Source organism: Urtica dioica, chromosome 3 (genome assembly GCF_054948205.1).
Source record: "Urtica dioica subsp. dioica isolate 48M chromosome 3, U.dioica_male_clone48M_v1_H2, whole genome shotgun sequence".
Classification (NCBI taxonomy): domain Eukaryota; kingdom Viridiplantae; phylum Streptophyta; class Magnoliopsida; order Rosales; family Urticaceae; genus Urtica; species Urtica dioica.
Window position 1 is genome coordinate 4,022,526 of NC_142758.1, and position 60,948 is coordinate 4,083,473.

The window sequence follows — 60,948 nt, forward strand, 5'->3', positions numbered from 1 at the left end:
GTAATCTCCATTATGAAATTTTATTTTCACTTAACGTCATTTTCAAAAGAGAAAAATGACGGCATAAATACCTAATATTTTCATAAAATACACTTAAATATCTTTTTTTTCGCAGTAAAAATACTAATGTTGAATTTATGTTGAACCGTTAAACAAAGTTAGTTAAGTTTATTGAAAATACAAGTGACAACTTCAGATTAAACACCATTTAATATATTTTTTTAAAATTGATAAAGCATTAATAATATCATTTTTATAATAAAAAATTAATTAAAAACAATTTCTATACTATAATTAAGTATTAATGATATTATTAAGAAAAAAATAATATTAAATAATTTAATTAAGAATTTTTTTAAAAATGTTATTAATGCTTGATTAGTTTTAAGGAATAAATATTAAACCATTTTGAATATAAAACCATTTTTATATTAAAAATGTTTATAATATAAAATTGGTTGATCATTTTTCTAAAAAAGGTAATTTTAACGTTTAATTAATTTTTAAAAATAAATATTAAATCATTTAATAATATTAATAATGTTTAACTATAATAAAAAGTTGTTTTTGATTAATGTTTTTATTTATTTATTATAAAAGTGATGCTATTAATGTTTGATTAAAATTAATAAAAATATATTAAATTGTGGTGAATTTGAGACTGACGTGTATTTCTACTTAACCTGTAATAAACATAATTAGGTATCGAAGAAAGATACCATGTAATTTATACTCATTTCCTCTTTTCAAAATTACCCATACGTTTTGTGCATGTTTTGGGCTCTTTAATAAAGAGCGCTCCCATGTATTCCACAGCCCAAGCGTGTTCCTTTCTTCAGTCAGCTCATAGTTTGTGCCACCACACAAACTCTCTCTCTCTCTCAACGAAATCTCTCTCACTCTTTCCCTGACTTTGCAATTTCATGGACTGATTTGACCCATCAAACCTGCCCATCTAAAGAAAGTCGGGCTGTGTCCTTATCAGTATTCATTACCAATCGCCTTGTTGTTTTAAACCACTCGATTTTCTTCTTTTTCTTCTCCATAACCAGATAACACAATCGAAGCAAGAGGTTAAACATGGACTCCGAGCAAGAAATCGCACTGACCCAGATGAGGAAATCAGTAGAGAAGCTCGGATCTTCTACAGAGGTGAGCGATTACGATGCAATCTATCTCTACGTTCTTCGTTGGGGTTTTTATGCGACTGTTTTTGCGCTGGGCAGAAGTACATTGAAGCGACGTTGATGAGATTCATGGTAGCGAGATCGATGGAGCCGAATAAGGCCGCGAAGATGTTCGACCAGTGGCAGAAATGGAGGGCTTCTTTTGTTCCCAATGGATTCATAGCCGACTCTGAAGTGGGTGACGAATTGGAGGCCAGAAAAATATATTTGCAGGGCTTGTCCACCAACGGACACCCCATCATGATCATCAAAGCAAACAAGCATTTTCCTCCCAATGACCGTCATCAATTCAAAAGTAATTTTTACTATCATTATAATTTTTATTATTTCTACTACATAATTGTTGCTGTAATCATCATTCGTGATTGGTCTTCGAACTTTGATTTGTTTCTCGCTGAACTTTGGTAAAGCAAGGTTGTTGTTTACTTTACAAGCCATGAACTTCAATTATTTTAGTCCTTTTTTTGTGTGGGGATTAACAGCCTATTGGAAGACTTTTTGGGCATTTCAATAATGACTTTTTTTTTTCAATCGGCAGAATTTGAGGGAGAGGAAATGTGTGTATTTAAGTTTGAAGATTTGACCTTTTCTTGTGATACTCAACTCTTTTGAGAAGTTTACGCAGAAAAACTTTTTTTTTTAATATGGAAAGAACTTTTTAATGAGGATTTTGGAACCAGCTGCTAGTTTCTATAAACTTGATCACTGTTCTTTTATGTGTTTGGGTGTTTTTCCCTGTGATTTTATCTCCTTGTCTATGGAGCTTTTGATGGTTGTGAAATTATTGACTATGCAATAAAGAAGAGTAGTTGGATATAATTTGACTTTTTAGTATGTTCTGTGGGACCCAATCCAAGCGTTATTTAATGTTTGTATTTTAGTGTCTTGGCCTTCCGATGATCAGATAGAGATTGCTTCTTCTTTTTTTGTTTATTGTTTTGTTTTGTGGGCTTAGCCTTAGAGACATTCTGATAAGTGAGTTTTCTGCAAGAGGACATTGATCTCTGAAATATGAAAAATGGAAAGTTGGATATAATCTGACTTTTTAGCTATGTTCTGTGGGACCCAATCCAAGCATTATTTGATGTTTGTATTTTAGTGTCTTGGCCTTCCGATGATCAGATAGAGATTGCTTCTTTTTTTTTTTTTTTTTTTTTTTTTTTTTTTTTGGTGGGCTTAGCCTTAGAGACATTCTGATAAGTGAGTTTTCTGCAAGAGGACATTGATCTCTGAAATATGAAAATATGGACCCAATGATTGTGAAGGGTTAGGACAAATGAAAAGTGTGTTTCTAAAGTCCCCATTGGCCTATGAAAAAAATTTGGTGTAATATCTGAAGTCTTTTGGGATTATGTGGAGTTAGGTGTAAAAGCTTCATATGTTAAATGGATCATAATCAATGTCTACTTGGCTCATTTCTATAACAATTACTAACTTGAAAACTTTATGCTTTTGCTGTTTTTTTTTTTTTTTTACAGGATTTGTGGTCCATATTCTTGACAAAGTAATTGCAAGGTACTTCTTAAGATCACTAAGACTTAATTTTGTTCGAGGAAACACTAATTTCCTGACTAAAATATCAAATTACGTTGATTGCTATCTTCTGATAATCATTTAATTATGGCTTCAGCTCGTTCAAAGGGCGAGAGGTTGGGAATGAAAAGTTGATCGGCGTTCTTGATCTGGAAAGCATCTCTTACAAGAACATCGATGCACGTGGACTTATCACTGGGTTTCAGTTTCTACAGGTGAGTCTCCAATGTAAACCAAGTGGTGGGAAAGAACTTTCAAAGTTCCATCATCAAGAGAGACGGTCAAAGTTACACCTTTCATTGGTTTATCCATAGTCACACCTCGGTATCATTCATATAACCTCAATGCGAAGCCTTAAGTGAGCGAGAACTGCGAAACGTGAATTCTACGGTTGCAAAGCATCTCAAAGATTGATCACTTTTTCTTTTGAGCTTTGAATATACCGTTAGGCCGAACAGACACCCAAACCATAATTATTAAGATCGAAATTAAAAGCAGATTCCCAAAAACAAGAAAATTCGAAAGGCGCAAGATTTATTAACTGCATTGTTGATTTGGTCTAGACAGTGTTGTTTTCTAACCTTGAACTTTCATTTCCTTTTAATGACTAATGAGTAGCTGGACTGTTGAGACTTATTTTTGTTCTTAGATGCGTTGATTAATGTATATCCATTGTCTCCTATGTGATGTATTTCTAAATTTTTTTTTTATCGGATATTATTGCAGGCGTACTACCCGGAACGTTTAGCAAAGTGCTATATTTTAAACATGCCATGGTTCTTTGTAAGTGTTTGGAGGATGGTCTGTCGCTTTCTCGAGAAGGCAACGCTCGAAAAGGCAAGTTTAAATTCCTGAAATGGTCTCTTCTTGGTAAAAGCTCACCGTTGTAACCTTTTTTTTTTTTTTTTTTTTGGAAATTGCAAAAAATATAATTTCGATTAACTAAAATTATCATCATTTAAAAAGTGGTTGAAAAACGCTTAATTTATTTTTTTCAGAACTTGCACCTTTAGTTGTAAGAGCTTACCACTTTGCAACTGTATTTGTATAGTTTTGTGTTCGAGACACGATTTTGAAGAGAAAATACAGCTATTATTTCCCACACTAGATGTAATTTTTTTTCGTTGAGGCGACAAAATTTTGTAGTTCCTGAGAACTATTTCAAGAGACTAAACATGTTTCTGTTATACATACTGTTGGTCAGTTGCACAACAAAATTAATTTATTTCGGATATCTCCGGAACATTATTTATTTAATTTTGATTGCAGATTATCATTGTTACAAACGAGAAGGAGAGAGAAGATTTTATAAAAGACGTTGGCACTGAAACGTTGCCCAAAGAGTACGGCGGAAGAGCGGAACTCAGACTTATTCAAGATGTTGAATTGCCACCATTAGAGGAGTGAGATCCCAAAAAAAAAAAAAAAAAAAAAATAATTCTACAATCGAAGCCTCTAATCGCAGAGCATAATTTATGTATTAAAGAAATTACGATGCGTATAGTTGAGATTCACTGGCTTTAGTTAGCTTCAATCTATTAAATTAGGTTTGATGTCTCGGCTCAAACTATTTGCCTTAAGTTTATTATTTCACTAAGAAAAAAAAAAGTATTATTTGTCTCGGTGCCATTTACACCTAATTTAACGGCCATTGTCATTCCAAATAAACAAAAATTTCAGTTCCAGTGAAAACCCAAAATGCCTGTGAAGTTTTCATGCATAATCTTTTATTAATAAAACATGTAAAGCAATATATCTAGAACTCCTCTATTATTTTCGTTGGTATTCCCATGAAATAGAACCACCAGGCATCAGCCAATCATCGTACTTGTTACCGGTCCATCTCGGCCCGGTAGAGCAGCGACGGCCGCGATAGCGACCACCCCGGGACTCCCCCGACGCATGGCCGACCTCCGGCCTCATGAGCTCGGCCTCCAGCTCCATGGCCGACCTCCAACCTCATGAGCTCGACCTCGGCCTCAGCTCGACCTCGGCCTGGTAAGCTCGACCTCGGCCTCGCCTCGACCTGACGAGTTCGACCTCGGCCCTCAGCTCGACCTCAGCTCGGCCTCCACGTCTCAGAGGCGTCCCTCGCCTCCATGGCCGACTCAGAGCCGGCCTTCCTCCATGGCCGACTCGGACCCGGCCTTCCTCCATGGCCGACTCGGACCCGGCCTTCCTCCATGGCCGACTCAGAGCCGGCCTTCGGCCAATGGGATGCCCAAAATGCCCCTTTGGTCGCGTATAAATACCAAGGCCCCTCCCTTGGTCCAGGTAATCCATTCTTGAGTACTGAAACACTGTCGAACTCGTACTTCGCTCGTTTCTCTCAAGTCTCGGCCTCTAAACACTTAAACCCTCCATATCCACCTCAATCCTACTAATGTTGAGCGTCGGAGAGGTAAACAGAGGCACCCCCTCTGTTTCCCCTTTGTAGTTCACACCTCTTTCTGCTTGTTTTTCAGGTGCCTGGACGAGATTAACACCACCAACAGCTAAGGGACGGCTTGGGATACCAAGCCCGACACGCCCGAGCCGAAGTGAGACCACTTGGTCTGGCCTTGGGTCTAACCACTTTGGGCTCCTAAATAGTTGTCCGAAAAACAGCGACAACATATTGGCGCTAGAAGGAGGGGATCTCTCGACCTTGGCGACACATTCCCTCTACCACTCTTCTTCATCCTTGTCACGACCCGCAGGACACCCGTCGCCCTCGGATCGCGACCTTACTCGTAACATTTTCATAACCATTTATATTTTCAAACGAAATGAACATAAAACATTTTCAAACGTCATTCACAAAACGTTTATTGAACAACAGCGGAAATAAATTTAATTTACATATAAGGAATAACAAAGGTTTCTAGAGCTAGTCCGCTAAAAACCGGTAAAAAATTTCGCTTTTAAAAGGGTTACAAAAATGCGGACTACCCTAGCTTGCTATCCATAAGCATAGGCCCATAATTGTGCTAACCGAGTTTCAAAACGTAAAAAGAGGTTCGGGCCGATTATCTAAACGTTATGATATAATAAAAGTTCTTCCAAAAGCTATATAAAACTTTCACGAGCATATAAGCTCGGTTTTCAAAAACCTGATACCCATTTCCCAAAAAGACATTTCCTATGCCACAGGTCGTCATGAGATCTACCTTGACTAGCACTCCTGCTTCGCCTGAGCTTTTCCTTTATCTACAAGGAGAGGGATTTAAGGGGTGAGTCACACCGACTCAGTAAGCAGGATATCTAACCTAGCACTACAAGAGATGCATGGTTGCAGATGATAAAATGCAGATGACAGCAGATAATAGATTCAGAAGAATAAAGAAGTTCCATTATTCAATCAGGATAACAAAAATCTCATTCAATCAATAGAGACATATTCAGTTTTAGAACCCCGTTCTAAAACAATCAAACACATAATCATATAGGAATCCGGCTAACAACCGTCTTCCTAGAAACTCATCCATCTCACTCATACCGGCGCCTTACATTAGTGGACTGGCCAATCAACACTTCAGTCCGCAGCCGTTCATAAGAGATGAGTAAAACATTCTGAGAACTTGAGCCTAGCCCTCAGAAGGCCGAAATTTTAACGTCTGGGATCCACTAGCACATGTAGGAGGGCCTTAGCGCGCGTTTGGTAGAGGGAATCAAACCCTCACCAATCCCTGGTCGATCCAGGGTTCATATTTCCTTCAGGACAGGTAAGCCACCCATCGACTTACCTGAAGCCACCCATCGACTTCCCATTAAAGGGCCTTCGGGAATGCCACTCGCTACATTGCCGACAAGAGTTCGTTATGTTTTACAGGAGCTGTCTACAGCCTACCTGTCTATCTTATTACAGGAGGAGATCTTATCGGGATAAAGCCCGTCATTAACATTATTAATTTCACTGTATGGCTCTTTAAGTATTTTAGAAGGAGTTGTCGACAGCTGTGAGGCTGGACCTTCTCCTAGAACAGTTCCTCTCAGGATTGAATCCAAAGGACACCATCTTTCCTCCTCCTGTTGTCCTCTCATCAGGACGAAGGGGTAAAACCTATAACAGAAGCTTAACATAGTTTTAAATGTTGTCAATGGTGCCCACAAGAAGAGTAGTAGTGTCTATTTATGTACATTTGATGTCATATAGTCTTACGAAGACTCTTGCTTGTAATTGCTTATTCATTAATAAAAAGTTGAAACGTTAATTCATTCTTTCTTTGTTTGAAGCTTTATGATAAAACCTTAGTCTTTTAGTCCATAAACAAACTTAACAACTTACGAAGAGACAAATGTAGATTTGCATGAACAAACTCTTCGTAGTTTGCTTAAAACGATATATTCGCAATCTTAGGGTCAAAGGACTATTGACCTCAGTATGATTGTTAGAAGAATCTATGATGTCTGGTTATGAGGCATTGAGAGTTGGGGACTCTATAGTTCTTCTAGGTATCTTCCGAAGGTACTGAATTGACCAGTGCACTTCTAGAGACAATATAAGAACAAACCATTTAACCTCTTATGTCTCGAAGTCACTATGTATGAATTGCATCATGCTTACCTTAATCCTGAAATGAGACATGCCATTTCACACCTTAGTATTCTCATTTGAGAAAGTCAAAGTTCGGACTCACTATGTGATTCCGAACAAGGCCTATTGGTGAAGTACTAAGTTGTGAGTCTGTCATGAGTAACTTTGTGAAGTTCTCATAGATATGGAATTCATGTACAAGATTGCTGAAATGCAATGTATGTCACCTCATGCTTTGTTCCTTGGAGTGTGAATAAATGAACTGGCCAGTGTCCAAATTGAGTCCTGACTCTTTTGGATGAAACAATGTGACTTGTTAGCTCCTCGTCAATACATTGTTTCTAACTTATTCACAAGCGACAAAGGAGTTGAGGAAATAACAGCTAGAAGGGTAAAATGGTAATTTAGTAAATCCCGACTAGCTGATGACATTCATGAAGGGTAAACATAGATAATATTCAGTGGATCCGCTCATCGTAATTAAGTCGAATTCTTGAGTAGAAAATAAATTCATTTGAACCGAGAGATTTTCAGTGTCAGCTCTTTAGTGGAGTCAGTTGGCATTAAGCTAAACTTGGAAAAGGTTTGTGAACTTTTGAGTCCAAGTTTTTAGCTCAAGCTTTGTTCATTTGGGTCCATGAGGTCACTGTCACGAATCACATCGATAGGAATAGTTAAACTGGAAGCTAAGTCAAAACAAGAACGAAAATTGTCGAAAGGGTATTTTTGTCTTTTGAGACAAAGGATGAAATGAATGTCAATAAATTTTTGACAAGGTCATTTTATGACATGTTTCACTCGGCCATGACTTGATCATTGGGCCTTGTGAATTAATTTCATTTCATAAGAATTTTATTGAAAATTCTTATTGGGCCTTTTTCATGTTGTCATGAACAAATGGAAAAGCTTCTAGAAGCCTTTTCTAGAAGGCTATAGGCGCCCAACATACCCAAGAGATAGAGAGAATATTTTGTGCATAAATGTATGAAGATACTTGCCAAAAGAAAAAGAGGAAACAAATTTCCTCTAAGGGAAACAAGAGGTAGGCGCCCAAGTTGAGAAAGAAGCAAGGCAAGGAACAAAAAAGGAAACAAATCCAAGGCTTAATGAAGCCTACCTTGGCCGAGTGCATCATAGAGGAAAAGAGGAAATTGGCTCATGAATATGTGATATTCTATAGAAGAGGAAACTACCTTATTGAAGGTGAGACCTCTCCTATAAATAGGAGCCTCATTCTTCTCATTTTTCTCATTCCACATAAGTTAGAGATTGAGAGCTTCTCTCTCTAGAACTTGTGGTTGCCGCCCCTCTTCTCTCTCTCTCTAAGTTTATTTTCGATTTTTCTTGTCTTGGCACCTAGGTCCTCACTCGACCTAGTGTTTAGCTCTGCGACTTCGAGACTCGTTCTTAAGTCGTAGTGTTTAAAAGTGCCCACTCACTGATTCCTTCTTTTCGAGTGATTTAGTGATAGAAACTTTCGTGGTTGCTCGAGGTGCCGAGGAAAGAAAGAGAGACGTGCTGCGAGGGGAGATGTAGCGACTCAAAATTTAAGCTTAATGTCGTAAATTAAGCTAATCAAAAGGACGAGAAAATTATGTAAATTAATTTTCTAAGAATTATTTCCAGTATTTTTGGATTTGGAATACTAAGTTTATCGAATTAGTTTAAATATATTAAGGTAAGGAGAAATCTCGGAATGAAAGGAAGGATTTATCGAGTTCGTCGCGAATAATAAATTATTTTCCGATGAGATATTCCGGAATTTAATTTAAGAAAATAAATTCTCAAGGACGAGAATTATTTCCGAGAAACCTTGAATATATTTGAAATAATCGAGAACGAGCGAGAAAATTCTTGGTTTGAATCATTTAATTAAAGGTTCGATCGGTTATGTTTGAAGTCACAAAATTTTGTGACAAGGACGTGATAGTAAGGTTTTCTGGACTCAATTGAAATAAAAACTTGGAGTCGGGGTCAAAATGGGTCGGTGATGAACCGAAGGACTTGATGAATAAATAGAGTATTCTCGTTTTAATATAAAAGGAATTTCTTTTTTATTTTTCTCCCTCATTTCTTTTTCCTTCATTCTTCCTTCCCGATTCTTCTCTTCCTCTTCTTATCTCCACCGAGCGGTTCCTGCAAAAAAAAAAAAAAAAAAAAAAAAACCACACAACCACAACGAAGAACTCCGACCGATCCTCACCACTCCAACCTCTTCCTCATCTTCTTCATTCTTCTTCTTCAGCACCTCGCGCTCGGCCACCAGTTCCAGCCGAGACAGCGCGCGCCCGCTGAGGCCGAGAGAAGAACGCTGCGAGCTCGCCGTAGCCGCCGCTCGAGAAAGAACCACCGGGAGAGAGAGAACACACCCCGGAGAGTCCAAATCCATGAAAGAATTGGGTAAGAAATCAAAACCCAGGATTGATTTCGTGAATTCTAGGGTTTGATGTGGATTTTGGGGGTTTTGTTTTGAACGAGGTTTGATGATTCTTGGTTTGAGATTGTGCTCGAAATTATGTTTAAGATGGTTTGTTTTTGGAATTTCTGAACGTTTAGTTTGAAAATTTTGTCTTGGCCGTGTGAAAGAGTTTTGGGCCGTGTATATTGGTTTTGGCCGTGTGATGTTCAATCTGAAATTCTGGTTTTTAGTTGTTGATGATCCGAAACTAAGTTACTATGGATTAGTGTTTGGCTAAGTTTGAATTTCAGATTGTTTGGAAATTTTGATTTGATGAATTTTGTTTGGTCTCGGTTGTGAGCCTTGTTGTCAAGGGTGTAGGCTTGTTTAGGCGGGCTACGCAGAGCCCAAAACAGCGGCGGTTCGGGACGACGAGGACGTGGCCCAAGACATGACGGAGCTATCGCGCGAGCGTCGACGAGGCGAGACCGAGACCGGGTGAATGTCGGCGTTTCGGTTTAGGCTCGGAGACTCGCGGAGGGTCCGTCCCGTTTTAGCGAGTCATTTCATTATTGTTTTGTAATTATGAAGTTTAAAGTTATTTTTGTATACGAATCGTTTTGAGTTAACGTTTGGTATCTCGGTTACTCGAGCGTCGTGATAAGAAATTTGACTATGTTTTCCTTGAGATTCAGAGAAGAAAAAAGAAACAATCTTTATTTTGTTGGAGTTATTTTCTAATCTCGTTTTGGATAAATGAAATTAGTTTTATTCAAGGAAGCACAAGCTCGCTTATTAGAGTTACTTCTCGGATTTTTAGAGTTTACCGTAGTTTCTCGTTCGAGTTTACACGTTCTCGTATCGTTTGAAGTTTTGTTCTGAGAACTTGGATTCTTTATAGTGGATATGTCTTTGGGTTCTATGATTTGTAAATCGTACGTTAGAGTTTGAGTATTATAGATTACTCGCAGGATTCTGATTCAGGATCGGTTTGATTTATCGTGATAGGACCCGAGACTGAAAGTCGTTTAGAGGGTTCACGAAGTAAGTGAACGTCTGGATTCTCGGTTGTAGTGAACGTTCGGGGTTCACAGGACGAGCGAACGTCTCGTGGAAGAGCGACATAGACGCTTACTCTCGAGGTAGGTTATTATAACCCTTCTCTCCTGATTTTATGGTTTGGCCTCAAGTATATATTATTTTCGAAATGAAAATGTTTGTGAACGTGCCACGAAACCTAGAATCGTTTTCAAAATGTGGCGGAACTTCAACTCGGGATATCCGATTATGAAGTTGAGAATATTTTTCGATATTATACATATATCCCGTATTTGCGAAAGAAAATGTTTTGTATATCCTGATAGAGCCGGAAACGTATATATATGAAGCGGAGAGTGCAATCGTATATATATAAGGGTGTGGAGAGTGCACCATTCTGATCAGAGGACTGTCACGGGTTATGTTGTCAGGGGCTCAGGAAATAGTATACGTTTAAATGAGCGTAGATGCACATTTAAATTCAATTGCATTTCTTGCATTTACATTTCTAGCATCAGCATCCCGTCATTTACATTTCTGTCATTTACATTCATGCAATTTACATTCCTGCAAGTTATACTTGTGCGTGTATGGTGATTTACACGTATAAGACTATTATTATACTTGTACGTGTATGGTGATTTACGCGGGACAAGAATATTATTATTATAAAGTAAGTATTATTTTCGAAAATCTTTTTTTAAAAATCAAACCATTACTATAGCACCTACTGAGCCTCAGGCTCACCCCTATTTCCTCAAATTTTTCTTATAATCAGGATGTGAGAAGTTAGGAAGACCTCGGGATTAAGTGTGGTCGAGAGTTTGAAGGTTTTCGCTGGATAGACTATCAAGTGTCGAAGGTTGGTTTTATATTTTTCGTTTTCTTTCTTTTATCTTTGGACTTGTAAAGTAATCAACTGAGTATGCACCGTGGGTTAGTTATGTAAAGTTTATTAGTGTTTCATTTTATACAATAATCACACCCCACTTTTCCCGGGGCGTGACAGGAGACGAGCGTTGCAAACTTTCCACAAGCTTCAAGAAAGGTTAGTAAACTTCTAGCTCATATTGGTTTTTAATTACATGTACTTGCACTTGTCTAGGTTAGTAAAAACTGTTTTACTTGTAAAAGAAAATTTTTAAAATTCCGCCGCTTACCGAAGCGTTAATTATTTTCTCAAACCCTAGATCGATTCCAACAAATGGTATCAGAGCTATGGTCAAAAAGATGCATGTACATGTTTTTAAAATTATGAGCTTGAAAATCGTTTTCGAAAGTTTACTAATTTTGTGACAAGTTAGATTTGTAATCTTAGATTTTTTTTTTAATTTAATGCTCTTGTCTTTAAATTAAAAAGCATGTTGATTTTCTATGAGTTTGGGATGTTTTTAAAACACATTTGAATCAGTTCTAAAAGAAAATTTTTAAAATTCCGCCGCTTACCGAAGCGTTAATTATTTTCTCAAACCCTAGATCGATTCCAACATTAAAGGCTTCAAGGTTCTTAACCCGCTAACCGTTTAACCCTATCATTTTATTATCTTATTAGTTAGTGGCCGAAGCCTTATTCGGTCATCTTGTCTAACTGAGGGTTTCTCTTTGTTTTAGGATTAAACGAAGAAACGTAAACAATTATTCTACTAGGCACCATTCCCCTTTGGCGCCTCAAACCTAAATCCCACTTACCCGGAATAGTTCGTCGGAGAACTCGATGAATTCCGGAGGACACTTTGCTTTAGACGCTTCCCGAGACCTTTAGCACGTCCTGGAGCGTCGAGAGAACTAGAATCCGAAGTTGAAACTTCGTTAGTTATCGAACTACTTGAAAAGATAATGGTCGTTGTCGGGATTAGATTCGAGTCAGTTCGGAATTCGAGAATTCAATTTATTATTCTCCGGTTATTCGGAAATCAAACTTATTCAAGACTCGCGTATTTTCGTATCGAGAATAATACGAAATAAAATCCAATAACATGCTTATGAGTCTCAAATAAATTGATCCGAATAAAAAGTAACCGAGAATTCCAAAGCGAATCAAATCAAATTCTTAAACGTTGTTAAATAAATAATCATAAATTATTTATTTAAATACAGGAAATACATCACATAATCAAATCCAATAGTATTTAAACGCACTAAGCGATTTAAAAAACTCACGAGTTTATCGAGCTTTAACTCCTTCCTTCGAAATGACATGACCCAAGAAGATTACCTTGTTAAGCCAAAATTCACACTTCGAGAACTTGGCATAGAGCTGTTTTTCTCGGAGTTTCGCTAGAACCATTCTTAAATGCTGCTCATGATTCTCCTGAGTCTTCGAGTATATGAGGATATCGTCTATTAAAACGATCACGAACTTATCCAAGAACGCCTCAAACACTCGGTTCATTAAATCCATAAATGTTGCAGGAGCATTCGTCAATCCAAAGGACATGACTAAGAACTCATAATGCCCATATCGCGTTCGGAACGCTATCTTCGGAATGTCTTCACCTCGGACCTTAAGCTGATGATAGCCCGAACGTAGATCGATCTTTGAGAAGATTTGCGCTCCTGCTAATTGATCAAACAAATCGTCGATACGAGGAAGCGGATACCTATTCTTGATAGTCACCTGGTTCAATCCTCGGTAGTCGATGCATAATCTTAAAGAACCATCTGCTTTCTTCACAAATAACACCGGGGCTCCCCACGGTGAATGACTTGGACGGATGAAACCTTTATCCAACAACTCCTGTAACTGCGTCTTAAGCTCTTTCAACTCTGCTGGAGCCATCCGGTATGGGGTCTTCGATATCGGTGCAGTTCCAGGAATCAATTCTATGCAGAATTCGATCTCCCGATCAGGTGGTAATCCAGGTAGATCTTCAGGAAATACTTCTAGAAACTCCTTTACGACTGTAATATCCTTCGTCTCTACCTTCTGTTCCTTCGATACATCTCTTACGCTTGCCAGGAATCCGGCACATCCACTCTGTAGCATTTTCAAGGCTCTCATTGCTGACACCGTTGAAATGGCTGGTTTCCGAGATGATCCATGAAAGTAGAACGATTCACTTCCAGGAGCATGAAACTTAACTTCTTTCTTATTGCAGTTAATCATCGCGTGATGCTTGCTTAACCAATCCATCCCGAGTATAACATCATAGTCAACCATTTCAAGTTCAATAAGATGAGCCATCAGCTCTCTACCTTGAACGTAAATTGGTACGTTTTTGAACCATGACTTAGATTCGAACAGATCTCCTGCCGGACTGACAGTTATGAACGGGTAGGAAAAATTCAACTTTTCACTTTCTAACTTTTCAGCTACTTTAGATGCAATAAATGAATGCGTAGCACCTGAATCCATGAGTACATAAGCTGAAAGATTTCCCACAGAAAGCTGACCTGTAACTGCAGTAGACGTTCCTGCACGCACATCATCTTCACGAATAGTGAACACTCGAGCATTGGCTTTCCGTGGGGCCTTGGCTGGTACATCTCCTTGTCTCGGGTTTGGACAAGTCCTGGAATAATGTCCCACTTGGCCACAATTGTAACAAGTAACATTATTGGCTCGGCACTCGCCTGGATGTCGGTTCCCACACTTCGCACATTGAGGGATGTTCTGATTGTCAGGTCTGGAGCGCTTGTTATCGACGTTCTGGTCACCTTTCTAGAAGCGCTTACCTTTTCCATATGAGTTTACGCCTCCCGACTGATTCCTCTGTTGAGGCTGATTTCCATAGTTCGTCGGATTACGGCGTCCTGACTGCTGCTGGAAACGATTCCTCTTGAACTGATTCCCTGTATTCGAACCAGCTTGTGGTGGCGGCACTATAGTAAGAGGAGTTGGAGCAGAAACTGCCACGTCTCCATGCCAAGCGTCGATCCTCAACGCCCTTTGAACCGCACTAGCGTAGGTTCTGGGCCCAGTGTCTCCGATCTCTACCAGCTTCACGATTCCAACGTTTAAACCATGCATAAACTTCGTCTTCCGTGCTTGATCGGTCGGAACCACGGACGGAGAAAACTTTGCCAGCTCGTCGAACTTCGCAACGTATTCCGCTACTGGCATCTTCCCTTGACGCAGATTCATGAACTCTCGAATCTTGCCGGATGTGCTTGCCTCGCTCAGGTATTTCTCATGAAAGAGGTTGATGAAGTGTACCCATGTCATAGTCGTTACATCCTCTGACATGACCGTTACCTCCCACCAGCTTCGAGCCTCAGAGGTCATCTGGTAGATCGCACAAGCTACGCGCTCCGCGTCGGACAATTGCATATAGCTGACGATCTGTTGGATCTTCTTGATCCAATTCTCAACCGTTACAGGGTCTGGACCTCCTTCGAACACTGGTGGCTTCTGCTTCCGGAATCGTTCGTACACTGGCTCTCCTATAACATGGGCTACATCAGGAATACGGTAGTTCAGCTCCTCCGCTCTCGCTACCGGTAAGGCTGGAAGAGGTTCTTGAGGTTGGTTCTCAGCAACTAGAGGAGGATCCGGTTGAACCTGCTGATCCATTCGCTCAAGCAGCAATGCCATCAAACGGTTCTGTCTCTCCGTTTGCTCATTCCTTTGCTGCGCTTCTCTAGCCTGTCGTTCCAACGATTGTTCTATCCTTGCGATACGAGCGTCAAGACTTTCCCCTTCTTCCGCCATTACTTCCAGATTCTAAAGGCATCACATGACAATAGCCAGGTCAGAAACTGAACGACGCCAGAAAGCTCAAGATAGCATAACATATACTTCAACGAATCCAAACAGGAAACACAGCACACCGAAACATTGATACCCTCATACTCTTAGTAACCATAAACAAAAAGGTTACACATGTAGACACTCAGACCGTAAACAAGATGCTCAGTCAACTAATAGATCTCACAGTCTACAGAAACGACTAAACCTGTGGCTCTGATACCAAAAACTCTGTCACGACCCGCAGGATACCCGTCGCCCTCGGATCGCGACCTTACTCGTAACATTTTCATAACCATTTATATTTTCAAACGAAATGAACATAAAACATTTTCAAACGTCATTCACAAAACGTTTATTGAACAACAGCGGAAATAAATTTAATTTACATATAAGGAATAACAAAGGTTTCTAGAGCTAGTCCGCTAAAAACCGGTAAAAATTTTCGCTTTTAAAAGGGTTACAAAAATGCGGACTACCCTAGCTTGCTATCCATAAGCATAGGCCCATAATTGTGCTAACCGAGTTTCAAAACGTAAAAAGAGGTTCGGGCCGATTATCTAAACGTTATGATATAATAAAAGTTCTTCCAAAAGCTATATAAAACTTTCACGAGCATATAAGCTCGGTTTTCAAAAACCTGATACCCATTTCCCAAAAAGACATTTCCTATGCCACAGGTCGTCATGAGATCTACCTTGACTAGCACTCCTGCTTCGCCTGAGCTTTTCCTTTATCTACAAGGAGAGGGATTTAAGGGGTGAGTCACACCGACTCAGTAAGCAGGATATCTAACCTAGCACTACAAGAGATGCATGGTTGCAGATGATAAAATGCAGATGACAGCAGATAATAGATTCAGAAGAATAAAGAAGTTCCATTATTCAATCAGGATAACATAGGAGCCTCATTCCTCACATTTCATTCATCCAAGTTTAAGAGATTTGAGAGACTCTCTCTAGAACTTTGGCCGAACTCCTCTCTCTCTCTCTAGTTTATTTTCGATTTTGTTTTGGCACCTAGGTCCTCATTTGACCTAGAGTTTAGCTCTGCGACTTCAAGACTCGTTCTTAAGTCGTAGTGTTTAAAAGTGCCCACTCACTGATTCCTTTTATTTCGAGTGATTTAGTGATAGAAACTATCGTGGTTGCTCGAGGTGCCGAGGAAAGAAAGAGAGACATGCTGCGAGGAGACGAGCGTTGCAAACTTTCCATAAGCTTCTACAAAGTTTGGATTACCTTCAAAAGGTAGTTTCCTCTTTTCCTATTGCCTTGCACGTCCAACATGCCTCATGAAGGCTTAGGATTTGTTTCCTCATTTGATTTCCTCTTAGTTGGCCGAAAATGCACTTTCCTTCTTAAGGAAATTTGTTTCCCCTTTTTCTTTTGGCAAGTATCTTCATACATCAATGCACAAAATAAACTCTCTTTCCCACTATGGCATGAACGAAATTCAGCCTTATTTTCCTTGGGTTGGACGAAATTTGAGCTTCTAGAAGGAGCTTCTAGATGTTTCTTCATTTGTTCATGACAACATAAGAAAAGCCCATTAAGAATTTTCAAGTAAAATTCTATGAAATGAAATTAATCCTCAAGGCCCAATTACACTAATATGGCTGAGCAATATTTATTTCATTTGTCATCATATGACAATGTCAAAAAAATTTATTGACATTTTTTTCGTCCTATGTCCAAAAAGACAAAAATACCCTTTTGACAATTTTCGTAAAACTGTCTCATTCTTGTTTTGACTTAGCTTTCAGTTTAACTATTCCTACTCGATGTGATTCGTGACAGTGACCTCATGGACCCAAATGAACAAAGCTTGAGCTAAACACTTGGACTCAAAAGTTCACAAACCTTTTCCAAGTTTAGCTTAATGCCAACTGACTCCACTAAAGAGTTGACACTGAAAATCTCTCGGTTCAAATGAATTTATTTTCTACTCAAGAATTCACCTAATTATAATGAGCGGATCCACTGAATATTATCTATGTTTACCCTTCATGAATGTCATCAGCTAGTCGGGATTTACTAAATTACCATTTTACCCTTCTAGCTGTTATTTCTTCAACTCCTTTGTCGCTTGTGAATAAGTTAGAAACAATGTATTGACGAGGAGCTAACAAGTCACATTGTTTCATCCAAAAGAGTCAGGACTCAATTTGGACACTGGCCAGTTCATTTATTCACACTCCAAGGAACAAAGCATGAGGTGACATACATTGCATTTCAGCAATCTTGTACATGAATTCCATATCTATGAGAACTTCACAAAGTTACTCATGACAGACTCACAACTTAGTACTTCACCAATAGGCCTTGTTCGGAATCACATAGTGAGTCCGAACTTTGACTTTCTCAAATGAGAATACTAAGGTGTGAAATGGCATGTCTCATTTCAGGATTAAGGTAAGCATGATGCAATTCATACATAGTGACTTCGAGACATAAGAGGTTAAATGGTTTGTTCTTATATTGTCTCTAGAAGTGCACTGGTCAATTCAGTATCTTCGGAAGATACCTAGAAGAACTATAGAGTCTCCAACTCTCAATGCCTCATAACCAGATATCATAGATTCTTCTAACAATCATACTGAGGTCAATGGTCCTTTGACCCTAAGATTGCTAATATATCGTTTTAAGCAAACTACGAAGAGTTTGTTCATGCAAATCTACATTTGTCTCTTCGTAAGTTGTTAAGTTTGTTTATGGACTAAAAGACTAAGGTGTTATCATAAAGCTTCAAACAAAGAAGATTGAATGAACGTTTCAACTTTTTATTAATGAATAAGCAATTACAAGCAAGAGTCTTCGTAAGACTATATGACATCAAATGTACATAAATAGACACTACTACTCTTCTTGTGGGCACCATTGACAACAACCGTCTTTCATCCTCCTGTTGTCCTCTCATCAGGACGAAGGGGTAAAACCTATAACAGAAGCTTAACATAGTTTTAAAGGCTTCAAGGTTCTTAACCCGCTAACCGTTTAACCCTATCATTTTATTATCTTATTAGTTAGTGGCCGAAGCCTTATTCGGTCATCTTATCTAACTGAGGGTTTCTCTTTGTTTTAGGATTAAACGAAGAAACGTAAACAATTATTCTACTAGGCACCATTCCCTTTGGCGCCTCAAACCTAAATCCCACTTACCCGGAATAGTTCGTCGGAGAACTCGATGAATTCCGGAGGACACTTTGCTTTAGACGCTTCCCGAGACCTTTAGCACGTCCTGGAGCGTCGAGAGAACTAGAATCCGAAGTTGAAACTTCGTTAGTTATCGAACTACTTGAAAAGATAATGGTCGTTGTCGGGATTAGATTCGAGTCAGTTCGGAATTCGAGAATTCAATTTATTATTCTCCGGTTATTCGGAAATCAAACTTATTCAAGACTCGCGTATTTTCGTATCGAGAATAATACGAAATAAAATCCAATAACATGCTTATGAGTCTCAAATAAATTGATCCGAATAAAAAGTAACCGAGAATTCCAAAGCGAATCAAATCAAATTCTTAAACGTTGTTAAATAAATAATCATAAATTATTTATTTAAATACAGGAAATACATCACATAATCAAATCCAATAGTATTTAAACGCACTAAGCGATTTAAAAAACTCACGAGTTTATCGAGCTTTAACTACGATAACTCTTTTCTTGAAAATTCCAAATTCCGGCTTCGTTGCCTTCGACTCTGCCGGTTCTCACTCGTCCGTCTGAATCTGTAATCAAGTCGGGAAATCCGATAACGAGTCAATTTCACAATTTCAAACTCGTATCAATACCAAACTCCAAATCCCGACCTTAACCCAAAACCCGAATCCGAGTAACTAAACGCTAACACACAAAACGTTCACACACAAGCAAAACCAAGCCCACGGCCAATTTCAACACACGGCCAAAACAAGTCACACGGCTATAACAACCACACGCTCAAAAATCAACCAAACCAAGCTCACGGCCAATTTCAACACACGGCCAAAATCACATTTCAAACCAAACGATTTCAAATTCATCACAAATCATCATCATGGCCTCAGATAATATCAATTGAAAATCCATTCCAAATCTGAAAATACTCAAACGGCCATAACAGAAATCAAACACACGGCCAAGCAACAAAATCCAACCAAATTCGAGTTCAATTTCTTCATTTCAAATCATATTCATTAATAACCGAGCTCAATGAACACATAAAACCAACCAATTTTACTAACTTCAACCCGGATCAAAAACCCCCAAATTCGAATCTCAGAACCCTAACCATAAATCAATCCGAGGAAGAGAAATTCCTTACTTCTTTTCGTGAAATCAAACTCGTCGGCGCTCTCTCTCTGATTCTCCGGCATTCTCTCTCGGTCGGCGCTCGCCTCTAGCTCACGGCGGCGTCTCGTTCTCCTCAGCCTGAAGCGCGCGGCGACGGGGACTCACGGCGGAGATGGCGCGCGACAAGAAGAAAGGAAGAAGAAGAGAGGCGGGGTCGGGTGGTAATGATTATTTGAGCTAACAATTTTTTTTTCTTGTTGCAGGTGGGTCTCGCGCGGGTCAGGAGAAGAAGAAGAGAGAAAGAAGAAGAAGAAAAGAAAAGAAAGAGAGTGAGAGGGTGAGGTGGCCGAAAATGAGAGGAGAAGAAGAAAGAAATGCCACACGGCAACTCCTCCTCACGCCACACGTGTACAAGTGGCCCAACAAAAACTTGACACGTCTCTCTTAAAACAACCCATCTTTACTCTTTTCTTTCAATCTCGTCCTTCATTTGTTGCACATAAACCCTTTTAAAATAAAACTTCACAACTTCGTCCTTGATTAATTGAAAATAATCTCGAAAAATAACCGAGAAAATTCTCATTAATTCTCGTTACCTTGAATATATTTAAGGGATTTCAGAATTTATTTTCACTCTTGAGATTTTGAATCTCCGAGTACATTCCGAGTAATTTTATTCAGAAAATAATATCCGGTTTACTCGAATATCCTTATTCCGAAATTTCGTCACCCTCAAATATTATTTCCTTCGTTCTCAAGCACTTAACTTTATTCCAACATTCAAGTGCTTTCAAAAATCTCTTTCCTTATATTCGGATATCAAAATTCACCATTTCCTTATTGTGAATTCTTATAATTCATTCAACATGGAGAGAGAAGAAAATTTCCTTTATTTATTGATAAGAGGAAATTTTTACAGAAGCTGACGTGTACAAAAGTCGGGTCTCACAATCCTCCAACGGTAAAACTCTCGATAGATGAGTCAATTGCCCGTCACCTCCGCGGGTGCTCGAGCGACGAGCTCGAGATACGGTCTCCGACGCCTCGCGCACCGTCTTGAAGGGCAACCTCGCGATAGCGAGAGCCAGCCCCAAGACCCGGTGAATGACCCCGAGGCCGAGCTCCGAGAGGACACGGCCCGGCGGCTTGCGGAGCTCCTTGACCGTCCTGGCGTCGACGGCTCGCTCATCGCCGATCTCCTTGGCTACGACGTCGAGGGTCGATCCGCCCGAGACGGCTCCAACCCCGACTACGTGGGGGAGTCAAGGACCGATGAGGCAACTCCTAGCCTCGCCCCTTCACGGCCCGAGAGGTCCAATGGTGCTTTGGCCGATCCTTCGCACCCGGCGCGACGACAGGCGCGGTCACATTCCCGGGGACTCGCCCCCTCGGTTTCAAGAGGCGGCCGGACACGGCCCCTCACCGGGGAGAGAGCGACTCCGGTGGATGATGGGGCCGATAGCCGAAGCGCTCGTCGAACAATCCGGCCGAGGGCGACCTCGCCCCGCCACGCGCCGAGTGTGGACCTTAGAGAGCGCTTGACGGCGCAGAGAAACTCCCGAGGGGAGGATCTCCGCCGGAGGCTCAACTCCCGGAGGGACGCGCTCCCCGCCACAACTCTCGGCCGACCTCAGGCCAACGTCGGGGACCAAGCGTCCAACGAGCGCCAACAGGCGACTCACGCGGTCCCGGCGGTCAGCCCCACGAACGGGCTCGACATGTTGACAATGATTCAAAGCCTCCAGAATCAAATCATATGAGGGAGTCGGGGAGGCAGAGGCCTCATGGAGGGATCGAGGAGTCATACTCTCCCTTCGCCGCTCAAATCCTCGTGCAGCCTTGCATGGGGAACTTCAAACTGCCATCCATTCCCCCTTACGACGGACGGACGGACCCGAACTTCCACATCCAACACTACGAGACATGGATGACGATGCAGGGACAGTCAGACGCCACCCTGTGTCAAGCTTTCAGCATGACTCTCACAGGGTCGGGATTCGAATGGTTACGGAGTCTGAGACCAGGGAGCATCTCGTCCTTCCAGGTTTTGCGATGAGCTTTCCTTGCTCGTTTTGCCACTCTCGTGGCACAGAAGAAGTCGAAGACCTACCTCTTGTCTATCCGACAAGGGAGAGGCGAGACCTTGAGACAATACCTCGCTCGCTTTACCGAGGAGTCTCACAAAGTCGAAGGGTTCGACGATAAGGACGCCATCACGGCGATCACCGAGGGAGCTCGCACGGGCGACTTCCTCAAGTCTATTGTTGGAAAGGTCCCACGGGACACGGCGGAGCTTATGTCAAGAGCCCGCACCTACATGGGAATCGAGGACTACCTCGACGGCCGAGATGGCCGGGGGACGGAGGGGCAGAACAGTCGCCGCCGTGACAGTCAAGACGAAGATCGCCCCGACCCTCGAAAGAAGAGGAGCAAGGGAGGCCAGGCCCCTGGCGATCACTCCCGCCCGGGTCCTAGACCCCCACACGTCGATAGCTTCCGAACGTTCTCGGCATTCACCCCTCTGAACACTTCGCGAGAGCGGATCCTAGCTTTGCACCGCGACGAACTAGGAAGCCCCACTCCACTCACGAAGGATCCTGCGAAGCGGGACCGAAGCAAGTTCTGTGAGTAACACCAAGACCATGGGCACCCGACGTCCGAGTGTTACCAGCTCAAGCGCCAGATCGAAGCCCTCATTCAGGATGGGAAGCTGAAAGAGTACGTCCTTAGAACAATCGGGACGGCCGCGGCACACGGAGGGCGCCCGCGGCAAGGAAAAAAAGGTCCGACGACGGTGACCGTCACGGACCGAGCGGCAATTGAAGAACCGGAGAGCTCGCAACTGCACATTGTGGGCTCGATCATGGGCGGTCCGGAGTACGGAGACTCGGCCACGCAAAGGAAGAAGTACGTGCGTGAAGTTTTCCAAGGGAAAATAACGCACTACATCAACCACACATACGAGGCTCCTCCTCCGACCCCATTCGAGTCCATGTTCTTCACCGGCCAAGAGGCGGTGTGGGTCCTCCACCCGCACAACGACGCGATAGTCGTCTCGGCCCCGGTCGCCAACAACCTCGTCCGGAGAATCCTTATCGACAACGGGAGCTCCGCCGACATAATTTTCAAGTCGGCACTGGACAAGATGAAGCTATCCGGAATGAGACTGACCCCGATCTCGACCCCACTCTTCGGCTTCTCAGGGGAGAGGGTCATGACAGAGGGAACCATCGACCTCCCGGTCACCTTCGGAACGCCGGGGGGGCTCGAGGTCACTCGCATCGTATCCTTCCTAGTTGTGGACCAGCCCTCGGCGTACAACATCATCATCGGCCGCCCGACTCTCAACCGGTTGAAGGCCATAACGTCCACCTATCACCTGATGATGAAGTTCCCGACTGAGAAGGGGATTGCCATCATGTTGGGAGACCAGTCGATGGCGAGGATGTGCTACATCCAAGGCGTGGACGGGAAAAGGAAGGCAAAGATGGTGAGCACCATCCTCTAGCTCGGTCAAGCTGCGGAAGCTGGTACTACAGTAGAAGCCCGCTCCCATTCTCGTCATATCATTTTATTTTCGGTTTAAAGACAATTTCAAATTTCAATAAGGCCAATGGCCTAGGAATGTAATTTTTAACTATTTCGACATGGTAATTAGATTACATTTGGCCTCGAAGCCTTTATCTTGTTGCATTATAATTTCTAGTCTCCTCTACGAGTACACAAAAAACTCGGGGGGCTAAGGGGAAACAATGCTCAACGAAACTAAAATTCGCTCGCTCAAAAACAAAAAAAAAACAACAAACAAAAACGAAAGTGTAGCAAAGTCTCAAGGGGCCGATGGTCAGGCCGGAGGTCCCAAAGAGAAACACACCCTCTACATGTCTCCTCGGGATGAGTTCATCCCTCGAGTCGAGTTCGAGCCCACGAGTCGACTGATACTCCTCATGCCGAATCCTCACGTGACTCCTCGTGCAGGCTCTACATGAGTCCTCGAGTTGAGTCCCGAGTCCACAAGTCGACTGATACTCCTCGTGCAGGCTCTACATGAGTCCTCGAGTTGAGTCCCGAGTCCGCGCTCGCCGCCCAGCTCGTGAGCCGAAAGGCAGCGAGTTTCAAATGGGTTTCAAAGGCTTGCGCCCGCCGGACGTATCTGGTCTAGCCAGCGTCCACGGGAAACCTCGCCACGCAAATATGGCTCCGCGCTCGCCGCCCACCTCGTGAGCCGAAAGGCAGCGAGTTTCAAATGGGTTTCAAAGGCTTGCGTCCGCCGGACGTATCTGGTCTAGCCAGCGTCCACGGGAAACCTTGCCACGCAAATATGGCTCCGCGCTCGCCGCCCAGCTCGTGAGCCGAAAGGCAGCGAGTTTCAAATGGGTTTCAAAGGCTTGCGTCCGCCGGACGTATCTGGTCTAGCCAGCGTCCACGGGAAACCTCGCCACGCAAATGTGGCTTCGCGCTCGCCGCCTAGCTCGTGAGCCGAAAGGCAGCGAGTTTCAAATGGGTTTCAAAGGCTTGCGTCCGCCGGACGTATCTGGTCTAGCCAGCGTCCACGGGAAACCTCGCCACGCAAATGTGGCTCCCCGCTCGCCGCCCAGCTCGTGAGCCGAAAGGCAGCGAGTTTCAAATGGTTTCAAAGGCTTGCGTCCGCCGGGCGTATCTGGTCTAGCCAGCGTCCACGGGAAATCTCGCCACGCGAATGTGGCACCGCACTCGCCGCCCAGCTCGTGAGCCGAAAGGCAGCGAATCACAAATGGGTTTCAAAGGCTTGCGTCCGCCGGACGTAACTGGTCTAGCCAGCGTCCACGGGAAGCCTAGTCACACAAATGTGGCATCACGCTCGCCGCCCAGCTCGTGAGCCGAAAGACAGCGAGTTACAAATGGGTTTCAAAGGCTTGCGTCCGCCGGACGTACCTGGTCTAGCCAGCGTCCACGGAAAACCCGGTCACACAAACGTGACACCATGACCCCCCGAGGCCCAAGTCGTGCTAATCGATCACGCCTTCACTGGTAGGTCGAGAAAATAAGCCACGCATAGTAAAGCCGTGCAAATGGATCACGCCTTCATTGGTAGGTCAATAAAATAAGCCACGCACGATTGATCCGGGACAAAAGCCGTCCCTCGCGACGCATCGATGTCGTCCCTCGCGACGCACAAAGGCCGTCCCTCGTGACGCACCAGAGGCCGCCCCCCGCGATGCGTTGAAAGCCCTTCTACGGCATGCTCGCAAACCCGAGAGCGTTCATCCCGCACCCGCATGAAAGCGTAGATTTTGAGTTTCCACTCGATCTACGCTCGACCGGAAACTCGGGGGGCTAATGTTACCGGTCCATCTCGGCCCGGTAGAGCAGCGACGGCCGCGATAGCGACCACCCCGGGACTCCCCCGACGCATGGCCGACCTCCGGCCTCATGAGCTCGGCCTCCAGCTCCATGGCCGACCTCCAACCTCATGAGCTCGACCTCGGCCTCAGCTCGACCTCGGCTCATGAGCTCGACCTCGGCCTCAGCTCGACCTCGGCCTCAGCTCGACCTCGGCCTGACGAGCTCGACCTCGGCCTCAGCTCGACCTCGGTCTGGTAAGCTCGACCTCGGCCTCGGTCGACCTGACGAGTTCGACCTCGGCCTCAGCTCGACCTCAGCTCGGCCTCCACGTCTCAGAGGCGTCCCTCGCCTCCATGGCCGACTCAGAGCCGGCCTTCCTCCATGGCCGACTCAGACCCGGCCTTCCTCCATGGCCGACTCAGACCCGACCTTCCTCCATGGCCGACTCAGAGCCGGCCTTCCTCCATGGCCGACTCAGACCCGGCCTTCCTCCATGGCCGACTCAGACCCGGCCTTCCTCCATGGCCGACTCAGACCCGGCCTTCGGCCAATGGGATGCCCAAAATGCCCCTTTGGTCGCCTATAAATACCAAGGCCCCTCCCTTGGTCCAGGTAATCCATTCTTGAGTACTGAAACGCTGTCGAACTCGTACCTCGCTCGTTTCTCTCAAGTCTCGGCCTCTAAACACTTAAACCCTCCATATTCACCTCAATCCTACTAATGTTGAGCGTCGGAGAGGTAAACAGAGGCACCCCCTCTGTTTCCCCTTTGTAGTTCACACCTCTTTCTGCTTGCTTTTCAGGTGCCTGGACGAGATTAACACCACCAACAGCTAAGGGACGGCTTGGGATACTAAGCCCGACACGCTCGAGCCGAAGTGAGACCACTTGGTCTGGCCTTGGGTCTAACCACTTTGGACTCCTAAATAGTTGTCCGAAAAACAGCGACAACAGTACTCTCTTTTAATCTAAATGTCTGGTTGATATAGTGTGTCAAATTCAATCTCCTTTGAAGGCCGTAGAGGGAAAATATATTTAAATTTTATAAACCAACAAAAGGCATGTCAATGTGTTATAAGCCTAAAGGCAAATAATTAAAATGAGTGTGTTTGGTTAGGGGTAATGTTAATCACATTCCAAACAAATTTAAAATTACATTGTTTGGTTTGAGTTAATGTCAAAAAAGATTATCGGGAATGTGATTACTTAGGTAATAAGATTATCTTAAAACGTAATCATTAAGGATCTTTGTTTTATACGTGTATATATATATATATATATATATATATATATATATGTTTTTTAAAGCCGTACATACACATTATACTATATATAAATATATTAGTATATAATATTATTTATATAAGTTATTATGTACGTAGATATATATATATATATATATTAGTATATGATATTATTTATACATGATATTATTAAAATATCTTATGCCATAATATATTAGTATATGATATTATTTAAATATCTCATGTCATAATATATTAGTATATGATATTATTTATATACGTAGATCTCGGCGTTACATTTTGCCGTTTATATAGGCATACTAGAAGATTCTAGAGTAAAAATAAACTACATTACCGAAATTAAAGGAATAAAAGAGCTATTTAAGCTTTTTTTTTGCTGAATATTTTGTTGAAGGATATGCTACAGCATTTCAGCCCATAACACAAAGCATCTCAAAGCTCCTTACAGTAATGGGCATTGATTAGTGCAATTTGGGATCTGAGTGCTTTAGGTTTAATCATCCTCACTCCTTTATTTTCCCACATGAGCTTAAACAAGTGTGTGATTTCCATTAAAATCATATTTGGAGACCTAGGTGTTAAAGTTCGACACTCCATATTCATCAGGCTACTAGATTCAATAAAAAAAATCATTGAGTCAAGTTCAAACGTGTTGTCAACTAGATTAATTTTTCAAATTCTAAATATCCAAATCAAATAACATTCGAATAAACCATCTAAGGATCCTTGGCCCTGCTCTAAAAATTAAAAAAAAAAATTAATTAAGCATTACGATATAGTATCTTATAAGTGTGTTTGGTTGGGAGTAATGTTGATCACATTCTTGAGAATTTTGAGATTACATTGTTTGATTTGAGTTAATATTAATAAAAAATTTCGAAAATATGATTAACTAGATAATGAGATTAATTTAAAATGAGGTAAATCAAATACCACCGAATAAGTATTATTGATTACCACCCATGAAAATCTTTGTCTTATACGTAGTGACGGACCCACGTTGAAGGCCCAAGAGGCCTGGGCCCCCCAAAAAAAAAAAAAAAATTCAGGCTTAAAATTTTTTTTTTTTTTTTTCGGCCAAAATTCAGTTTTGACCCCCCGCCGCCCGAGTCTGGATCCGCCACTGCTTATACGTGTGTATATATATATATATATATACACACGTACATGTTCTTTTTTTTAGCCGTATATAACGTGTACGTTATACTATATGTGTCTATATATATATATATATATATTAGTATATGATATTATGTACGTAGAGATATATATATACACGATATAATATGATATTATTATAATATCTTATGCCATACGTAAATACTAACTATATTAATATTATACGATAAGTTATAAGTTGTCAGACTAAAATATAAAATTTTATATCAATAATATATAGGTCTATGATAAATAAGTTGTTATTTTAATTACATTTATTTTAAACATAAAAAATTAATAAAAAATAATTATGCATGATAAAATTGTGTGTTAGTTGTGGTGTTATTTTTTGGCCCAAATTTATACTTTTTTTTATTATTATTTCATGTTGCACAACAGATGCACTTATTATGTGAAACGGGAATAAATTTCAACCGTCATCGATATTTCTCGTCGAAGTATATTATGATTAAAATTAAATAAATTTTTTCCTTTCATAGATGTTAAAGAATTTTTTTTTTCACATATTTGTATTTTTAGTTGAAGAACCATTATATATATATATATATATATATATATATATATATATATATTTAATATTCAATTTAATATTTTTAATTTTTATTTATGCTAGTCTCTTTTATAAGATCTTTTTTTTTTATAAATTATTATAAAAAATATATTTGTCTTGTTTTTTAATAGACATTATGTTATCTTATCATATTAAATACAATAATGTAATATTCACATAAATTTATTTGAAAAATTAAACTATACAACAAAACGATGTAATCTTACATTTCTAGGAATGTGATTACTTTAATGGGATTCTCAATAATGTGATTACATTCCATTATATCTAAAGACACATTTGCACTTCACCTTCTATATACCCTCACGGCCTTGGGCGGCTCCTCATGGCCTCGGGTCACATCTCACTCTGTCTCGAGTCACACACCTTCTCACCAGCTTACTTATAGTATTTATGGCGTCGTCACTCCCATCATCTTCTCATTCTTCATAAATGAGAATGGACCTCAAGGAGAAAGAGAAGTTCTCTCTAATTTGCATACACTCTTCAAAACACGAGTCTAAATATCGTCCTCTCTCTAACACAACAACATATTTGGAAATGATATGAGAGCCCCCACTTTAACGATTACACCAACTAATGTTGAGTGTCGCATAGCGCATCAGGGGCTTTGCACCCCTCTGAGTTGATTGTTTATTTCCTCTCTTACATGACTTAAACCAAAGTATCATTCCCCATGACCTCAAGGGTCGTCATTAAGTCAAACTACGGACGCTTGATGTTAGCCTGAAACCGAGCATTAATAAATGAGATCATAGAATTGCTTACATGCACACTGTTTCTTCGAGCTTAAAATTGAGATCATCGGTCTTCAAAGTTTCAATATTTTGGAGTACGTAGAAGATTATGAGCTAATGAACCATAAAATTCATTGTCAGTAAGACACACAAAAATGACGAAAAAAGTGAATTCGCAATTCAAAATCTTCAATTTCATAAATTTCTGTTTCACACTAGCAAGACAATCTCCAACGCGGTTTATCACACTAGGCGGGAAATGATTGTCTGCCGAAATAACTAATTTTTTTATGTACAATTAATTTCATACCAAATTCTATGTTATTTCCTCTAAAAAAAAGTTAATTGTGTACAAACAATACCAATTTTATAATAAAAAAGATCAAAAATTAAATTTGACCGTAGTGACCCGCAGGTCGCCACAAGTCGCGGGTTCACAATGACCGCATGCCGCATACTCGCAATGACCGTAAATCATCGCACTGATATGCACCTCACCACAACCTACAGTCCCAGGAATTTGTTTGTAATACTAAGATTTATAATTCATTTCAAAAACCACAAATAACAACTTAAAACCCATCAACAATTTAACATTTCTATAAAAAAAAAATTCCTCATCAAACATTACTAATATCTAATCTTTAACAGGAATTAGTTCCGAGAGAGTTTTAAATATTTTGAATGCCTAGAAGAGAAGAAGATGGAAAAGGTTCAACTGTGAATGGCTGTGCAATGGTGTGCAATGAGGGTTGCTATGAGTTATTTATTTAATAAAATGAGAACTTAAGCTAGATTATTAAAATAAGGTAGAAAATTGGCTAGTGACAAATATATATATATATATATATATATATATATATATATATATAATCATTTTTTATAAGAGAGGCATGGTTATTTTGTAATTTTCTTGCCATTATCGTATTTTATTTTAGAAAAGGCAGTATGTAAAGTGTAAACAACAATTGGCCGCCACTTAAACCCTTAATCACACACAGTCTCGTTCTCTCTTAAAACCACTCCGCTCAACAATGGCGTCTCTCACCCGCCACCACCACGTCAGCCTTCCCCGCCCTCTCTGGCGGGACGCCGTTCCCCAGCGCCGAGGCGCCTCCCGCGTTCGGATGTCTCTCCGGGAAGACGCGCCGTCCATCGCCGTGGTCGGCGTCACCGGCGCCGTGGGGCAGGAGTTCCTCTCCGTCCTGGCGGACCGAGACTTCCCGTACAGCTCCATCAAGATGCTGGCGTCGAAGCGGTCCGCCGGAAAGGCCGTGGCCTTCGAGGGGCGCGAGTACACGGTGGAGGAGCTGAGGGCCGAGAGCTTCGAGGGAGTGGACATCGCGCTGTTCAGCGCCGGCGGGTCCATCAGCAAGGAGCTGGGCCCCGCCGCCGTGGAGCGGGGCACCATAGTGGTGGACAACAGCTCGGCGTTCCGGATGCAGGAGGGCGTGCCGCTGGTGGTGCCGGAGGTCAACCCGGAGGCCATGGCCGGGATCAAGGTCGGAATGGGTAAGGGCGCCCTTATCGCCAACCCCAATTGCTCCACCATCATCTGTCTCATGGCTGCCACGCCACTTCACCGCCACGCCAAGGTCCTTCCTTTTTTTTTTTTTTTTTTTTCAAACTCGTATCTACAATATGATTATCGACCGAGATACTGCCAGACCAACCCTTAAGGTTTATTTGCGGTGATGATTTTAGAGATGAGAGTGACAAAGAAGAAGAGAAGTACAGTCTTTATTTTCGGAATTTGAGAATTGGAATTTTTTTTATGTGACGGCCAACGTGGATTTTCAGGTGGTACGAATGGTGGTCAGTACATATCAGGCTGCGAGTGGTGCCGGGGCTGCGGCCATGAGTGAGCTTTGGCAGCAAACGCTTGAGGTATATGGTTTTTTTTTTTTTTTTTTTTTTCACCAACTTTAATATATGTATACCCTGTTTTACCCGGTGAATTGAGTTGATTTTATTATCTTATGAAGGATTTAATGCTATTTGGTTTTGATTTTCTGTACTTTAGGTTCAGGATGGAAAGCCACCAACTTGCAATATCTTCCCCCGACAGGTCTGCGTTTGGTCCGCGATGTTTGAGGGTTTCAAATTTGAAAGGAAAAAGCGAGAATGATAACATTTTAAGTTGTTTGTTTTGCTTTGAGAATTTCTGAAAATTGACTTTTTTTCTTTTTCTTTTTTCTTTTCTGCTTCTGTGATATGCAGTATGCATTTAACTTGTTTTCACACAATTCCTCTGTTCTTTCAAACGGGTACAACGAAGAGGAGATGAAATTGGTCAAAGAGACGCGGAAAATATGGGTAAGTTTACTCTCTTGAACTTGCCTGAGCCCTCGAATCCTACAGTTTTGTTTGTCTGTCTTGAAATCGTTTTCCTGTCCCCATTATGTTTCGTTCAGAACGATATGAACGTCAAAGTGACTGCCACATGTGTTCGAGTTCCCGTAATGCGTGCTCACGCAGAGAGTGTGAATCTTCAATTTGAGAAACCTCTCGACGAGGTAACTATATCCTGTCTTGTTAGTTAGAGTTCTCGAACAAGATGTTTTTTTATTTTTTATTTTTTTTATTTTTTAAAGTCTGGTCAATAGGCGCTATGATATATTCGATCTTAATTGCGATTAATAATCGTAGCTTGAATAAAACAAACAGGACACTGCGAGAGAGATCCTGAGGAGAGCGCCCGGGGTGGTCGTTATTGATGACAGAACAGCCAATAACTTCCCTACACCTCTAGAGGTATCTAACAAAGACGATGTTGCAGTCGGCAGAATCCGCCGAGACGTTTCTCAAGACGGCAATTATGGGTAAAGATTTCACGACCAATCTAATATGGCATGTTTAAATAAGCAAAATCATCATCAATTATTGGTTCATAAAAATATTAAACATTTTGAATGAAGTTCAGCACTTAACAACTTACAACATATTTACAAACTTAAATAAACTTTATTACAGTTTCAAAAGTTTCATTAAAACACAATCTTACTTTTATTAAAATATGATACTTTAGTTAGTCTTCTTTAAGAAGTTATTTTGTTGGAAGTTTATTTAAGTTTATTACGGAAGTATCGTTTATATATATAAAGAAACAAAAATTTTATTGAATAGTTTTAAAAGTTACAAAAAATATTATTATGGATATACATCACTTGTGTTTTGGCCTAGAACAGGGCCGCACGTAAAACAAACACATCAACCCGGTAAAGTGGAAATTACTTGAGCTACCTTGTTTACAAAACGTTTTCTTCTACTACCTCGCGTCTCATTCTCATTCTTGAAATACCTCGTCTGCGGTGTGTATTTCCGATTTTACCCCTCCTTCCTCGGTTCTCACCTCTCTTCTTCACCTCCATACCTCCTTTCCATGGCTGTCTCTTCAATCAACTTGGTGGAGAGATTGACGGCTGAGGCTACAAACGAAGGTTGACACGAATTATAAGAAACAAACAGATTTGTACTCTCAAACAGATTTCGTTATATCATAAAGCCCCTAACCAATCACTAGAAAGAACTGATCAAGGATAATTTTTAACTTCCGGGCACAAAAAAAAAAAAAAAAAAAAAAAAAATCCGGGCACAAAAAATGAAGCCATAGAACCATGTTCTGATCTATACTCTCAATAAGCCGATTAACGTTCTGTCCTTCGTTGTTGAAGAGACTTCCATTCCAGATTCTCCAAATATTCCAAAATCTGGCCAAAACACCGGCTTTGACGGCCGCAACCCACTTTGGACATCTCCTGCGATTTCGGTGCAGAAAAAAATAGCTCGCTGACCGAAAAGACGGAGTTGTTGTCTATCTCTAATCTATCGAAAAGCCATGTCCACGCCTTCTTGCGTCTACACACCCGAAAAAAGGTGATCCGGATATTCTCGCACCACAAGTGTTCGTTTGGAACACGAAAAGTGTGAGGGAATAAAAATGAGAATCCGTTGTGTTTTCTTAGCTTTGTTTGAATTTAGAAAAAGAGAGATTTTATTTTCACCACTTCCAAACATAACAAAGAATTTTGATTGTCTCGTGCATTCTCCCTACCATTTTCATTTTTCCTTCGAATTTTCACTTTCTCTACATTTTCCGGGTTCCAAACGAACCCAAAACACACCGAACAAGAACTAGGTTGAAGACAAGGTGGGAGTTTCGACAGTGAATTACATCCTCCGTATTCACCCTCCAAATCGATGAGCCACTTGAAGAATTGAATCTTGCTCGGGACCAAAGATTTCCAAATGAGATCTGCGAAAGGCGCCACCGGGCAGGATTCACAAGCTGCTAAATTTCTCCGCATCGTCCCGACCATAACTCGGTTCCTTCCAGTGCCTCCAAGAGTTCTGTTGCTTCGGTAGCGTAGATTCATTCCACAAAATCTCATTATTGATCTTGCTAGCTCGGTCAGCAAACCTTGCATTGGAAGCGCCTTTTAGCGGACATAAATGAGCCAAAGTGGGAAAACAATCTGCGAATTTACCATCCCCACACCGCTCATCTTCCTAAAATCTGATAAGTGTCCGGTCTTGCACTCTCCAATTACACCATCTATATAATTCCTCTTGAACCGTCGTCACGGGATGCCACGGAATTCTGAATATCCGACCAATTGCCATATATGGGTCCCAGTTATTATCTTGTAGTCCGTAGATAGCTCGTATCACTTTGCTCCAAAGGGCTTCGGGTTTCGACAGAATTTTCCAAAGCCATTTAGTCAAAAAGAGCTTTATTTTTTTATCCGTCACAATCCGATCCCCAAAGTACACTTGTCCTTTGCTTTACAACAAACAAATTTCCCTTCCCAGCTCACCGTAGCTTGTTTTGGATCTCCATCGAAACCTTCCCATAAAAATATGCGCATGGAATCTTGAACACCAAGAGAAAATAATTCGGGAGGGCAGATAAGACCGAGTGTATGTGAGTGAGCCTAGCCCCTTATGAAAAAAAAATCTCCCTTCTACCAGTCCAATCTACTCTTTTTTTTTTATTCCCTTCCTCGAACTATCTCCAAGTGCCGCACTAAGATAAGAGATGGGCCACGCTTCCTTCTCAACCGATTGCTCTAGCCAAACGCTCCGCCTCCTTGTCTGAGCAACAGATAGCAAGTGAAGTGCTCGTTTCGATGTTACTCCTCAACCCAGATGTCAAATAGAATTCTCGAATCAATCTGATCAACTGAGAGCAATTCTCAACATCTGCTTCGCAAAATACAAGAGTATCGTCGAATTGAAGATGAGAGACCGGGAAATTTGATGCATCGACCGTGAGGAGTCTAAAAAGCCATTGTTGACACCCCGTTGTATCCTTCGAGACATTGTGTCGGCCACCAAGATGAAAAGAAAAAGAGGAGATCTCCTTGTCGCACTCTCCTCGAACCTTAAACTTGTCCCGAGGTTTCCCGTTTATCGAAAATGCTGCCGAGGAGAGACACCCGTTTATCCATCTCTTCAATCTACCGTCAAAACCCTTTTGTTCCATCACATTGTCTAAGAAACCCCAATCCACTTGTACCCCTTCTCAAAGTCAAGCTTTGAAACCAATCCTTTTTTCTAGCTCCCCATGCTCCTTCACCATTTCGTCAGCGACGAGGATCAGATCCGTAATTTGATGGCCTTTGATGATAGCACCTTGATGAAAGTCAATCGTGTCCTCGATAATCCGCTTTAACCTTTCGGCTAAGACTTTAACAATGATTTTGTATAAGCTCGACACCAAACTTATAGGCCGAAAAATCTCGAACTTTGCAAAAGGTTCAACTTTGCAAAATACAGATTTCATTTAAACATTTAATTTTTCTTTTCGAAAATAACTAAATGCTATAAAATAATAATGTAAGGGCTATTTTGCTCACAAAATATGTTTAGGACCCAAATGCCATTGACGGAAAAGGTTTAGGACAATTTGCTAAAAAATATGCATTTTCTAATTTTTTTTTAAAACCACTATGATATGAATACTATAAATCATTTCAGGTTGGACATCTTTGTATGTGGCGATCAAATTCGCAAAGGTGCTGCTCTAAACGCTGTTCAGATCGCGGAGCTGCTTCTATAGTCATTGCAATGTAGAAGTTGGAATCGTGAGCAATTTTTTATTATTTATTTATGTGTTTATTATTCTGTACTTTTTGATGAGTCCATAAACATATTTTGTCAATTCGACTTATGCAAAGCCTGGAAGATTTCGTTAGGTGTTAATTTCTGTTTTTTCCATTTGACTTTACCTGTTTTTGGAGGCATATTTTGTTGCTGTACTAATTTAATTTAGAAGACAAATGGTTCTACCTTTTTAATTGTTCGTTCCTTTTCTTTGATGCTCAATCTAATCCTTACAGCTATCCTGATCTGGTTGGTAAATACAGCCTCGAGCGCAAATTGAAGTCTGATCTAAGTAAACATCAATTGGTGTGCCTAGGTTTGAAATTCCGTGCGGGACGGGGACTTCCTGCGGGATCCCGTTTCAAGTACCCCGCGGGAGCGGGTTGATAATATCTCGTAAATTGGCCAAATTTTGCAAATATTCTGCAAATATCGCATAAATTCTCCTAATACTGCACGTATTTAAAAAAAAATACTACTTTTAGGCTAAAACTTTCATGAAAATACCTCAAACACCGTGCATTTATCTTAAATTCTGCAAAATTTAAATCAAAACTGTGTGTGTGTAGTCGCGGTATGCTTCAAAACTGTGGTATACCTTAAGCGGTACGCGTGTTACCAGTTAAATCAAAGGTGATGCCTGGTTGCGATAAGTTGTATTTGAAACCTTGGTGTGTACATTTATGATGGAGCTTTTATTTAGACTGCCTAATAATTGTATGCAACAAGCATTAAAACTAAACTGAAAATGTAAAGTAAAAATTAGACGAGCAACAAAATTTAAAGGGATTTGGACGGAATATTAGTAGTGTTGATGCTTGTTTTCGGATCAACACGAAGAACCTAAACGGTTTGATCTAGGGCCTGATCTGACGACCACACTTAGGCCAAATGGTTCGAAAGTCTCTAGTCTTCGCTTTGGGCAAGGGATTTAGCAGGCTTTTCTCTGCGTTCCCGAGAAAGGAAGGAAGACAAGCTATTGAGGCGCGGAGGTTATGCCTTTGATGCGCTCAACATTATGTCCTCCCGGATAGACCGCATGGAGCAGGAGCTACGAAGCTTTGGTTGATGTGAAGTTGGCTCGAGAGGATGCTTATCTGAAGAGCTTGCCACTACAACTAGTGAGGCAAAGAGGCTTCACACTGAGCTCGACATTAGCAAGGCCGAGGCAACTTGTCTTGCCAAGGAGCTTGAAATGGAGAATGGCTTGTCTCGCCAAGGATCTTGAAATGGAGAAAGCTGCGACGCGCTAAGCTGGGAGTCCTTCCACGGGGAGGCCCGCGATCGGACTCCCACGGGGAGGCCCGCGATCGGCAGAGGAAGCTCTCAACGCCTACTGCTGATGTGGACCTCGTGCGTCGTCTTTTGGCCACCAGCAAGGAGGCTCGCGTCGAGGCGAATCGTGCGCAGGCTCGGGCCGAGGATGAGCTTAGCGTGGTTAGTCAGAAGCTAGCCACATTGTAGCAGCGTGTTGCCAATATGAACACGTAATGGAAGTTGACTCTAGATATCAGACTATTGGAATGTCCTTCTCATTGAAGATGAAGTCGAATATGAAACTCTTATCAACCCCTAGGTGAGGTCTCAGCTCAGCTCAAAGGTGATGATGACCAGATGGACGAGGATCAGGTCGACTATTCTTTTGAGGAAGCTTAGGATTTTTCTTTACTGGTTTTTAGCTTTTTTGGCTAAATTTTTCCATCTCAATCAACGCATTGCGCTTTGGCGTCCACGCTGAAGGGGCTCCAAATTTTTTGGATTGGGATCTCCTAGCTTCTGGGTCTTTGGTATTTAGCGAACATGTCGCCTTCACTTATCCTTAATTCCATAGTTTTGTGCTTGCAAAACTAAGTAAATTATTCAAGTAAACCACTACCATACATGTTTGAGAGGGTTTCGATGAGTATCTTAGCTAGACCCTTCTCGTATATCACGTAGACGAGGCGAGAAGGTGCGTCGGCCTCAGTGTTTGAGTCCCTTAGGACCTGTGTAATTTCATACAACAAAAATGCCTCTAAGCTCTTGCACGCCTTGGCAAGGTATGCCATCATGAGGACCTTTTTCTTGGTTTTCTTGTGGAGCAAGAGACATATTTTGTCGACAAATTAACAAGAGGACCCATATGCAAATAATCACTAACAAGATGGAAAAAAACCGCAATTCTAAATATTTAGGGTCAATGTGAGCGAGTTTACATATTTTTGGTAGTAAAAAATTAAATTTACATGAAACACATTAAGAAAGTAACATAGCAAATACTTGCATGATTTTTTTATTTTTTTTTAATAAATGACATTGTTGCCCCCTGTACTATGGCAGTTGTCTCACTTCGATCCTTGAACTCTTAAATATAGTTGAGTAGTGTTTGAACTTTAACTTTTTTTCGTTTTGGTCCTTCGGTTTAATTTGTTTCCAATCCATCAGTTAAATGCTCATGCTTTTCTCACGTGACTTGTTAAAAAAGAGCAATTTAGTAATCTCAACACTAACCAATTATTTTAATCCGAAAATCATTATTACCATGAAAATGGTTAATTCCAATGAGAAATTTCATTTTATAGACCTACAAGTTAACAAAATATCGAGATTAGACCTCACACTTTAAAAATATCTAAAATGGACTTTTGTCCCAATTTTGGACATAAATACCCTTTTGAACAAATACACTCATTTCACTTGAGATATCTTCTCAATCTTTCATTCGATCTTTCACGCTCGATTCCGACGAGATATTCAATGAGATATGAAGGAATCCGACGAGCTATGATAACATAAAATGACAAAATTTCACGTGAATTTGACTTTTTCCGCTTAAAATGTCCAAAAAATATGAATTTTATCGTATAACATCGTATATTATCGATGTCGTACGATGAGATACGATACATAATAATTATAATGTAGGATAAAAATCATATAAATTATAATGTACATTATAATTATAACGTACGATGAGATACGATACATTATAATTATAATGTACGATAAAATTCATACAAATTATAATGTACATTATAATTATAATGTACGATGTCGTACGATGAGATACGATATATTATAATTATAATGTACGATAAAATTTATACACATTATAATGTACATTATAATTATAACGTACGATGCCGTACGATGAGATACGATACATTATAATTATAATGTACGATAAAATTCATACAAATTATAATACACATTATAATTATAACGTACGATGCCGTACGATAATGTATGATGGTATACGATAAAATTCATACTTTTTGGACATTTTACGCGGAAAAAGTCAAATTCACGTAAAATTTTGTCATTTTATGTTATCATAGCTCGTCGGATTCTCTCGTATCTCATTGAATTTAGTTATATCTCGTCGGAATCGAGCATGAAAGACTGAAATAAGGATTGAAAAGATAGAAAGTGAAAGTGAAATGAGTGTATTTATTCAAAAGGGTATTTGTGTCCGAAATTGGGACAAAAATCCATTTTTAGATATTTTTAAAGTGTGAGGTCTAATCCCGATATTTTGTTAACTTGTAGGTCTATAAAATGAAATTTCTCTAACCAATTTAGTAATCTTCAGAATTAGGATTTTTTTTATTTATTATTAGAACGATGAAAACCCTCGACCATGAAATTGAAATAAAAATCAATTTACTCAAATTATAATCAAGACGAAAAAGAAGAAGTAGAGAGAGAGAGAGAGAGGAATTTATAAGAAATAAAATAAATTTAAATTTTTTATATAAAAAAGATGTAAAAGAGAGAAGATGGGGGCATTTTAATAATTTCCTTTTATCAGCTATCACGTGCTAATTTAACTGACGGATTCACTCATAAATCAACGAAAAGACTAAAAATATTAAAAACACAAAATTTATACATCATTAGAACATATTTGAGAGTTCATGGACTAAAACTGAAACACTGGCATAGTACAAGAGGCAACAATGTCAAATGTTATTTTATTTTATTTTGCTTTATTTTATTTTATTTTATTTATTTTTTTCGGGTAACATGAAAATCAAATTTTAATTTTGTTTTATTTTTGAAAGGCATCCGCTTGGCTTAGTTTCGTGGTCCGTCATGGCGTTGAGATCCGGCGGAAGAAAACTCTCCTTCGAAATTCTTGGCGGAAGCCACAACCTCGAAGAAGAGGTATTCGACCAAACTCTCCTTCTTCGTCGCTCTAACTCAGATCCGACTCGGAACAACCACCAAGACCAATCAACTACCGAGAATCAAAAGCTCGGCCGCAAGAAGCGGAAGAAGCGAAAAAAACCGACGATGGGGATGGGGATCGTGTCGTCGATCGCAGAGGAAGCGATCGCCGAGAACGGGTTCGAGTTCAGCTATCGGTCGGACGTTATGGAATTTAGTCGGGGCGGGTACGGCGTTGCGACGGTGCTCTGCGAGGAGGTGAGTGAAACTGCGGCGGCGATGAAGGAGCTGGTTCCGTCTCCGGCGTCGTTCCAGGGCGGGAAGCTGAGGCAGAGGAGCGTTAACGGCAGCGTCGGCGACGGCTCGGCGGAGAGCGGCGGAGCCAAATTGGAGGATGCGAGCTCGGCAGGGAAGCAGAGGAGCGAGCCTAGCGGAAACGTGGCAGCCACGAAATTGGATAGCGCTGTGTCGTTGGATTGGAATCGCCTCATATCGGAGGATCCCAATTGTGAGTTCTACTGTGCCACACTCTTCACTGTCAATTTCTTCTTCTCTGTATTTTTTTTTCTTCTCGTTATGGTCTTTAGTTTATCAAAACTTCAATTTAGTTTACACATATGTCATTCAGTTATTTAATTACTTATTATTTAATCTTAAAGAAATTGTGAAACTTGTGGATTGTTGGACTATAATCGTTAGCCAGTTTAGCAAAAGAGTTCTCTTTTAGCCTTGCTTTTCATCCCAGAAAGAAAAAAAATTCAGGCAGACGGTTTCTGAGCATGTCTTTTTTTTGTCGTTCGTTTGCTATTTATTTCTGTCAATAATATTAATGTCATGGATGATTTGTCAGATATGTTTTGCGCCGAGCAGTCACCATTGAAGTATTTCACGGATGACATCTTTAGCGGGCATTCCTTACGGAGTACAACTCCACCTGGCAACGACCAAGAACGGGAAAGAATATATGACACGATCTTCCGGTTACCCTGGAGGTGTGAACTGGTAAATTTACATGTTTTGGGACACCTCTTAGAACGTAATCTTATGCCATTTTAAGATTCAAATTCACGTGAAAGAAATTAGAAAGCGGGAAATAGGGACAGGTACTGGTTTCTGTTTTCCATGTATTCGAAGTTTTATCCCTCGGCAGTGCATTGTTTTCATAGGTGCTCAATGGATTGGTTGTTAATTTATCAAGCTGTTAAAGAATTTTGCAAAGTTACATAGATTTATTTAAGCTAGAAATATACATATATATTCAAAGGTGATACTCAAATACGAATATTGCTTGCAGCTCATAAATGTTGGCTTCTTTGTCTGCTTTGATTCATTTTTGTCATTGTTAACAATCATGCCAGCAAGAATCATAATGACCTTTTGGAGGCTTCTTAAAGCAAGGTTAGTTTAACCCGTTTCTCGCTTTATTATTTGCTCTTCAATTAGGTTTTTTGTGTTAGTAGTTCAGAAAGTTATATCCAACAAAAAAAAAATTGGAATTTTAGAGAATAGACACTATTCAATTGCAGATAGTAGTATATTGTTAACAATGCCCATTCCCATATTGAATACTTGAATTTGCAAATTTATTCATATTTACAAAACAACCTAACACTGTTTGAGGCAGGCAGTTCAAAAGGCTGTCTCCAGCAGAGGTGTCTGATTTTGGCTGTTTTGTCATAATGGCATTTGGAGTAAATCTTTTGGAGAGAACAGGTATAGTAAGGATAATCAGCTTTTCTTTTTTCATTATAGTTTACTATCTTATCATACTACTTTTATCTCAATTTTCCGACTGGTATCATTGTGATTTTATCCTTTTATTCTTACATAGCCCCCTCAATTTTCTTTCTCTAGATATCAGCTTAATATATCACATGATCCGTGGTCAAGGAACAATTAAACTGTATGTGGTCTACAATGTACTGGAGGTAACTAGTCTTTGCGCCTTACTGCATGACTTAATGATTGAAATTTTGATTTGTTTATTTTTCTCCTTATACAGTACCAACCTTTTCGAATTAAAAAAATAAAAAATAAAAATCTAGATGTATACAAGAGTTGTTCTGTGCTGTGAAATCAATTATTAACAGCTTCTTGAAGATTTATTTGACGTGCTTCTTTGAAAGACAAATAATTGATATATTTTCTAGCCTAAATGAGTATATATTGTCATAATCTACCAACTAAAATTCGATGTAGCTTATTGAATGGAGAGATGTTTCAACTTAGCAAAGCTGCATATATTTGAAATGGCGTTCATAGCTCATCTTGTATGTTGTTTGCTGCTACTGCTTAGTACTATGTGGACGTGGGCTAAATAATAATATTCAATCTTATCCCTGCAGATATTTGATAAATTGTGCCAAAGTTTCAATCCGGACGTCTTGCAAACTTTATTTAATTCTGCAGAAGGACTTGCAAATTCTACACAGGAAAACATGGTCTTCTGGATTTGGAGATACATTTGTGACCAAGTTTTAGCTGTTATTGCTTCTAATATCCTTTTATTCTTTCTGACCCTTTTACCCATTTGTTTCCAAGAGTGTTCATCGAGATCCTTGACCATCCAAATTTGGCTCCTTAACTATTTCTACTTATCCATTCTTTTATCTTGTTAGCTCAGGCAATTACTTTGTCAACATGTATTGTTGCTCACAACAATGCTTTACTGGCTTTGTTAGTGTCAAATAACTTCGGTGAGATTAAAAGCAATGTCTTCAAGCGATTTAGCAAGGACAACATTCATAGTATGGTATATTTCGGTGAGTTTCTTTTTAATATTCTTTGTTCTTTTCAACCCTTGTGCTTTTCATCAGATATATATATATAGATATATATATATATATATATATATATATATATATATTAAAAAGAAAAAATGCATTAAAGAAAACCCTATCAGAGGTGATACATCCTATAGTTCACTCCACCAGCCCTTGACTAAATCAGCCGCAGAAAAATTACTAAACTAGTTACATTACAAAAAATCCAAAGCGCTATGCTGTAATATTTGTTCCATAGTATCTCCTAGGAAAACATCACCCACTTACTTTGTAAAATACGCCATTAAAATTCAGGTATGGCAGCAAAAACACCCTTCAGCAGACCCAAATGAGTGATTATGCTTGTTCTAAATTTCTGAATGTTTTACTTATTGATTGTGTGTCAAATGAACCGCAGGATAATTTTATGCTTTCTGATTATAATGTTCTGTACATATGATCTGATGCGGCTGAAAGCTGATATCATTTTGCATTCTGTGTTTCTTGCAACCAGATTCGGTGGAGAGATTCCATATTTCAGCATATATCTTATTTGTTTTGGCTCAAAACATTCTGGAGGCCGAGGGTCCCTGGTTTAAAAGTTTTCTTTCTGTAAGTTCCCTGACCGCACACTAACACTTTTCTCACTGTAAACACATTGTTGGAATCTTTTTTTAAGTCCGTGTAATAATTTTTCGCTCTCATCTCCTTTTTGCAGAATGCGTTTTTGGTGTATGTTTGTGAAATGGCTATTGATATCATAAAACATTCATTCATTGCTAAATTCAATGGCATAAAGCCCATTGCATACTCTCAGTATCTCGAGGACCTTTGCAAACAAGTATATTTTCTCTTCCCATATAGAGTCAAAATTGCGTCTATTTTCTTTCTCCTCTGTGCATGTGTTTATGCTGTTCCTTTTATCATTCCTTAGTCACTATAAACATCACAACGTCCGCCAATTCTTCTCTAGATATCTGTTTCCATGGCTCTGACCGTCTTTTTTCCAACACTTGCAGACTTTGAATATACAGTCAGACATCCCCAAGACTACTCTCTCTTTTGTTCCATTGGCACCAGCTTGTGTGGTAACTTCTCGTTCAGACTCACACTCAACATTATTTATAGTTACATGAATCATTGGCTATCTTCCCAAGGGATTGGTCTAGTGTGGTAAAGGTGATTCTTGAGACCTTTTTAGTTCCCGGTTTGATTCTCGTTGGCCACACAAATTGGGGCCACTGGGGTAGTCTCCCAGACGATAATGCCAGGGCCTCGTGGTCTAATCTGGACACCACAATTATCCCGAAAAAAAAAAAAAAAAAAAAAAAAAAAGTATCTCCAAACTATTCTAAACCTTTTGGATTGCAATGGAGATTTTTGTAAATGCCAAGTAACATCATTTTGGGTTCAAAAACCATTCCCGAGTCTGAATATATATGACAGCTTACTAGATGCTGACACTTGTTAATAGGTCATCGCTATTTAGATTTTGATCAACTGTCACTGCTTTTTTTCAAGGTAGCAACAAACCCATACTATATAGGTGGTGACACTTTGGCCCGTCGCTTTTCTTGGCAATTATACCCCTAAAAAATTCATATTAGGACGTAAAATTCGTTCTTAAACTTTAGCTTTATTGATGCGTTAATCGGATGCATATTTTAAGATTCATATTTACCCTTATAATCATGCGCAAGAGAAAAGTGACATTTATCTGTTCAAAAAATAAAATTTGTTAGAAGCTTGGGAGGATATCGCCAAGAAGAAAAGAACAGTGGCCAAATTGTCACGACACGAATAGTAGAGGGCCATTGGATGCCAATTAACATTGTCTTTTTCACTTTGGTTTTGGTTTGTAGGTCATTCGAGTATTGACTCCGGTATATTTCGCTCTCGTACCCTCTCATCCCCTCCCATGGAAACTCTTCTCGATGGCTCTGCTGTTTCTAGTGACGTTTGTTATGCTAACCAGCCTCAAGATACTGATAGGCATGGGACTGCAAAAGCACGCCACATGGTACATCAACAGATGCCGAAAAAGAAAACACCATCTTCATTCTGATTGAAATTCAATAATCGGGAATCTTTGGCATGGTCGACCAAGTCTGCTTTTTCGGCGAGTGCTTGGAATTACCAATTTTTGCCCGTCAAATGATCAGGCTGTTCGAGACACGCGATTCGCAAGGTGAGCTCTAGGACATAATGTTCAGCTCCGAGGATTATTGCCTTTCGATTTTCAGAAGGAAGAAGGCTACTTCTTTTGGAAATAATCGACCATCGCCGATGCACAGTAACTTCAAGCTCTGCAAAGAGATTGTAATTTGCTCTGTTCATTAATCTATGTTATTGACGCGGAAAAAACTCTAGGAAACTGAAATTCTATCAATAAAAATATTGATTTTTTTCTTGCTTCTGTTCAGATAAAACGTGAGATTGTCAATGGTACGTGGGTAGCCACTAAAAATCTCATATAATGGTGAGATCTAGGCTAAAAATATATTTAGATTTTTAACTATTTTACATGCTAAATTTTAACTTTGAAAAGAATCAATTAACCGAAAAAGTCATTTTCCGATTGAGAAATGTTGATTAAAGGTAATAGGTTACTGCATATAATTGATAACAACATGTATATTATATTATATGCATAAAATAAAAAATTATAATTAAAACTAAAAAAAAAAAAAAGTAATGACGACATATCTCTTAAGGGCATCTCCAACCGAGTACGGCATTTTCTACTGCATTTTGCAATAAATGTCACATCAAATAGAACATCATCTCCAACCTAACTCTATTTTCAACTGTATTAGAATATTCCATTTATCTCTTATTTATGTTTATACCTTTTATTTATTTGTTGTTTTTCAACTAGATCATTTTAATTTGGAATTGTTCTAGTGCTAAATATTTGCATTAGTCCATAAATAATTTAACTATAAATACACATTTACTGAAATAAATAATTATTAAATAAAAAAGTACAACAAAACACATGCATTTCAAAGTGCAACAAAACACATGCATAAAAAGTACAGTAATACACATGAATAATCATAACTATATATCGGAATTAGAATAAACCTCCCACAAATAATCAACCAATGCATTTCAAAGTGCAAGGTGTACATCTTTATCTTTCACTTGATTATAACGACTAATAAAGAAATCGTGTATCTTCATCCACCACCATCTTTAAATTCAATACAAGATCTCAATATTCATGTATATGTCAAGGGTGAACAAACACGAATTCTACAAAAGAGAACCGAAAAACAACAATCTAAAGATGATGTGTTATTTTGCAGTTGGATTTGCAGTTCGGTTGGAGCTCCACCATATTGCATATGTGAGAAATGCAATACAGTTGGAGATGGTCTAAGGATGAGGTGTTATTTCTTTATTTGCTTAGAATTGGAATATGTATCTACTTACTCAATTACTTGTAATAAAAAAAAGAGGGAAGAGATTTATATTTTGAAACATTTCATTATTCCTCCCCTCTTGCCACGTGATAAGCTTTTATCTTTTTTTTTTTTCTTTTCTAAAACTCTTATAAAAGCACGATAATTTTATTCATCCATGTTTTTTTAATGGTCTGTCGAAGGAGATTGAACGCACGACCTCCAATTTGGAGATAATGTAGAATTACTAGGTATCACAATTCATTCATGCCATGTGTCGCGTTTCGCCCTTTCTCAGTAAGCCTAATTGATATGTTTGTTGTGTCTCATCTCATGTCACATAAGGTTTTTTTTTGTGGTTTAAAATTTTTGTTGCCTGTATTCATTTTCTTTTAAAAGAAAAATAAAGTAAACTAGTCTTTTTATTTTCCCACTCTCATTTTTTCCTCAATTTCAATTACAGAACACATTATTTTTTTCTAACTTTTGGGTTCACTATTTATTGGATCATATACACAGTATTATCCATATAGATAGTCATATTCATAAAAAAGATATGTATTTATACTATACGTTTAATGTGCGTTACTCAATATGTATGCATACTATATATTGATTACTACACGTAACATTATCCTATATAACTAATTCGGGGTGCATTAATACTGTAGATACTACAGTATCAAATGGGACCCACGATTCTTTTTTCTATTGGTTAATGTTACATCTCTCTTGCAATGTTTAACCTGTTTCTTTGATCCTTATAGTAACCGTATAAAAAATCTCTTTTTGTGATTTAAGAAAAAATAAAATAGCTTTATCATCAATCTCTTTCTGTATGATAAAAAAACAAAATAGCTTTATCATCAGTTATCTTCTGAATTTATTATTCATATATATCTTATAGATATTTTGAGTAAGTTGGAATGATATTATATATGTGATATCTTTTAGGTAGGTACGTAAAATGGACAATAACTGCATTCACATAATAATTTTTAGTAGTTTTGTGAAGCCTTAATGCCTTATTACTTTTTTTTTAAAAAAGACAAAATGAGATATTTTATTATGACCAGTAATTTTATTATCCAATGCATGTGCATTTACACGTGTATGTATTATGACTAACTTTAATGACTCTGAATATAAACGTGGCCTTTGAACACGCATAGATAATACTGGTAAAAAAATGCATAGATATATTATTCCTATAAACTTAACATATATATATATATACATTTTCTACTATATATAAACATATATATATATATATATATATACATTTTCTACTATATATAAACGCATGCATGAATCATATGCATGAATCACACAGCCTCTTCTTTCTCTCTTTCCCTTACAACTATTTATTTTTATTATTATTTAAAAAAAAAGAGGCTACAACAGATAACTTTGAAGCTCGATTCCCTATTCATACAACCTTTTTACGAACATCTCTTGGGCAATATATTATTTATATTGTAAGAAAATCAATTGAGGGCTAAGCTTAGGGTATAGCATGAGATAGTTGTTGCTTTCACAAATATCCACGTTTCACCGTTATCATTTCACTTCTTACATGTTTATCATCTCATTACACAAACACCCATATTTTTACACTAATAATACCAAAAAACAGGCTGCGTACGTCATCGGTGAAACTATTCTTACTTTCGTATTTTTGCCATCTCGAATGTCTATAAATACATCGTCTCTCATCCGTACTACAACTAACTACAAAACTGCCATTACCGTACTACACTCTAAGCATCAGTAACCAACTAAAAAACCTACGCTCTCTTCTGCAAATATTCAGTCATTAAATACTATACTGCACTACTCTGTTTGTCATCACTAAATAACCGTATAAATATAACTGTTCTCTTTTCTTTACAAAAAAAGTCCCCTCTTTTGTAATTATCTACAGCGGAGACAAGTTATTCGTCTTTGTTAAGGTATATTTACTGCTTACTGTGATTCTACTACATATATATATATATATATATATATATATATATATATATTCTAAATGGTCAATATACAATATTCAACTTTGAATTGGTAAATTTTATAAGAGCTTGACTGATGTGTTTTTTTTTTTTTTGGCCGCAGACTTTGGTTCTAAGGAACCACCTTCGACTACGTCATCGTATATATACCGTTAAATATAACTCTTCTCTTTTCCTTAAAAAAAAAAAAAAAAAAAAAAAAAAAAAAAAACCATTCCCATCTTCTGTACTTATCTAAAGCGGAGACAAGTCATTCATCTTTGTCAAGGTTTATTTACTACTTACCATTATTCTACTATATATATATATATATATAAATGGTCAATAGCATTTTCAACTTCGAAAGATAAACTTCATAACATCTTAACTGATGGGTTTATTTTTTTGTGAAGTCCGTACTGTAATTTTTTTATTTATTATTATTGTTGTTCATTTTGAGCTACAGTATAAAAATAATGGCAATTGGATGTGTGTGTTGTAGGTTTAATTCTGATAAATCTCTTCCTCTCTTCCAAAAGTTTGATATCTGAGGCCGGAGAATATCTAAAAAATTGCTACTGTCATCTAAAAGAAGGTATCATACTCTACTGCTAATTGTGTTGTTTTATTTAAGCGTCAATATCTCTTACTGAGAATTCCATCTTTTTATTAGTTACCAATCAGTATCAAATTTGCTTATTATATATATATATATATATATATATATATATATATATATGCGTGTGTATGTGTATATTACTTCCAAAATATATATGTCTGAAAACCCTTATTTTTCATTCCTTTCCCTTTTCTACTCTTAAAATGTCAGTAACGGCAATGTTTTAATCTGCATCCTCTTATTACTATCTTAAATAAAGTACAATAAAGTGAGCCCTTATATATATATATATATACACATATATATATATATATATATATATATATATATATATATCAGTTTAATGGTTCTGTTATTATTATGGAATGAAAATTTAGCGACTTGACTATCTTAAACAAAGTATAAAATAGGCCCTTATTTTATTTGGCAGTTTGATGGTTTGCTATATGTTGTTCTTTATTTCAAGAATATCGAAAAGATTAATGTTCAAATATAGACGTTGTTGAATTTGTCTCTATATCAGTTACATTACGACCTCATTGGTTTGCTATTGTTCTTTATTTCAAGAATACCAAAAAGATTAATGTTCAAATATAGACGTCGTAGAATTTGTTTCTCTATATCAGTTACATTACGACTTCATTTATTTGCGTTTCTAATTTATTTCCAGCTCATGAAACTGAAGTTTGATATCAAGCTATAAAATTTTACGTACACACACACACACACACACATATATATATATATATATATATATATATATATATATATATATATATATTGCCAAGTCTCATTTCGACATGGTTGACATTACGGCCTCATTATTTATGTTTCTTATTTATTTTCAGGTTTGATCTTATAGCGTTGCTTACTTCACTATATCACGCACCGTACATGTAAGTCGATATTCAGTTATATAATTGCTCGCTCTTAAGTTGAAATTGTGTTTTATTATTAATTAGTCCTATGTAACTCTACCAGCTTGACAAATAAGATTATATGCTTAAAACTCATAAACAAAACATATATTCTCATATAATAGGAATTCTTTAATCATTAGGCATCTAATTCAAAATGTAGGAAAAAATTTAAGTAATTGGAATCATAATAATCTTTATTTGTCTAATTAATAACAACTGCTAATTCATACGTCCCCATAGGTTCAACTCCTTAATCATTAGAAATATAGTTTTAATTCTATATTTGTGTATTATATGTTTGTACAGTGATAGTTTATAACTGGGGACATATATTTTGTTCCCCAACTTTTAAGAGTAATAATGATATGATCTTCTTATCTTAATTTTTTTTTTTTCTTTAAAGAATGGGTAGAAAACGTGTGAACCCATCTTTAGGTCATCTTGGTCACCCAAATCGCAAAAAAACCAAATATAAAAATACTAAGACATATACCACAACTACTACTGAGAACTCAAATAATGAAAGTGTAGACCCTGCTTTTGGGACATCAACCTTATCTCATCAAACTCAAAATAGATTATCATTAATTTCAAAAATGCAAATAATATCACCACAGGTAGCACAGCCATCGAACACCTCATATTTAGATTTGGGAGACTGGAAATATTGTTGCGATTATTGTGGTGCATTCTTCTGGTTTGATGAAAGTTCGAGCAAAAATAGTTTACCCAAATATAATCTATCTTGTCAAAAAGGTAAAATTAAATTACCTTTGCTTAAAGAAAGCCCTCCGATATTAGATGAATTGTTAAACTACAACGGTGAAATAGAAAGTACATACTACAAAAAGAATATCCGCACCTTGAATTCATTGTTAGCTTTTACATCTTTTGGTGCAAATATAGATTCAAATATAAATAACTCTCACGGTCCATATATTTTTAAGATCAGTGGCCAAGTGCATCATTTACTTGGCTCTCTACTACCTACTGATGACAAACCTCCGAGATTCGCACAACTGTATATACATGACACAGAAAATGAAATCCAAAATAGACTGTCAACATTATCGTTCGACGAGTCTTCAAGATTAATTACTGAATCAATTATTACAAAGCTGATAAGTATGTTAGATGAAACAAATATATTAGTACAAACTTTCAGAACAGTAAGAGATAGATACAAAGAAACAAACATTCCACATATAAGACTTCGGCTTTTAGGCCGAAGAAATAATGATTCTAATCAGTACGATTTACCAACATCAAATGACATTGGTGGATTAATAGTTGGCGATATTGGAGAATATGAAAAAGGAAAAGACATAATCGTAGAAACAAAATCAAATGATTTACAACGAATTACAAAATTACACCCTTCATATATGGCATTGCAATACCCATTATTGTTTCCTTACGGAGAAGATGGATATAGAACTGATCTAAAATTATTTACTAACCATTTAGACACGCAACCTTTACGTAAAAGAATTCCAATGAGAGGCTTATACTGTTATCAATTACAACAACGTTCTAACTTAAAGACTACTCTATTAAGAAGTGGTAGATTGTTACAACAATATTTAGTTGATGCATATGCTTCTGTAGAAGAAGATCGATTAGATTTTGTTAGAAAAAATCAACAAACTTTAAGATCAGAAATCTATCAAGGTATTCAAGATGCTATTAATAGAGGAGATACTGATGCAAATACAATAGGAAAAAAAATTATACTCCCATCAAGTCACACAGGAAGTCCTAGATATATGATACAAAATTATCAAGATGCGATGGCAATTTGTAGAGAATATGGAAATCCTGATTTATTTATAACATTTACATGTAACCCAAAATGGCCAGAAATTAAAAGAGCATTATCTTTAATTCCTGGTCAAAAATCAGAAGACAGACCTGATATTATAACAAGAGTATTCAAAATGAAATTAGAACAAATACTTCTAACTATAAAAGCAGGGACTATATTTGGACAAGTGATTGCTGATTTAAATGTAGTTGAATTCCAAAAAAGAGGACTACCACATTGTCATTTCTTATTTTGGTTACATCCCGATGAAAAAATACATGATCCCTCACAAATAGATAAATTTATTTCCGCAGAGATACCAGATCCTAATGTTGATTTGATAGGATATAATGTAGTTACTGAATTTATGATACATGGACCATGTGGTCTTGCCAAGACAAATGCTGCATGTATGAAAAATTTGATGTGTTCTAAAAGATTTCCAAAACAAATCATAAATGAAACAACGATCGATGAAAATGGAATTATCAATTATAAACGTAGAAGTTCAAATATTTATTCAGAAAAAGAAAATATAAAATTAGATAATAGATATGTTGTGCCTTATAATAGAGAATTGTGTCTCAAATTTAATGCTCATATAAATACTGAAGTGTGCTCGCAATCAATGCTTATAAAATACTTATTCAAATATTTAACTAAAGGACCAGATCGTATAAGAGCAATTCTTGAAAATAATATATGCTCAGAAAATTTGTTAGAAACAAATATCACAGAAGTCGATGAAATAAAAAATTATATTAATTGTCGTTACATCACACCCTACGAAGCTATATGGAGGTTATATGAATATCCTATACATCATAGAAGACCATCTATCCAGCGATTATCAATACACTTACCACATACACAAAATATTACATATCGTTCAAACCAACATCTTGAAAATATTTTAAGACAACCCGGAATTCAGAAAACGACTTTAACAGAATGGATGACGGTAAATAAATCAAGTGAGGAAGCTAGAGCGCTTACATATATACAATTTCCAAAGAAATGGGTTTGGAACAATAAAGATAAAATTTGGACTCCAAGACATTCTGGTTATACAATTGGACGAACATATTATGTCCATCCAAATTCAGGAGAGCTGTATTATTTAAGATTATTACTGAATCATAAAAAAGGAGCTACTAGCTTTGAATCCCTACAAATAGTTAATGACATCAAATATTCAACATTTCAAGCCGCATGTAATGCCCTAGGATTACTAGGTGACGATAAAGAATGGAATGATTCAATTCTAGAAACTGCATTTATCTCAACATCAACACAACTAAGACAATTATTTGTTTTAATTCTTTTATTTTGTAATGTAAATGATCCGATAAAATTATTTGACAAACACTGGAAACTAATGACCGAAGATATTGTATATAAAATTCGTAAATTATTCAACAATAGCTCTTTTCAAATACCTGAACATGAATTACATGATTATGTATTATATGAATTAGAAAAGATATTAAATATGAATTCATCATCTTTGAAAAATTACAACTTACCCCTGCCACGAGAATCACTACTTGATGATTTAAATAACAAACTTTTAAGAGATGAATTAAATTACGATACAAATCAATTAAAAGAAGAAAATCTTAAATTAGTTTCTCATTTAACTGAAGAACAGGAAAACATCTACAATAAAATCCTAAATTCAGTTAAAAATCAAGATCATAAATTATATTTTATTTCTGGACATGGAGGAACAGGAAAAACATATTTATGGAATACTATAATTAGTAAAATAAGATCGAATAATGAAATTGTGTTAGCTGTTGCATCATCTGGAATAGCATCTTTATTATTACCAAAAGGAAGAACTGCACATTCTAGATTTAGAATACCATTATTAGTAGATAAATTCTCGACATGTCATATAAAAAAACAAACACAATTAGCAAAATTAATTGAAAAAACATCTCTTATATTATGGGACGAAGCACCAATGAATAACAAATATTGTTTTGAAGCTCTAGATAAATCATTACAAGATATGAAAAATAACTCTGACATACCATTTGGAGGAATGACTATGGTACTAGGTGGCGACTTTCGCCAAATCTTACCAATTATAACATCGGGATCTAAAGAACATATAATTGATGCAACCTTAACCAATTCTTACTTATGGCCACATTTTGACATCTTAACCTTGACGAAAAATATGCGGCTCATGAGACATAATATATCACCAAAGGAAAAAGAAGAAATCACAAAATTTTCTACATGGATTTCAAGCATCGGTGACGGTACTATAGAAGGAATCAAAGATTTAGATAATGAAGATGCTACATGGATTAAGATACCAGACATTTTTTTATTACATTATGATTCAAATCCAATAGAAAAAATTTCCCATTCAATATATACTGATTTTTTGACTAATTTTAATGACGTTGAATATTTAAAGAATCGAACAATTGTAGCCCCTAAAAATAAAACAGTCGATGAAATAAATAAATACATTTTATCATTAGTACCCGCTGATTTAAAAACTTATTACAGCTATGATACAATTTTGCCCTCATATGGAAATATTGAGGAACTAAATCTTTTATATCCAGAAGACTTTTTAAACACATTAAATTTCAATGGACTACCACCACATGAATTAAATCTAAAAATAGGCACACCTATTATGTTATTACGAAATTTAAATCAATCTTTAGGACTATGTAATGGAACTAGACTATTAATAACACAATTAACAAATAGAATAATTGAAGGCCGAATTATTAATTCAGATAATACTAATGAAATAGTATATATTCCTCGAATAGAAATGACTGTACATGAATCACGATGGCCTTTCATTTTAAAAAGAAGACAATTTCCTGTAAAAATTTCATACGCTATGACAATAAATAAAAGTCAAGGACAATCTCTTGAAAAAATTGGTCTGTATATAGAAAATGAAATTTTTACTCATGGTCAGTTATATGTAGCTTTATCAAGAGTCAAGTCACCAAATGGGTTGTTTATATTAATCCATAAATCCATGGACAAATATCCAAATCATATAAAAAATATTGTTTACAAAGAAATCGTTCAAAACATTAGATAAAAACCAAGACTCCTTAATGATTAAGTATCACATGTATAATCTCATATATATATATATATATATATATATATATATATATATTAATAACAGATAATGGCAACGCCAATCAAATCGATAAGACCAAACCAACAGTACGATACAATCATTGCTAGGATTTGTAGAAGTTGGGTAAACAAAGATTTTACTACTGGCCGAGTTATGAGTAGCGACTATATTCTGGTTGACGAAGAGGTAAGTACATATTTGTATTTACATGTTTGAAAATATTATGCTTACAAACTTACTTAGTTATCTTCTTTTTCTTAATTAATTATAGCATGAAACCATACACGCAACTGTTCGAGCTCGGGATATAGACATTGTTGCACCAAAATTACAAACAGGCAATGTCTATGAAATAAGAAAGTTTTTTGTTGATCAGAGCAAGTCCAAATACAAAGCCGTTCCTCATAGTGCAATGTTACAATTAACAAGAGCATCAACATTCACAACTGTTACAGAAGAAGTCCCAACAATTCCACTTCACAAGTTTAATTTGGTTGAGTACGACCATCTTCCCGAAAGAATCGAAAACAATAGTATTCTGACTGGTAATCCCCTATAGTAAATGTGATTATTTTTTACATAGATATTCTTTTTTTGATAAAATCGTTGAAACTGTTGTGAATTGCATATATTTGCATGTAGATGTCATAGGAGTTCTAACTAGCGTCCACCCCATTGAACAATCATTTTTCAACAATAGGACGACATCAAGGAAGACGGTGAATATTCAAAACATCAGGTAAAATATCTTAATGCTATTTTAAACCTATATATAACATTTAAATTACATATTAGTTACAAACTTTATATTTGGTTTTTAAATTAATTTTCTAATTTTCCGTTGTGTTTTATAGAAGCGATAACTTACAAGTGACATTGTGGGGGACACTAGCCCATGAGTTTGATCAAGAAATTGATAAATCAACTACTGAAACAACAGTCACAGTCTTTGCAGCAATGTTAGTCAAACAATACTTAGGTAAATTTTAAATCTTCCACATATTTTTTTTTTGTTAAATTTATGTATATATATATATATATATATATATATATATATATATATTTATACTTTTCCATTAAACTATTATACAGGAAAGCCATATGTTGCAATCACATCTTCTTCAGTATACTTTGTGGATCCAAGTTTACCCGAGACTCAAACTTTAAAAACAAGGTACACAACTAATTCTTATTTGACAAAAATCATATTGAATATTTAGTGATAAACAAGTCCGCATTAATATTTAGTATAATGACATAACTAATATCATTATTATGTTTTTTTTGTTCACATATAGATTTGCCAACAAGATGAAAAAAATTGAGCTTCTACCAGCCACAAAAGTAGTTGAATCCACAGACGAGCAAAAAACAAAAAATAGAAAGAAAATTAGCGAGCTTAAAAATGCTGATCCGGTACGTCATTTAAAATTTAACCAAGTTCTGCTTAAATTTCTTTATTCCAACAACGTTAGTCTAAAAATTACATATCTTTCATAATTTACAGAGTGCTAAATGCACGATCAAGGCTACAATCACAAATTTTGATACAGCACAAGGTTGGTATTACAATGCATGCCCCACTTGCAACAAAACAGTCAAACCTTCAGGAACAACATGGTGGTGTGATGATCACGCATTTCTACAAACTCTCCCAGTACCATGGTATGTACCAATTATTCATAATTATTATTAATCAAATAGAAAAGAAACTCAACTTCAATGTATTCATGAATATATCCATAATATAGGTACAGGTTGAACACTAAAATCGAAGATGACAGCGGAGAAACAACAGTAACCCTTTTCGGAAAAACTGCTCAAATTTTGATACAGAAATCGTGTGCCATGCTAACATTAGATGAAGGTTACACTGATCAAACAGTGATTCCCCCAGCAATCGAACGACTTAAAGGCCAACGTAAAATTTTCCAAGTTTATTTAAAGGCATACGGAGCATCAACGAGTATCATTGTCTCTAAAATATTTGAAGATCAGCTTCTAGACACAATTGAACTCCCAGTTTCAACCACTCCAACTTCAATCCAAAAGATTCCAAAATCAAGGCAAATAAGTCCGAGGTAATAAATTTGTAATATTTTTTCTTTCAATCCTGAGTACTCATTGACCTAACTTTATTTTATAACGCAGCCCTGAAAGAGAAACACCATCATCATCTCTAAAGCGAAAGTTTTCCAGGTAAATATCTATTATTTATGAAAAAAAATGAAAAAAACTACTACAAATACATATAATAAATTCCTTATGTCTTTCTCTTTATATTGAAACTTATAGTGATGAACAGGAAGAGGTGAAGAAAAAAAAGAAACGGTAACTTTTTGGCATGTATCGCTCTTTTGGAAAATAAGGATATAAAAACATATCTATGTGTATATATACCCGAGAAGGTGAAGAGTTTGGAAATGCAGTAGATTTTGACTACAAAAGATGAAGAACAGAAAATGTAAACGCAAGCAATGCATAAACTCCAAAAAGGTACTTCCACATCGCTCTATTTATACTTCAATATAATTCGTTTTTATTTTTATTTGGGTGTGTGTGTGTGTGTGTGAAAGCAGCTTCATATTTTACAAACAAAGTATGCAATATAAGATTATGAATAAATTTTTGAATGACTATGTGTTACTGAATATAGTTGAAGATATCTCATTTTGGATTTTCTGGAATGCACTCGAATGTGCTACAATATTCCATGTTTTGAAAGGTATGCTATAACTTTTTTCAAGTATACTATTTTTTAGTCCTCACAATTCTGGACATTAAAATTACATATACACTTATTTTGTCCTCCAAAAGTAATAGAACAATATTGAAAATTTAGAGATTCATATTGGATTTGTGAGCCAAAGATACTATCCCACTCTAAATTGTTTACACACATAATTTGAATAATCTATGATACTTATAAGAATTGAGTACATATCTGAATTTAATTTTGCAGTCGCGGAAGTCAACCCAACAAATTGGAGCATTTTTGAAATGTCTGTCAAACTCTTCTTAATGGAATAATGCATGTGTAATGTATGTATATATATATGTATATATATGTGTGTATGAGAAATATTTCTTTTAGAAATCGATACCGTAGAAATCTTTTTTTGGATGTAAATAATGCATTTCTTTAAGAATAGATATCTCTATTATGTAGACTCTTCTTTTGGTCCAATTACATATACATATCATGTAATTAATTCTAAAAAAAGGTTGCCTAACGGCACAAGAAAAATATCAAATTGCTTAAAAATTATACACATAAAAAAACACAAAACTATCAAATTCCCTTTGCTAATTAAAAAAATACAATATAACCCGCCGCAACGCGCGGGTTATATACCTCGTTCTAACTAAAAGAGCGGTGAGGCCACGTTGCAATATTTTAGCAACATAAAATGTTTACAAAAAAAAAGTAAATTGTTTACGAACATTTTCTTTTGGAACTATATGTTTATCAACATGTTTGTAGCACTGACCACGTTGCACTTGTATTGTGGACAAGGAAGAAGCTATATCCAGCCAAGAGCGAGCTTTAGCCTCCTCTCAAATTTTAATTTTTTTGGGTACTTTTTGTCCATTTTATAAATTTTATATTTTTCTTACTCTAATTTGTGGACTAACTCATAATAATTTACATTTCAATTCGCGAATATACTAACCTATTTTTAGCTTTATTTAATTTTGTATTTAATTTCTTCAATACATTTAATGCTTTTTCAATAATTGGTTATTCCTTTTTTTTGTGATGTAGCTAAATAGCCAATTTAAAATTATAAATTTGTAAAATAGCCAAAGTTTGTCTTAATTTAGTGAAATAGCCAAAATGTGCAGTAAATTGGTTTCAAATTTTTTTTTGAACCCATGATAAATTTTTTTAAAAGTGATAAATTGCTTATAATAATCGTCAAAAAATTTAATCTTGACTGTCAAAAAAATTTGAAAAACGTAAATTTGGCTACTTTTTTGAAAAGTTGAAACCTTGGTCCTTGGCTATTTTGCTAATCAATAAGTTTTAAATGGATATTTTGTATAATTTTTTTTTTTTAATTAAATGAGAATTCCATTAAGATATTTCAGCCAACAATTGATTATTCAAGGAACTTTTTTTTTTTTTTTTAAATATGGGGCAAATTCTAAGAAGTTATTAACAAAATTTCCATTCTTTCTGACAACAAAAAATAATTTTACTTTTTTGCTCTTTTTCTTCATTTATATTTACTGACGCACGTATTCTCTTATTTCAAACTCTATTTTACTATAAATAAAATCAAATGTAAAGTGTAAACTCTGAGCTAACTTTTTTTTATTCATATTTTATAGTTTTACATATATCCGCGGCAATATACTTTCCGATCTAACAACGTATCCAATAATCTTGGCTTTTCATATTTAACTCATATTTTCAAAACATTTCACTCGTAACTATTTCTCTTTTTTCAGAAAAAATACTCTCATGTTTCATAAATTAGTCAATAATTATTGGAAGCTGATCACCAATTAGGGATCCCCACCAATTATTGAAATCTGGTCAACAACTATTAAAATCTGGTTAACTGTTATTGAAATATGATTAACTGTTATTGAAATGTGGTCAATAGTTATTGAAATATGGTCAACAACTATTGAAATCTCAGTAACTGTTATTGAAATTTAGCCAATAACTATTGAAATCTGGTTAACTATTATTAAAATCTGGTTAACTGTTAATGATAGCGATTATTTATGAAAATTGGAAAGTTCAGCGTCTAATATTAAAAAAAAATTACGAAAAATGGTTACTTTCGACTATTTCCACTATACGCTTTGGATTATTATTTATAACTCAGCTTTTGAGATTTTTTTTTTTTACATTTATATAAAATTTCACATTTTCCACAACCTTCTCCCAAAAACTTAATGAAATAACCGTTTGGGACAATAGCCCACTGTTTTTTAGACAAATGGCGTAAAAAGTATTAAATGTACATTCAATTATATATATATATATATATATATATATAGTTAAATGTACATTCAATTATATATATATATATAGTTAAATGTACATTCAATTATATATATATATGTATATGCGCGTTGTGCGGGGAGCACAACTTAAAACTAGTTATATATAATGTACGATTACTCTATTGATAGAGGGATTTCCTCCATAGGCGCGTGAGTTAATTGTCTAAAGAAAGAGTAAAAGTTGTCTAAATTATAGATCGCTCAATTGGTCAACCTATAACTTGTATCGACCTTATTCGTGAAAGATAGACAAAAAAAAAAACTAGATACTAAAGACTTAGAGTCGAAAAAGAAAACATGTCTCTTCAAAGCTTGGACAATTATCTTTGCATCTGACTGCAGAATAGGCAAATTTCACATCCAAAAACAACTATTACCGAGACATAGGGCAAGAATTTAGATTTCTTTGAGTGCGAAATTTCCTTGAAAGTTGTGCCGAACTCGTCAAAAGAATATCAGGCAAAAAATGAAACAATCATGTTTAAGAACAAGTCCTCCCATACCAAAGCAATAAACCAATAATTTGCTTGCTCTTAATTTCATAAATACGTATTCCTATCAGTCAAATAAACAATGAGATGTACATAATAAAAGAAATATAAATAACATCAGATTCCACTCATAAGGTTTTTTTTTTTTTGGCATTGTAGCGAAATAGCCAAAATGAAACTATGAAATTTGTTTTTAGCCTATGTTTCACAACTTTTAGGGAAATAACCAACATGATTATGTGGCAATAATTAAGGTCTTATTTACCCTTATTTATTAATAAATTCGTTATTTTCTCTGTCCTATTTTTTTCCTACATTTTTTTTTACATGAAAACTTCAAAAAACCATATCTATCTTATATGAACTCGAAATTGAGTGATTCCAAATCCTACGGATTCGTGACGCCGAGATCTTCAAAAATAGATCCATTGTGTTTGATGAAAAATAATGTTTAATACCATAGATGTAGAAAAATCTACCTTAAATATGGAAATAGCGGAAATTTTTTGAAATTATAAAAAAAAAAGGAAATGTAAATATGATGCATTAAACATAATTTTTCATCAAACACATTGGGTGTATTTTTGAAGATCTAGACGCCACAAATTTGTAGGATTTGAAATCACTCAATTTCGAGTTCGTATGATAAAGATACGAATTTTTGAAGTTTTGATGCAAAAAAAATTATTTGAAAAAAACAAGAGAGAAAAAGTGATGAATTTATTAATAAATAAGGGCAAATCAGACCTTAATTATTGTCACATAAGCCATTTGGCTATATCCCTAAAAATTGTCAAACATAGGCTAGATCCAAAATCACATGTTTAAAGTGGCCTAATTAGTTACAAATCTCTTTTTTTTTTATGGTGGTTGACTTCGAACAAGAAGATATAATTAAAAAATATGATGAATAAATTTAGAAATTAATTATAATTAATTTTTTTAGATGGAAATAATTAATAGAGTTAATATGAATTTGCTAGGCGCAAAATATTAAGAAAATGATAGCCTTTTACAAAAGGGAAAACATATATATCTTGTGCGTTTTAGAGAAATATCGAGTTTTATCATTTGATTTTCAAAAGTGTTGAGTTTGTACATTTTGTTTACTTCAAATTAAAAAATTATACCATAAGATAGATAACAACGCTACAAATCTACCTTTTATTGACTTTTCATTGATGTTGACTCTGATATAAGAAACCGAACCAAACCCCAAACTAGTACTCTAACTCATAAATTCCCAATTTTGAAATAAAAAATAGCCCTAAATCGAAATAGACTAATAAACTTCATACCTCCCAAGAGATGGCTTTCTTCCATGTTCGAAGTGCAACTCTAAGTCCTGGATTTCACGCTCGAATCAGTGATTTTTATGACTACCGAATGTCAGTTTTTATCCATTTTCTCTGTATGCGTTCTCCACGATTCAGAAATTGTTGTTTGTTTTTTTTTCATTTTTTAAATAAATTACATATAGAGCAGCGCGAATGAATAAAGGTAAAATGAGGTTTACATATAAATATTATAGTCAACATCAATGAAAAATCAACAAAATGAAGATTTGTGTCACTGTTATCTATTTTAAAAGTATAATCTCTTAATTTTAATTATACAGATGATATAAACTCGACATTTTTTAAACTAAAGGTTAAACTTGATATTTTACTAAAACACATGGTATATATGTGTCATTTTCTCTTTACAAAATATGTTCCTTATATAAAAAAGTATAAATTACCTCTATTGAAAACTTTGTAGAACGTTTGGAAGCGTAAACGTAAAAAAAAAAAAAAAAAAAAATTCCCAAAGACAATAATTTCCATTTCGGAAGACAATAAC

General features: G+C 37.2%; 6 protein-coding genes across 9 annotated transcripts; all 6 read left to right on the forward strand.

Moving 5' to 3' along the window:
• Nucleotides 1–785: 785 nt before the first annotated feature.
• Nucleotides 786–4,338, forward strand: LOC149402139 (Sec14p-like phosphatidylinositol transfer family protein). Of its 2 annotated transcripts, none has more exons than XM_089608141.1 (6): nt 786–1,152; nt 1,230–1,482; nt 2,666–2,702; nt 2,818–2,935; nt 3,447–3,557; nt 3,990–4,338. In XM_089608141.1, the coding sequence occupies exons 1-6, from the start codon at nt 1,081–1,083 to the stop codon at nt 4,125–4,127; spliced, it is 729 nt and encodes a 242-aa protein (XP_089464267.1). In that variant the 5' UTR covers nt 786–1,080; the 3' UTR covers nt 4,128–4,338. The 2 variants fall into 2 exon arrangements, with proteins under 2 accessions (XP_089464267.1, XP_089464266.1); XM_089608140.1 differs by having other exon boundaries at nt 788–1,152; nt 1,227–1,482.
• Nucleotides 4,339–29,675: 25,337 nt separating this feature from the next.
• LOC149402140 (semialdehyde dehydrogenase family protein) lies at nt 29,676–35,008 on the forward strand. Its single transcript, XM_089610040.1, has 7 exons — nt 29,676–30,304; nt 30,510–30,596; nt 30,733–30,777; nt 30,930–31,025; nt 31,124–31,225; nt 31,377–31,531; nt 34,689–35,008. The coding sequence occupies exons 1-7, from the start codon at nt 29,744–29,746 to the stop codon at nt 34,768–34,770; spliced, it is 1,128 nt and encodes a 375-aa protein (XP_089466166.1). The 5' UTR covers nt 29,676–29,743; the 3' UTR covers nt 34,771–35,008.
• Nucleotides 35,009–38,821: 3,813 nt separating this feature from the next.
• POD1 (POLLEN DEFECTIVE IN GUIDANCE-like protein) lies at nt 38,822–44,133 on the forward strand. 3 transcript variants are annotated; one of them, XM_089609828.1, is made up of 11 exons: nt 38,822–39,471; nt 39,814–39,965; nt 40,258–40,361; nt 40,588–40,676; nt 40,818–40,891; nt 41,309–41,459; nt 41,558–41,725; nt 42,240–42,337; nt 42,444–42,566; nt 42,745–42,813; nt 43,588–44,133. In XM_089609828.1, exons 1-11 carry the CDS (start codon nt 38,889–38,891, stop codon nt 43,792–43,794), a joined length of 1,818 nt encoding a protein of 605 aa, XP_089465954.1. In that variant the 5' UTR covers nt 38,822–38,888; the 3' UTR covers nt 43,795–44,133. The 3 variants fall into 3 exon arrangements, with proteins under 3 accessions (XP_089465954.1, XP_089465955.1, XP_089465953.1); XM_089609829.1 differs by having other exon boundaries at nt 42,745–42,904; nt 43,588–43,702; XM_089609827.1 differs by having other exon boundaries at nt 40,588–40,891.
• Nucleotides 44,134–49,252: 5,119 nt separating this feature from the next.
• LOC149402142 (uncharacterized) lies at nt 49,253–50,756 on the forward strand. The gene is made up of 2 exons (XM_089608248.1): nt 49,253–50,584; nt 50,670–50,756. The coding sequence occupies exons 1-2, from the start codon at nt 49,253–49,255 to the stop codon at nt 50,754–50,756; spliced, it is 1,419 nt and encodes a 472-aa protein (XP_089464374.1).
• Nucleotides 50,757–51,411: 655 nt separating this feature from the next.
• Nucleotides 51,412–53,548, forward strand: LOC149402143 (uncharacterized). Its single transcript, XM_089608249.1, has 3 exons — nt 51,412–51,421; nt 51,567–51,573; nt 52,990–53,548. The coding sequence occupies exons 1-3, from the start codon at nt 51,412–51,414 to the stop codon at nt 53,546–53,548; spliced, it is 576 nt and encodes a 191-aa protein (XP_089464375.1).
• Nucleotides 53,549–53,641: 93 nt separating this feature from the next.
• LOC149402144 (replication protein A 70 kDa DNA-binding subunit A-like) lies at nt 53,642–57,144 on the forward strand. The gene is made up of 11 exons (XM_089608250.1): nt 53,642–53,779; nt 53,970–54,138; nt 54,236–54,332; nt 54,448–54,572; nt 54,686–54,767; nt 54,892–55,009; nt 55,101–55,258; nt 55,345–55,674; nt 55,745–55,792; nt 56,256–56,318; nt 57,078–57,144. Exons 1-11 carry the CDS (start codon nt 53,642–53,644, stop codon nt 57,142–57,144), a joined length of 1,395 nt encoding a protein of 464 aa, XP_089464376.1.
• The last annotated feature ends 3,804 nt before the right edge of the window (nt 57,145–60,948 follow it).

Bases quoted from the DNA above. Each gene is read 5' to 3' on its own strand.
- LOC149402140 (XM_089610040.1), top strand. From the start codon at position 29,744: ATGGCGTCTCTCACCCGCCACCACCACGTCAGCCTTCCCCGCCCTCTC. The intron at 30,597-30,732 runs GTATATGGTTTT...TCTGTACTTTAG, and splicing joins TTTGGCAGCAAACGCTTGAG to GTTCAGGATGGAAAGCCACC. The intron at 31,226-31,376 runs GTAACTATATCC...TAAAACAAACAG, and splicing joins TTGAGAAACCTCTCGACGAG to GACACTGCGAGAGAGATCCT.
- LOC149402139 (XM_089608140.1), top strand. From the start codon at position 1,081: ATGGACTCCGAGCAAGAAATCGCACTGACCCAGATGAGGAAATCAGTA. The intron at 1,153-1,226 runs GTGAGCGATTAC...TGCGCTGGGCAG, and splicing joins AGCTCGGATCTTCTACAGAG to AAGTACATTGAAGCGACGTT. The intron at 2,703-2,817 runs GTACTTCTTAAG...TTATGGCTTCAG, and splicing joins CTTGACAAAGTAATTGCAAG to CTCGTTCAAAGGGCGAGAGG.
- POD1 (XM_089609827.1), top strand. From the start codon at position 38,889: ATGGCGTTGAGATCCGGCGGAAGAAAACTCTCCTTCGAAATTCTTGGC. The intron at 39,472-39,813 runs GTGAGTTCTACT...ATGATTTGTCAG, and splicing joins CATATCGGAGGATCCCAATT to ATATGTTTTGCGCCGAGCAG. The intron at 42,814-43,587 runs GTAACTTCTCGT...TTTGGTTTGTAG, and splicing joins CATTGGCACCAGCTTGTGTG to GTCATTCGAGTATTGACTCC.
- LOC149402142 (XM_089608248.1), top strand. From the start codon at position 49,253: ATGCAAATAATATCACCACAGGTAGCACAGCCATCGAACACCTCATAT. The intron at 50,585-50,669 runs GTATTCAAAATG...ATTTAAATGTAG, and splicing joins GACCTGATATTATAACAAGA to TTGAATTCCAAAAAAGAGGA.
- LOC149402144 (XM_089608250.1), top strand. From the start codon at position 53,642: ATGGCAACGCCAATCAAATCGATAAGACCAAACCAACAGTACGATACA. The intron at 53,780-53,969 runs GTAAGTACATAT...TTTGTTGATCAG, and splicing joins ATATTCTGGTTGACGAAGAG to AGCAAGTCCAAATACAAAGC. The intron at 54,139-54,235 runs GTAATCCCCTAT...ATTTGCATGTAG, and splicing joins AAACAATAGTATTCTGACTG to ATGTCATAGGAGTTCTAACT.